Consider the following 72,089-nt stretch of genomic DNA (forward strand, 5'->3'; position numbering starts at 1 on the left):
TATTTCCAAGTTTAGAATAGGGTTAGGGATGCTGAAAATCATTGGGTTGTCTTTTCACACAAATTGCTTACTTGAAAAAATATCCTGGAACTAATTTAGATAGCAAGATATTCCTGAACTCAGTTATACATTCACCTCTTAAGCTCCACTTCAGATTTTACTATTGCACGTGGGCAACAGAGGACTTAAAGCAGAGCTAGTCTGGCAAGGCCAGCATGAGGCTTTCCTATATTGGTTGTGAAACGGAATATTTAGACATTTCAGTTAGTTAGTTAGTTGTTTTATATTGTTACCTTTTAATAAACAGCTTCTGAAAGTATATTCTACTTCTGAAATAGTCTTATTTAAATAAGAAGGAAGTAGGTCTTTACTCTTACTGAGGCGCCGGCAAATCTTAAGCCACCTGAGAAGTCTTGGTAATCTGTATGAACAATATTTTTTGAGAATACTTATTTAGAGAGATTACAATATTGGAAAGCTCCTAAAGGTCATTAAATTCTTAACCTATACTAGACAGAAAGGTGAAGTAAGATTTCAATATATTGACTAGAGAGCTCTAGGCTGTTAATGCCAATGTTATAGCTGTGACATTATATGAGACCTTATCATCTTTATTCACTGTTATACTATAATTAGTATAGCTGTACCATTATGATAGTAAGGATTAATTACACAGGCTTTCAGTATTCTTTGTAAATAAACGATCACTTATTTATAAGTGTAGTTAATATGATATTGATTCGCCAGCTGATTGTGGAATCAGTGTCAAATCTCGACATTAGTCAGGTAAAGAAATTTTTCCTCAAGGATACAGCCTAACTTAGTGAATGGCTTAATATTTTCTGATTTTATACAAAACTACTTTTACAAAGTTTGATGGATTATAATTTAGATTAAACTATTTTAATGGATTCTGGAGGTGGGAGTTTTTCATCTTGGTTGAGGTTCTCTCTGGAAGTATCTGCCTCTGAAGAAATTAGATTCCATTAACTGTCTGATTCATTTAACATGCAATTCTCAGAAAACAAACACATTCGCCATCACCAGAGGCTGAATATTTGAAGAAGAGACCACTTTGGTTTTATAAGCCTGTGGAATTTTTCATCTGCTCAGTGTGCTTAGGTAAACTGTATCTATTTACTCTGTGCCATAGAAGGACTGTAAAAAATGGTTCCACTTTTTGGAACTTATCCAAATTAAAGAAATAAAGTTTCCATAGAAATACAGCTGACTCCAGTCAGCTATGTGCTCCAATATATCTGTGTTTTCTAACTTGTTCTCCGTTCTAAATATGCTTTTCTTCTCTGAAATGCCTATCTCCTTTGTGCGTACAGTTATTTAGTGGTCCTTTATTTTATCTGCCTGCCAAAATCCACAGAGAAAGGAAACATGCCATCCTTACAACTTGCATAGGCAAGTTTTGAGATTTTGCAATGACAGTTGTGCATGTATTGAACGCTCCCCTTCCTTCTCGTGCATTTGCATGTGGAAATTGCATGCTTTATTCAATCCCCTAAATAATTCAACTTTAGGGTAGAAAAAACAGATTCTGAATTGGTATTAGCAACTTGAATGTATATTTACTGACTTTTTACGTGAAGTCATTGTAAAAGTCAAGAAAATGTCAGAGATTCTCAGAACTTTATGTTTAGGCCACTTGAAAAATGTTCCAGGTTCTTCTCTTGGTTCCTTCTGTTTTCTGCTCCACACTGAATGCGAAGAATGTTAAAAAGCCAACATTCTGCCAAAAAGCAATTACCTTCATGAAAAGAGCTTGAATAGATATCTAAAGGGACTTACATATGCTCAATTACATTATGTGAATTTTCACTAAAATTATACTTTTAAATATACTACAAGTTTATAAATCCTGAAAATAACTGGCTTTGTCACCTGGAAAGTTTCTCTTCAGTAGCCATGCCCTCCACATGTATACTGCATAACCTGAGAAGATACAGAGTAGATAATGAGAGATACTTTACACCAAAGGAAAGAAAAATTTAATAAAAAACAATGATTATACTCATATTGTTTTCTTCATTTTATAACCTTTCTATAAGATTCTTTAAAATTACTACAAAATATAAAACTAAGAGTAGGCTAAAACATGAGAACTGCAGAGTCAAGATCATGATGTAGGAATCTCTGTGTTAGTTCAGGATAGTTGAGTTATGAGGGTAAGATAAAGCCAAGTGTGGAGTTAAGGGCACTAAGCTATGCAAGCTATCGCCTCCCCCCAGGATCTTTTTCCATCAAACCTCCTAAGATCACTGAGAAGACTGATCTCTTGTACTAAATTCACCAGTGGACATTATTGACCTGACTTTGTAGTTACTGTGGAAATTCTAACAGCTTACGTAAAGTCTCTCATTGGAGAAATTTATCTTTTCTGACAACCACATAGTGTTGTGACCATGAAATAATGGGATATAAAAGGGTCTGTCTTCATATACTTGGCAGCAAATTCTTTATAAACATCTCCCTATTCTGTGGTGATGGGAAAACAAAACAAAACAAAAACTCAAGATTTTGGGGGCTGGTTTTCACTCATGCTTTATTGATTACTGTTTTATGAAAATTGGCCAAACCTTTATCTCTTTGGATTTCAGTTTTGTATTATATAAAATAGAAATTAATAGTCCTTGTTTTTCTTTGTACTTCACAGGAATTTTGTAAGTAATCAGAGTTTTTAAAGTTTGTGTGTATGTGTGTGTGTATGTATGTGTGAATTAAAATATTTTGAAACATGTAAACATCTAAATGTTAGGTAAGAGAAATAAAAAATAGCCCAAAAGGAATATTTTCTTTCTATAGGAGGGTCATTTCAATTTTAATCTTTTTAAATCTTTTGATTTTATATAGTACTGTACATTCATTCTTCATGTCCAAGTCAGTCAAACTGAACGTGATTTTACTGAGTGTTTATAGCATGTGTATACTGGACTAGGCTGGCCTTTATAAAAAGTTAATGTCTGCACTTAGTCTGTAGTTGTGCTTTCTATTTTGCTGGAAATGAGATTCTCTTTTTGAAACTGTGACACTGGTATTTTGATCACATCAGGCATCTTGCTTCTTTCCTATCACACTGCTATTTGCTTTACAAACAAACATGGTTGTTTCTCAGCTCCCACAGCTGTACACTCCACTTGCTCTATCATTTTAGGTCATTACAATTTTAAACACAGGAGGCCTTGACAAATCCATTCATGAAAGGTATGTTTCTTATTTTTTTCTATTCTTGTATTCAAGTCCAGGAAATAAATGTTATCTCTCCTCTTGAACTTGGAAACATGGGGAATATCCTCCTTCATTCTCCTCTCCAAATTTCACTAGGTTTAGAGAATGTGGTGTTAATAGAAGGTATTTTCAGCATCAGTAACATTTTGGAGGCTGAGTGTCCTTGTCATTTTTAATTCAATCTTAGGAAAGATAGAATATTTTCCTTCTTGAAAAGATGGGTAACTAGTATCAGAATTACATATAAGTAAGTTGCTTTTCAAATATTTTCAAATACTGTGTTCTAAATGGTAATATTAAACACTGTATAACTTACCCGAAGGTAGATTGCATATATCATCATTAAAACTAAGACAGGTGTAATAATAAATATTGCCTCATATAGATAAGGTCCAGAAATGTCTGTAGTCTTGTGGGTAGTCATCTCCTGGAGTATAGGGGTTTAACATGGAAATTCTGATATATACTGGAATCAACTTTGAAAAAAATAATTTGTTCATAGATGATGTATGTTCATAAGAAATGCTAAGATATGCATTTAATAAGTGGTTACTGTATTTCCTATACTAAGTGTTTTTTACATGGTATATTATATAATCTTAGGTGTTATATAAAAATAAGTTTTATTTTATAGCATCTATTAAACACCTATTTTTATTTATTTTTTTAACATCTTTATTGGAGTATAATTCCTTTACAATGTTGTGTTAGTTTGTGCTGTATAACAAAATGAATCAGCTATATGTATATGTATATCGCCATATACCCTCCCTCTTGCGTCTCCCTCCCACTCTCCCTATCCCACCCCTCTAGGAGGTCACAAAGCACCGAGCTGATCTCCCTGTGCTATGCAGCCGCTTCCCACTAGCTATCTGTTTTACATTTGGTAGTGTATATATGTCAATGCTACTCTCTCACTTCGTCTCAGCTTACCCTTCCCCCTCCCCTCGTCCTCAAGTCCATTCTCTACCTCTGTGTCTTTATTCCTGTCCTGCCTCTAGTTTCATCAGAACCGTATATATTATTTTAGATTCCATATATATGTGTTAGCATATGGTATTTGTTTTTCTCTTTCTGACTTATTTCACTCTGTATGACAGACTCTACATCCATCCACCTCACTACAAATAGTTCAATTTCGTTTCTTTTTATGGCTGAGTAATATTCCATTATATATATGTGCCACATCTTCTTTATCCATTCATCTGTCAGTGGACACTTAGGTTGCTTCCATGTCCTGGCTATTGTAAATAGAGCTGCAATGAACATTTTGGTACATGACTCTTTTTGAATTATGGTTTTCTCAGGGTATATGCCCAGTAGTGGGATTGCTGGGTCGTATGGTAATTCTACTTTTAGTTTTTTAAGGAACCTCCATACTGTTCTCCCTAGTGGCTGTATCAATTTACATTCCCACCAACAGTGCAAGAGGGTTCCCTTTTCTCCACACCCTTTCCAACATTTATTGTCTGTAGATTTTTTGATGATGGCCATTCTGACCAGTGTGAGGTGACACCTCATTATAGCTTTGATTGAACACCTATTATTCAATGAGCGACTTTGAGGTATTAAGAGCTGTTGAAATTTTCACAGCCAAAAAGATGTAGTCCCCAGATTCAAAGTGAGGAAGAAATTTTGCTCTTATCCACTTAGGTACAGCTTCCTTCATGCCTGAAGTCTATCCTATTTCCTTTATACCTCTTCCTCATGGAGCAGACATAAGACAATAAATAAATTAAATGAATTGACTTTCTTTAAAGATTTTAACTTCTTTCAGAATATTTCAGTGTATGTATATGTAATGTAGATGGCAGTGATGCTTATGGCAGGATCAAGGTCTGTATCTGTAGGACCATACTTAAGGGAATATCTGTATTCAGGTGCTTGGTCTACTTCATTTATCTCTCCATCTAGAACTGGAGTTAACATGCCTGTTACACATATTCCATTTATCTATCTGACTGTTATTTGTCAGTTTCTCTGTCTAGCAATCTACTTTAATATGCATCTAATGTGATGGTATATATCATTGTTCAACCTCAGAATGCTTGCTATGTCCTATTTCATTTTTCATTTCCTTCCGCATCTAAAAGATTTAATGATTTCTAAAGTAATGGCAATGGATGCAATTGATACTCTTAACAGGATTAATCTGATATACTTGAGACTATAGTAGTATATATTTTGTTCCTCTTTCCTCTGTTTATTTAATTGTGCTTATAACATTATGCATGTAGATATAATACTGAAATCAGGAGTGACTGAATTAAGTATACACTTACTATAAATATTTATTTTCATTGTAAACACACATCTAAAATTTTATAGGCATATTAACCTCAAACAATATGTTATGTCACTATGGTATCATATCTAACTGGTCCTTCGTATCCAATTCACTGGGTTACAGTAAAGTGTTTTAAAGGGCATAACTTTTGTCCACAGTGCTTTATCATAAGATTCTAAGAAGCTGATGTAAGCACATTTAGTTGAAGCAGGAGTAAATTCTTATAATGGCTAGCTTGGGCAGTAGACCCACTGGGGTGTGTAACTCTCCTCCAGTGATGACTTACAACCTTGGGCAAGATACTTAAATTTTCTAAAACTCAGTTTTCTCAAATAGAAATCAAAAAAGTTGTCTCAAACTGTCACTATGGGATTTCTGCTTCTAGCTATAATGGAGTAATTGCCACCAGATTACTAGACTACCTCTCCTGGAAAAAAAAAAAACAAGAAAAACCACAAAGAATTGTTTTTCAGATGTTGGACATAAGCAGCATTATTCTATGATATCTAAGAAAAGGGAAGTCAGTATGATAATCCTACACTTTGCCTGGAGGCCCTTTCCAAATTGCAGTGCTGGGAAGTAGCGCTGAGGTTGATTGTGGAACCCTTGAAAAGTTAGTAAGGTAGAGAGATTAGACTTCATGGCAGCAAGGTTTGCTGAAATTTGTGTGACAGGGTGTTGAACAGAGAAGAAGGTTCACAAATTCATACAGGAGTCTCTAAGTTTTTGATCATATAATAAATATATGGTGAAGATACAGTGTGAGTCTCCGTAGACTGACAGAGAAAAATTACCTTGGAGCAGTGGAAACTGCACAGTATACTGGGATATGTAAAAATTCCAAACAAGCAGTCAGGAGACATATTTAAACACCACAGGCATTCAGTTAAACCCCTGTAAGGCCATGCCTCAGGATTAAGGTGATTCTCATGAGAGATTTTATAGGCCTACCCTAAACAAGCTAAAAATAAATATCCTAAAGATAGAGCTGACCCATTATTAAATTAACTACCTGACCCCCCCAAAAAGAAACTTAAGACAAAATTTATTCTCGACATTATAGCATTTATAATGCCCAGCATACAACAAAAAATTACTAGATATGCAAATAAGCAGAATAAATCTCACTGTATTACAAATATATGCAACAACCTTATTGACTGGGGTGACAAAAATAGTGCTGACCTAAGTAACTTTGGAAAGGACTAGAGTCTGTTAGTCCAAAGGCAAATAAACTGGACATAGGCACTGTACACTAACTGATGAAATTTCTTCCATTAAGGGTGCAGGTTAACAATATTGATACTCTATTCATGTACACAGGACTGAAAACATTGTGTCAATTAATGGCATTTGGTGGGAGCTAAGGTTTTCACTCTTGGAATGGAAATTTACAGATAAGCATGAGAAGGAGGCTAAAATGAGCCCTGGGGTAATGAATTCTAGATGGAAACATCAGAATGAGTTTGTGCGTAGTTTAATATAGATGCAGTTGGTTACATATAGAAATATATATAGATAAGTGAAAATACATAATAGTAAACAGGCACATATTTCCATTCTCTTTCAGCTGAAAGAGCCTTGAAGCAAAGACTCCAGTAGCAGCAGGCATCCCCAGCACTCAGATCTTGGTTTCTAATACCATTCTCCAGTAAAAGGAGCCCGGGCTCCTTGGAGAAGTGGTGCCCATAATAGACAAAATATAAAAAATGGTCATGGAATATCCACCACACATATTTATGGGAATATGGCAAAGATACATAGTTGGTGCAACTGAAAGAACTCCCAGCATTTTGAGCATAAAGTAAAATTGCATAATGGCCCCGAATAAAAATATTTATGAGTCCGTACTGATATGAGTAAATGACTTAAATATCTAAATAAATGGGGAGAATAAAAAAGTCTCATGTGTAAAACAATTCAAATAATTTATGTATAGACATATTCTGCCTTCGAGGAAGTTGTGCATAAATCCCCACTTCTTAAGTGTGGACTGCCATAGTAACCTTCTTCTGAAGAATACAGTATAGGAAGTGAGGAAAAAAGAGGAATTTCAGAGTGTGAGAAACTTGGCAAATGCTACCTCAGCCATGAGATCAAGGTCAACAGAAATTGTGTTAATTCATGTTGATAATATGTACCCTTATTATGATGTGATGAAAATGGCACCTTACCTTTGTGGTCTTCCTCTCCAAACACATAGCCCTACTGTAATCATGAGAAAAATATCAGCGAAATCCCAATATTGTACCTGAACAGTCCTCCTGAAAACTGTCCAGATCAGCAAAAATAAGGACAATCTGAGAAATTTTTACAGATGAAAGGAGCCTCAGGAAAAAATCACAATCAAATGTAATGTCGTATCTTGGATGGGATCCTGGAACAGAAAAAAAGGCATTAGGTAAAATCTAAGGAATTTGGAATAAACTATGTATTCTAATTAATAACAGTATATCAATGTCACAACCACATGACATGAGTAATGCCAGGCAAGAGCCATCTGCTTGAGAGTTGTCAAACCACAAGACCATGAGAAATAATAATTTGTTGTCTTAAATAGTTCATGAGTAACATGACTGGTTACTCAACAGTAGGTAACTGAAATGGAAGAATCCTCCTACAAGGAGAAAACAAGTAAAAACAACAGCAACAGCAACAAAAACAGCTGCAAAGGTCACGTACACAAAATTTTAAACATCCAGGAAATAACCCATAATAAGGGAATTCATATGGCTCAGAGGGTTAATGACCTCAAGAACCTGTGACAATTGATAATCTGAAAGAATACATATTATGTAATAGGGCTGTGCTGAGGGCAATAAATCAGACTGTCTTTGTATTTTACTGGTGAGATAGGAGCATATTCTAATCAAAGCTGAGGCATGTGAATTATGAACAGTGCTGGATATATGTTATAAGGAATGCAAAGTATATGACTTGAAGTGAAATAGTATTTAATAAAACTTAGTATCATTTATATTTAGAAGCCAAGGGAGTAACCAAAACTTCTTATAATAATCTAATTAACTTGACTATACTAAGTACTTTTACTAGTAGTTTGTTTTATTTTATAGCAATAAACTATGCTAGAATAATAATTACATATTTAACTATATTATCATTAACTTGCATTGTTTTAAAGTATCAACTGACTGAAGAGAACGTGCTAGCTTGAGAATATAAGCACTATTTATTACATTGTTTCTTGAGAAATGATATTCTGAATATTAAAGAACTAGGTTATGAACAGATAATTAAATGTGAGAATTAATTTTGTTTAATGGGACGCAATTACCTTATGTGAACAATATAAATCATTTAAGCTTTGCTTTTTTTATTTTTTCACTATTTCTTTTTTTTTTTTTGGCGATATACGGGCCTCTCACTGTTGTGGCCTCTCCCGTTGCGGAGCACAGGCTCTGGACGCACAGGCTCAGCGACCATGGCTCACGGGCCCAGCCCCTACGCGGCATGTGGAATCTTCCCAGACTGGGGCATGAACCCGTGTCCCCTGCATCAGCAGGTGGACTCTCAACCACTGCGCCACCAGGGAAGCCCTCACTATTTCTTTTTCTTTATTTCTTTTTATTATTAACATTTTTATTGGAGTATAATTGCTTTACAATGGTGTGTTAGTTTCTGCTTTATAACAAAGTGAATCAGCTATACATATACATATATCCCCATATCTCCTCCCTCTTGCGTCTCCCTCCCATCCTTCCTATCCCCCCACAGGTGGTCATGCATATTCAAAAAGTCCATAATTATCATCTATGAATAATAAGTAGATATATTTTTAGTCAAATTACCTACTATATAGAGGAGTGCTAACGTTGCTTATCCTTACAATGAACTTTCAGTTGCAGGTCACGCTGTAGCTAAGCATCTGCTGTGGCCATATGTTATCTCAGTAGATTGCCACCAGGTGAAATTCGTTATGAGATATACCGAATTCTAAAAACTATCACAGGAGATATGCTATAATACATAAGGCTTTGCCCTGATTGGCCTCCCAGTCCCAATGGAGGAGGTAATTCCGTATTTCAGCTAATATTTTGGTTCCTGCAATGAAGCTGGAAAATATTTCTTGCAGTATAGAATCTGCCACTTGCATCTAGAAAAGTGAGTATAAGATTAAAAGTTGGAGAAATAATTTACTCACCATGGGAAAATATTTTTGAGGGCTAGAAAACAAAAGTGTAAAGATGATAATATTTTCCTTTTATTATTATTCATGCTAGCCTGACCTTAAGTTTCTCACTTCCAGAGACTCCCAAAGGGTGATTAGATTTTTCACCTATTTTGAGGCACCCATGGTAGTTTAGCTACCTTCTATAAACCATGAACGTGCTTGATTCAGTTAGGTGCTTTCAGTCCTTTAAATTCTTAGAAGTTTTATATCATACTTAAGCTGTTATGTCTGTTTTTCATTAACATAGATGAGTTTATTTGCTTTTAAATAAAATGAAGTCTCAATCTTTCAACAAAGTATATTAAAATATATTAAGATAATATAAAAGTACAACATTAATATATTTACCACAAATAATTTTAAAATAAATGCAAGTATGTAATTTTTCATATTTAAGTTTTCAAACAGCAGTTTGGCAAAGAAGAGGAATGGAGAATTTGAAGTGTGGAAAACATCAGCATAGCTAAAAGACTATCTTCAAATAGACAGAATGTAGCATTTTACATTTAAAAAGTACATAAAAAGCATGTATCTGTATGTTAAAACAACATCCATTAAATTGCTAATTTTTAAAAGTTAAAGCCCTTTCTAATCTGATCACCTGGAAGAAAGGAAGTTTATTATGTTTGTATTAAAATTGGGAAAATGATCTCTGGTAGACAGAATTCTAAGACACTTCAAGTGTTCTGCCCCCTGATATATGTGCCCTATGGAATTCCCTCCTCTTGAGTGTAATGAACCTGTGCATATGATGGGATGCTATCCCTGTGTTTAGATCACCAATCAGTTCACTTTGACTTGATCAATAGGGAGATTTTCTTCAGTGGACCTGATTTAGTGAGGCAGACCATTTAAAGGAAAGTGAAGCATCAGAAAGATGCTCCGGTGTTAGCTTTGAGGACACCAACTGCCATGCTGTGAAGGCCGTGGGATAGAGAACAATGAGTGGCCTCTTAATGCTGAGGGTCTCCATCCTTTAAAGTTATAAGGGAATTAATTTTGCCGGTAACCGATGAGTTCGGAGAAGGACTTCACGTCTAAAATGGGATTGCAGTCCCTGCCAAAGCCTTGATTTCAGCCTGTGGAGACCCTGGATAGAGGTCCCTACTATTTGAACTATTTTACTGCTTCAGGGCAGGGACTGTTTTTACAGTAGTGGGGTTCAACTTCTAGAACGTGGCTTCAGTGTCAGTTTGGGGTGGAAGAGATTCATTCACAATCTGGAGAAATGTTTCTCCAAGGTAATTAAAAGCAAGGACTGGGAAGACCCCTATGGTTGCTTGGAGTCCCTTCATTGAGAACTGGGAGGTTGGAAAGGCTGGCTAAGTGAGGTGAAGGCACCTAAAGTGCGTAAATTTGCAAACAATCTCTTTTCCAAGGTCCTTGCTCTTTGCACTAATAGAACAGAGTAGCAGGGTTTTGGTTTCATTAGGAAGCCCTCAATTACTGGACTTGAAGATTAAGAACTTTGGTGGTCCTTTTTTGAGGTGACAGCTAGAGTGTGAGAGAATTGGTTGGCCAGATTAACTAAATTTGGAGTGGACATAGTTCCCCATTCCATCCTGGTCCTTTTTACTGTAAGGCAAAGATCCTGGTTCACCCCATTAATAAATACAGATTTAAAGCTACCTGGGTAAAAATCAACATTTGAAGGAAGACCAAAATTTTCTTTAAAAGCGATCTGAAGTTGATTACAGTGGTCATGAACAGGTTCATTAGATGTTTTGTGTACAACCTGAATTCTGTTCCAATCAACAGGCTTTGGAAGATCCCTAGGAATTGCTCAGTGAAGTCACCTAGCAATTGCCCAAGCCTGATCATATCATATATCAGTGGGCTGCTCTCCCAGTTGTTATTCTTAGAGACCTTTCAGGGTTTTCCCAATTAATGATTTTCATCCAATGCTGGGCCTGGCCTTCACTTACAAGCATATGAACTGGCTTATATAAGTCAGGGAAACCAGGTTGATAAGTTTGTATGACTGTATTAAATTCCTCAGCAAATATGTGAGGATCTTTGGTTACTTTGGGAAAATCTTTGACTGTGGCTGTTAGTTCAGCTTCAGTCCAGGGAATATAAGAAATTAAAGGGTTAAGCTGCTGGATCCTCAGAAGTCTTAATTTTAAAGGGACAGGTATGTAAAAGTTCAGAGGAAAAGAAAGTAGAGAGAGTTTTTGAGAAAAGGAAAAGGGGGATTTGAGGGTATAGAGAAGGCATAGGCAGCATAGAAGGGAAGGAGGAAGATGGTATCAGTGATGGATTCTGGCCACCAGGAGCCAAAGGAGAGAGACAAGATGGTGGCAGAGGCTGAGCCTAAGACAAGGAAGCCAGGGAGGAAAAGCCTTGAGATTTGGGGGCCTTTTTATCTTTCTTTAATCATTTGTTTGCCTCAGTTAACCTTAAATTCTTGTTTTGCAGAGAGGCAATTTTAGGCTTCTGATAATGTCTGGAAGCCTCAAACACACCAATCGCAATAAACATTCCCATAAGTTCTGAAAATTTTAAGCTATTGTAATCCAGTTAGGTTTTACGGTTATTAGGTTTGGGGATTTCAAAAGTTCCCCGTAATGACCATTGATATTCTGAATTGTTTTTGGTCAAGTTGGCCCATTTATTTACAAAGGCATATGAGGAAGGATCATCGTTTTTAAACATAAAATCAGCCAGAATCCTTGTAGCTGAGGGCACCCTCAAAATATTTCGATAATTGGAATCCCATTTCTGAGAGATTTTTCTCTAGAGTAGAAGAACAGTTTTCCAACAGCTTAATAATTTACAGCTCAAATAGTGCAATTCAGTCAGCCTTCAAGCTAATCCAGCCAATTCTAAGGAAATAGCTTAGTCCAAGAAGAGCCATGCCAAAGACTTTTCAGCCAATTTCCATAGAATGACCCCTATTTCATAGGAATGGGCTGAAGGCTGGACAGCTGGTACAATTTAAGTGAAGCAGCCCCTTTTCTTAAAGGAATGGGCCAAAGGTATTTTCAGCCAGCTTTGGTTGAAACAGTCTGATGTCAGAGTCACAACTAAAGTACCAAACAAGTACCTATATACAGAAGAAGGCCTTAACCAGAAAGACAGAACCTTAAAATAGATCCTGAATAAAGCCTGGAAAGCTTCAAATGCAAAGAGCGTGTGAGCCTGGATTCAGGAGAAAGAGATGTGCGTTCAGACACCAGGGTCAGAGAGAAAAGCAGTGCGCAACAGTGGGCTCAATTGCAGGTATCACACCTATTTGCTCACCAGCCCTGGAGCATTTGTGGGTCTTCACCGGTCCCTGTATGGACCACCAAAATGTTGATCTGAAACAAAGAGACTGCCAGATGTTTGTCCAGCAAAGATAAGTTTATTCAGTATTAGCAGAGAATCTCAAGTATCAGCAAGCCATATGCAAGTGCCTGCATGGCAATGGAAGGAGATCACTTAAAGAGAGGAAAAGGAAGATGGAGGGCTAGAGTAAACAAAGAGTCCATGGCTTTTGATTGGCTGAGTTCTCGCCAGGAAAGAAGGGGAGTCTTTCTTCTTGGGCTCTGCGATTGTCTCAGGGTGTGAGAGCAGCCCCCTTCTGGTCTCCTGACTCTATTTAATTGAGGTTTCTGTTTATCATTTAATTTTTACAGAGTGCTATACATTTGGAAGGCATGAAGTCTGTATTTTGAGGTTGAAAACATAGTAAATGGATGACTAACACCCATGTGTTATATATTATACATTATATGAATATCATATAATGTATAATTAATTCTCCCTGGGAAGATCATAATAACAATCTTTCGAAGATTTAAATCATCTAATACTATGTGAAATGAATCCCCCCACTATATATATATATTTTACATATATATAAAAAAATATATAAGATAACTGCTCAAAACTCAACAATTCAAAGTGTTAGCCATCTTATGTTTAAGAGAGAAAATATTTGTATGTAACCCAAGTCAGAAGGCAGGAGGGCACCACTTAATAGTTCTGGTTGTGGAGCCACGATGAATGGTTGAGAAATGTCAGCTCTACCTCTTACTGCCTAGATATTTCTAAACAAGTCATTTAATCTCTCTGTGCTTCAGTTTCTAAGACTCTGAAATGGGGATAATACTGACTTCTTGTGTGTTAATTCTTTGAAGGCTGCATGAATTAAAAGTATGTAAAATCTTTGTTTCTTACACATAATAAATGCCTAGAATTATAGAATTAGCTTTACTATATGTCAGGAGGACCTGAAGTGCAGTTATGCAAGATACTACAAATGTTCATTTTTTTGGTTATTTCTAGGGAAATCATACATAAGTTGAAATAATTCTTCTCAAAAATGGAAACTCTAAAAATGAAGCGTTGTGTTTCATGCATGCTATGCTTATTTATTTTGTCACGGTCTTTAAAGAAGATGATGTTGATTTTTAATATAAAATTAGTAATTGATTTGTTTCGTTTGCTCTATTCAACATTGTATTTAGTGTTCTTATTTCCCCTTAAAGTTACTGTATCTGTGTGTCTTAACTACCCTGCTTGGTTTTATCATGTGGTCATATTCCCAGTTTGCTCCCTTGTTTGTAAAAGTGCCAAACTGAGTTCATCAAAGGAATAGTGAATACTCCATATGACACTCATTATTTTGATTTTCAATAAATAGAGTAAATTGCATCCACAGTTTGTTCCTCATTTCACTTTGAAGTGAAACAGATAGTTTTTCCAATGATTATTCTGTCTTCTTATTGACAGTAACTGGTCTCTTACATGAATGTCAAATAATGGTTCTATTTTATAACCAAAATTGTAAATTTTTATCAAATGCAGGCATCAGGTTATTAAATTGATGATGTCTTTTATGAAAATTGGCATTGATTGAGCAATACAGCAGAGAAAGTACATACTGCCCCTATAGGAGGCAGACTAATGCATTTCCTCACCCCTAGGGTACCCACGTCCTAATCCCAGGAACCTGTGCATATATTGTGTCACATGGCAAAAGGTAATTAAAGTTGCAGGTGGAAATAAATTTGCTGAGCAGTGGACCTTACCATAAGGAGGTTATTCTAGATTATCGGGATGGGCCTAATGTTATCACTAAAAAGTAGAAGAGAAATGCAGAAAGGGAAGTTAGAAGGATGCAATGTGAGGATTCAATCTGCCTTTTTGAATTTGGAAAAGGTGGTCTTGATCCAAGGTGTGAGGGGAACCTCAAGAAGCTGGAAGAGAAAAGGGAACAAATTCTCCCCTAAGGCCTTGTAGAAAAGAACTCAGTTCTGTCAAGCCCTTGATGTTGCCAGGGGAAACCTGTCAGACTTCTGATCTACAGAGCTGTCAGACACTAAATGTGTCTTGTTTTAAGTCACTCTTTGTAGTATTTGTTACGACAGCAGTAGAAAACCAACACGGTGCCCATCTTCTGAGGGTTACCCTCCTAGCTGTCTCATAGTCCAAGCAGACTGGGTACAAATTGAGCACCTATGACCACAGACAACACTTAATTTTTAGACGGTGTATTTGGCCGAGGAAGAATATTTCCTGAGCCTCCATTACAGAAATGTTACGAGTGTGACAACCAGTCTACTGACAGGACTGCATACAGCTGTTGAGGCCAATTTTATAAAACCCCAAGCCACTTCCTTTCCAGGAAAAAAAAAATGTTAGCTTAACATATCACATGAATCTATTTTATATACTTTGATAATTTTCACAGTAATTTTAAATTTTACTCAAATTGTGGTAAACATCATACAGTTTTCCATTTTCTGCTTGACAACTTAGAGATAGGGTCCCTAGATCCATTGTTCAAAATGTTGTATATGTATATATAGATATATAGATAGATATAGATTTACATATTTAAATTATATGTATAATTTAGCCTTTTGAAGACAGGAAAAAAAGAGGCAACATTTGGGTTTAGTTTTAGAAATATATGGCTATATTCACTTATGAATTTGCCCTACGGAATTGTAATGTGCTTTTTCTTCCTTCCATCCTCTCACAAGAACATTCTTGCTTTGCTTGCCAGCATTTGAAGAGGAATGAAAGAATTAGTTCATAAACACCTTAGGTGTGAAGCAGTAGGAAATTCCTTCCTAAAGTTGTCATGTTATCTTTCTGGCCACCTGGCCTATGTTCTGACATGAGAGAGACCAGTTTAGTTTATTTAAAGCTTGAGCACATCAGTTCTTCAAGAGAAGGCTAAGAATCTAAAGGAAGTACTTCACTGCTTCACAGACAAGTACTTCACAGACAAGAAATTACTGTGACCTTGACTACATGTTTCATTAATAGTGAGATATTTTCATTTCAAGTGTCTTTTTATATTAAAGGAGCAGGTTGTGTTGAACCTGAAACCACGGAGAGAAAACGTGACATATTTAAGGATTGTCACTTTTCATTATTGTAACTATTGAGACTATTTGGTTTATTTCCAAAATGACAATGTGGTACGTATTAGAAACAGCAACCTAAAATGTGGCAAACATGTTTTAAAAAGGTTTACTTTTAAACTTTTTAAAAATATATTTTTCATCTATCAAATAAAGCACTGGCTTATGAGTGATTATTTTAATTTTTCTCATTTATCTGTCTCCTCTCCCTTAAAGAAGCACCGCTAACCAACTTCATAATGGATTAGTATATTGCTTCCTGCTGCATTAAAATGTGGCATGTGGCATGGAATCGACAAATTTAAAATTCTTACAAAATGGGGATAATACAAGCAGGAGTCAACACACATAATTCTTACCATGAGAAGGCACTGTTTTAAGCATTGTTTATGTACTAATTCACTTAATTGTCACAAGAGGTCGGAATATCATGCTTGCATTTTACACAAGACAGGTGAAGTAACTTAACCAGAGTCACATAGTGGATCTGGTAAACATAACAATCTTGCTAATAGAGAAATTTTCTTTTTTGTGCTTTTACCAAAGCTTATATTAAAATTAGTTTAGCTCTTTGGTTGCAAATAACAGAATAAATTCAAGAAAGAAAAGGCAAAGCAGTAAAAAATACATATATTTTAAGGGCATAGTAGCATCTCATGGAACACAAGGATAGGAGGTCCTAAAAAAGACATTGGAACCATGCAATAAGAAGCACTGAGAATCTTTATTTCCACCTTTCATTTCTTATCTTTCTCTTCTGCTGCTTTAGTCTGTCTTCTCTATAGACTAGTCTTTTCTGTTCCCTTATCTTCATGGTCCATAGAAGCTAGCCACCATAACTCTCATGACCTGTCTCTTCATTCCATGACCAATCCATATGAAGCTTGTCCTAATTATATATTCTTATGCTAAGAAATTATATTGGTCAAACTTGGCTTAGGTACCCATCTCTGTCAAAACAGTTCTACTGTTAATAACTTCATTTTGAAATACCTTGAATATAAGAAGTAGAAGAGAGGCAATTGACTAGAAAATTCCATAATTTACATTGGAATCTTCCAATGTAAACTAATATATTTTAATATGCTAATGTATAAATTATATATTGTTAATTCAAGCTCATGTGATACCAACGAGAGGCTGATGGTCTCTTTCTATGCAAATTATATGACTAGACAAAAGAACATCAAAACTAGAATAAGAAGCTGTTCTTTGGCTTCCAACTCCCCTCTAACAAACACACACAAAGGCTTTCCACAGAGAAACTCAATAATATGAAGAATATTTATATTGATTATATTAAATTGATATACACTTGATTGATACACATTTTTGTAATACAATTTGGCAAAAAATATCGCTAAGTGTGAACAAGCAATTCATTAAAATCCCATGATTCTTTATTCTCTGTTCTTTGGTTATATGGAAATTCTTGATTTTTTTAAAAAATGAATTCCATTACATATATATGATAAAAAATAAGCAGGTGTAATTGGAACAGACAAGTTATGGTACTTCCTTCTACACAAGTATCATAAATATTTGAACAGTATCTTCCTGACTAGATACTGTTGGAAGCTTACTATGAAAGAACTAAATTCTGCTAAAACATTAATCTTATGGATTTGGGGGCTTGCAACACACTCTAGAAGGCTCTCAGTGGCCAAAAATAGTACTAAGCTTATGGGAATGGTAGGGTTCTCTGTGGGGTGGAGGGATTAATTGTGTCAGTACCAGCAGGAGATAAGACCATGGCCATGGGATGGTCCCATGTCAGCAGAAGGAAATGAAAGTTCTCTCCGAGGGAAAGCATCATTAATTTAGGCACCAGGTTTCCACAGTCAAATATCACACACACACACACACACACACACACACACACACACACACACACACACACACACACACACACACACACACACACAATCACCACTAACAAGAATCTGTGGGACAAAAAAGCCACAACAGATTTAGACTCTCATGGACTTCAATGTTGACATTTCAAGAAATGAATATAAATTAACTTTAAACTCTATGAGGAGGAAAAGGTAGAATAATGAAAGTGAGCCAGCAACAAGTAAATAAGGGGGGAAAAACCCACAAAGTACTATATGGATATTATTTTTTTAAAAAATGAAAAATAAGTAAAATGAAACAATACATTGTTTAAGTGTAAACGTGATAAAATATAAATAAAAGGGCTTACCTGGTGGCGCAGTGGTTGAGAGTCCGCCTGCTGATGCAGAGGACACGGGTTCGTGCCCCGGTCCGGGAGGATCCCACATGCCGCGGAGCGGCTAGGCCCGTGAGCCATGGCCACTGAACCTGTGCGTCCGGAGCCTGTGCTCTGCAACGGGAGAGGCCACAGCAGTGAGAGGCCCATGTACCACAAAATATATATATATATATATATATATATATATATATATATATATATATATAGGCCAAGGATGATAAGTTTAAAATTCAGGTTGTTATTACCTCTTGACTGGGAAGGGGGGCTATCAGGGATTTGGAATCCTGAAAGAGGAAAGTGTTACATGGAGAGTGATAGGGTTCTCTGTAGTAAGTTGCAGTTCTTAAATTGTAGGTTCTCAGGTACTCTTTTATGCTTCAAAACGTATATGCATGCCACAAGTATTTGTATATATATCAAATATTTAAAAATAATAAAAACTCTTAAAAAGGAATATATTAATTATATAGGCTAATATAAAATTAAATACTGTTTTATAAACTAACTTTAAACTTTGTACTTTAGATTACACAGGATCACAAGGTCTCAATGGGTATCTCCCGGGGAGCCATATATTCCTGAAGGTCCTGAAAATTTCTCTTTTTTCTTCTCCCACTCTTCCTCCTCCCTCTCCTCCTTCTCCTTGGTGGTTACCATGAGAAAAATTTAAATGTCTGCATTTACTTCAATTTTAAGTTTAAACAATGTAGTATATTCTGCATTATTTCAACAGTTACCTTAGAGCTAAATAGTTAATTACAACTATATTGGCACCATTACAGAATGAATTCAGTAAGTGGATTTATTTTATGATTTGTTAAGTCAATGAATCATTTTACTTTTTAATGGTTTCAGGTTAATGAGAAAGAATGGAGGCCGAGGAAAAAATAAATAAAATATTCTTGCTAAGACAAGGTCAAGGGATCTCATGGTATAATCATTTTAGAGTAGTTTGAATAATAACACTAAAATTGATTCCAGAATGGAATCATCACATACCTAAAACTAGAATAAGTATGTGGAATTCAAAAAACCCATGTTAGTGTGGCAAAATTGTTCTTGTATTTTAAGAGATGATTTAGTTTCAGCAAAACATTATCTGCCACATTACATCAATTTATTATCTAATTCCTCAATATTTAATGTACTTTAAATTTAGTAATATTTTTGGTTTTGTAGTTGTGTAAATAGTATAATAGTTTCTTACTAGTTTCGTGTTTGTGTATACTTAATTGACTTTATGATTAAATAATTTGTCATCACTGAAAGACTTTTTTAAAAATTAAACGTATGAGTAGTTTAACATGGTTGAGATCACCAGATTAAATCTGGAAAAGCTCTGTTAATTTTCAAGAGTGGTGTATTTCTGTTGACTTCTCATTTCAAAATCTGAGGGACTTATAATTAATAGAATAAAAATGCCCAGCTCAAATTCCCATTATAACATACTAAAAGGAAATTAAGCCAATACTATTAGGTAGCGGGCAAGAAGCAAAACATGTTTTATGCTCCTACATTGAACATCGTATAATGTCACTTGTTAAATTTTTTATAAGAAAATTTGGGAGATGTTATATGAACTTCTCATTAGAAAGGTATTATAACTAGTTCTGTAAAATATGACTAATATTTTATATTCTTGCACAGCATTCCAGCTCACTGCATTTAGCCTGTCACATTCAAGATATTCACGTTTATTTTGATGAATTGATGAATGAATGAACAAATGAACAAATAAGTGAACAAATCCTGCAGGAATCTATTTTATATCTTCAACATCATTCTCTTTCAACAGAAGATGTATTCCAGGATACTAACTGTCAGAAACTGATTGTCTCTTTTGGTCTATGGCCTGATTCTTTCATGCTTCCTTTAATCTCTTCCTGTTTTCTTGCTCACATGCTTCTTATAAGTGCATCTAGATATAATTAAGTATCTAAGATGCTTTCTGAAGCCAGTGTCATTTCACTATTATATAATAAAGACTTTAAGTAGAACAGCTTAAGTTTGACTCTAATGTGCAGTAGATATGACATTCCAAAGATGAATCACCATTTGAAGAATCTACAAAGAAAATTTAAAATAATTAAAATAAGTTGATCTTACTGTTTTGAATCCTCTCACCTCAAGTATATAAGAGATGAAGAGAAAGAAAGGAGAGAGGGTTTGGGGGGAGAAGATATTGGGAGGAAAATATTTTTGAATAAACATGTGATGTGATATTCTCTACCTCCCCTCCTCCAGGTAGGATGTGATATTCCTTCCCTCCCCTTCTCCCTCTCTCTGCTTAAACATTCATGTGGGGCACAGGCTCTCACAGGGATCTATAGAAAGCTTGATACGTTACGCCTTCATTTGGGAGGCAGGGTGGACTAGGGTCTGACTCTCACCTTGGAACTCTTGCAAAAGAAAAAGGACTTAATAACTCTTCGGAGAGTGTTGCTATTTTGGGGTCGACCTACATACACTCCCTGGATACGTCCTAACAATAGATGAATGCCTGTAGAGTTCTCTCCTAGCTGATGTGAACTGCGTAGAGAGCAAGCCATCCTGACTTCTGTCCAAGAGCGCCACCTGGAGTCACGGAGGGAATGAAGCAGCAAGAAGCTGAAGATGCATATTCAGAGCTCAGGAAAGAGTGGCAAAGGGCCACCTAGAACAAAGTCAAGAGACAGGCACGGGGGAGAGAGGTGGCCTGCAGAGAATGTCAGAAGAACTCAGAAAAGAAACCCTTGTAAAATATGTCAGGAAATTAGAGCTGAATGATGGTTATAGTAAGATCTGTCCTTACCTTGAAAACAGCATCTAGAAAAGAGGGCAGGGAAGGAGTTGTTTGTGAGAGAAGTTTAGATGAATAAATAGAAAAGCCAACTATACCATTTTTAATCTTGAAGGCATCCAGCCTGAAAAAGGCTGGTGTTAATATAAAGTCCTAAAAGTATGCTATTAAATCAAAATTCCTCGTGGTGATGAATATCTTGGACTAAACATTCTAATTACTGAATTGTGTCTGTGAATAACAATTTAAAGTATCCCTAGAAGAAATTTTATCTAAGAGTGGGCAGGAGAACCCTGGTAATTACCACACTAGGTATATTTTAAAGGGGCAATGGGTGATCAAAGTAAATTTGCATTTTGGATACATCAGAAAGAGTTGTCCAACCTCCAGGTTACATAAGAAAATGTAAAACTTTTCTTAAAAAGCTAATTCAGTTCTCTAAACTGTCAAAATAAGGGACTGTGTTCTTTGACAAGGTTGCATTTGGTTTTATTTCTATTTCCTCTATTTCTTTTGGATTTATTGCCCAAATTCTGTGTCTCGACCAAAGCTGAGAGTGAGGGCAAATATCACTATCACAAAAATTCTGTTTCTAAGAATAAATAGGAAATTTTAACAAACATTTGTTATTATCACAACTTAACTTTTAAACATTTTAACAGTTAAGTATTGAAAGCTTAATGTTATAGCAAAGAACAGCAACTTCCTCACTGTCACTTGCCAGATTCCTGTTGTAGACACTGCAATGCACTTTTGAAATATTAGACGCTCATTTTCAGCTAAGGTCAGGGAGAAGCAAGTTTTTTTTTTCTTTCCTCCTTTATAGTGAGTGTCTGAGGTTGTCTTATCTTTTCTTTAACTTACGGATTTGGAGATATCTTCTATGGTGAGATGCAGTTTAATTTAAGCAATCTGACAAGTTAAAACTTCATACACTGCTTGCAGAAGAGGCCATCTGAATATGTTTCCAAACAGAGTTAAGGCTGTCACTTTCAGTTGTTTGCTTTAAATTTCTTTTATATTTGCTCCACTTGCTGCTTTAAAAAATCATCTGAGGGGGCTTCCCTGGTGGTGCAGTGGTTGAGAGTCCGCCTGGCGATGCAGGGGACACGGGTTCGTGCCCCGGTCCGGGAAGATCCCACATGCCGCGGAGTGGCTGGGCCGGCGAGCCATGGCCGCTGAGCCTGCGCGTCTGGAGCCTGTGCTCCGCAACGGGAGAGACCACAAGTGAGAGGCCCACATACCGCAAAAAAAAAAAAAAAATCACCTGAGCGCTCAGTCATAGGTGTATAAATTTGGCAATGGTGCCATTTAATTGTTTATCAAGAAAACAAAATCATCTGGATTTTCATCTGTTTCTGCTTTCATTGCACACCCATTAAATTTAACATCTTTGCTACAAGAGATATAGATGAGGTCTTTACAATAGGTCTCATGAAAGAAGTGCACATATTTTGGAGATATATCAGTATCATATTTCATCAGCAGCTACCAGCAGTTGAATGACTTCTTGTATAAGTGTGCATCAGTTGTTATTGAGCTCTGCTGTGTTAGTATTGCTGTTTGCAAAGTAACATATTTAAGATTTCTATTGCTCAAGCAGCCTTTTCACACTGTAATAGCAGCTATTACATCTTATTTGAACATTTTGTGTAAACATGACAAGATACTTACAAAATGTTTTCCATGTCATTAGGTTTACTTAGGGCTAAGGAATATGAGGAAGATAGATTGGTTACCGGCTGGCTTACAAACAGTATTTTTACTTTCTCTTTTGCTGTGATATAATTGTTTTATGAACACATAACTGCAGCATGTAAACAAAACAACATATATGCTTTTTGATACTTGGATTTATCTTTATCATATTTATCTCATTGTGACAGGAAACTGATTTTCCATTCTATAAATTTTTTTTCAATCATATTGCCATGTTGTTAGTTGAGTAACATCCTGAAATCTCTCATCAAGCAAGTAAACAGAAACTCAAGTTAATCGTAAATTGATGACACTTTCTACATAAAAATTCATTCTACATTTCATAATATCTGATGTGTTATACATTTAAATAGCACAGTTTATTATATAAATAACGTTAGGTAAGAATTTTTGTGCTACTGCAGTAATTTGAAGAAAATATCGTGGTAGCACAGGGGAACCAGGAACAAAAAATGCACTGGTGATGGAAAACTTTTGAGGGAGGAGATATTTTAATTTGGTCAAAAAGAATTAGTAAGAGTTGTACAGACTAAAAGCTATAAAATGACTTGGCTCTGCCCTTCCTCCCTCTTTCCCTCCTTTTTTTCCCTTCATTCTTTTTATAAACTGTACCATTGGTTTGGGTTTTCCAAAGTTTCCAGATGTCTGTGAATAACTAGGGATTATTCCTCCATGATAGGAGTATGTGTTATGAATATCAGGCATAGTGTCTCAAAAAGAACATTGAGTATTCTCATTTCTTTTCGTGGACTGTTTGTAAAAGAATCGATTTAAAAAAATTTTACTATACCTGGTTATTTATGTTTCACGATTAAAATGATCGTCTCTGGTGACTGTCAAATTGTGTCCAAATCCTGGTCTCACTACATATCAGTTATGTGATTTTATGCTATTTTCATTTTGTTAACAGTGGAAAATAATGGCATTTACTTGATAGAGTTATTGTGAAGCTAGCCCTCGTCCCTGCTGTCGTGAAGAAGCAGGAGGCCAAGAAGGTGGTAAATCCCCTGTTCGAGGGAAGGCCCAAGAATTTTGTCACTGGGCAGGACTTCCAACCCAAAAGGCACTTCACCTATTTGTGAAATGGCCAAGCTGCATTGAACTGCAGTGGCAAAGGGCTGTCCTCTATAAGCACTTGAAAGTGCCTCCTGCAGTTAACCAGTTCACCCAGTTAACCAACCCTTGGACAGCCAAACAGCTACAGAGCTGCTAAAGCTGGCCCACAAGTACGTATCAGACAGAAAGTACGTATCTTAGGTGTTGACTCCACCTAAGAAAAAAGCTGCCAGCAAAGGGGATGTCCCCACGAAGAGGCCACCTGTTCTTCAAGCAGGGGTTCATGCTGCCCCCACCTTGGTGGAGAACAAGAAGGCTCAACTGGTAGTGACTGCACATGATTTGGGTCCCGTTGGGCTGGTTATCTTCTTCCCCGTCCTGTATCTTAAAGTGGGCGTTTCCTACTGCGTTATCAAGGGGAAGGCCAGGCTGGGGCATCTAGTCCACAGCAAGACCTATCACCATCACCTTCACACAAGTTAACTGAGAAGACAAAGGATCTCTGGCTAAGCAGGTAGAAGCTATCAGGACCAGTTACAGTGACAGATATGATAAGGTCCGCTGTCACTGGGGGAGGCCATGTCCTGGATCTGAAATTGGTGGCTCGCATTGCCAAGCTGGAAAAGGCAAAAGGCAAGGAACTGGCCACCAAAATGGGCTTAATGTATACTGTTGAGTTTTCTGTACATAAAATACAAATTCTCCTTCAGCCAATATTGATTGAGGAAAAAAAGAAAAAAAAAAACTAGCATAGAGTATTTCCATTACATATGGCTTACACATGTTAAAATAATCCATTGATTTCTTTTATACATTTATTTGTTTGTTTGTTTTTGGCTGCGTTGGGTCTTTGTTGCTGCGCGCGCGCTTTCTCTAGTTGCGGCGAGCAGGGGCTACTCTTTGTTGTGGTGTGTAGGCTTCTCATTGCGGTGACTTCTCTTGTTGCAGAGCACAGGTCTAGGTGCATGGGCTTCAGTAGTTGTGGCTCATGGGCTCTAGAGCACAGGCTCAGTAGTTGTGGTGCACTGGCTTAGTTGCTCCGTGGCATGTGGGATCTTCCCAGACCAGGGCTTGAACCCATGTCCCCTGCATTGGCAGGCAGATTCTTAACCACTGCGCCACCAGGGAAGTCCCAAAAAAGAATCAATTGATAGCTAACTTTGGTGTATATGCTATTTTTGATATTCACTTCCCTGGTTCTTCATTTTAGATCAAGAATTATACCCTTCTCCTTTTTATCTTTCTCACATGTTCTTTTTTTTTTTTAAGACTTTAAAAAATAAATAAATTTATTTATTTAGTTTAGTTTTGGCTGTGTTGGGTCTTCATTGCTGCATGTGGGCTTTCTCTAGTTGCAGAGAGCAGGGGCTACTTTTCGTTGTGGTGCGCAGGCTTCTCTTGTTGTGGTGGCTTCTCTTGTGGAGCACCGGCTCTAGGCGCACAGGCTTCTGTAGTTGTGGCTCGTGGGCTCTAGAGCGCAGGCTCAGTAGTTGTGGCCCACGGGCAGTAGTTGCTCCATGACATGTGGGATCTTCCCGGACCAGGGCTCAAACCCATGTCCCCTGCATTGGCAGGCGGATTCCTAACCACTGTGCCACTAGGGAAGTCCTCTCACATATTCTTTACAAAAGCTTACACTGTGCTTTTCAATATCATTTCAAGAAAGTACTTATTTCTCAACAGTCATTCAGTATGCAGAGATGCAGTAGACTCTTGACTCTAAACCTGTAATTTGTCTGCATTTTAAAAATAGTAGAGGCTAATATTTTTCCTTTCAATAAAACCAATGTCACCTTGTTTTTCTGTAGAACCATTAAAAGGTCTCTATCAGCATCTTTACCAAAGATGCTTCCCTGTCCTTGTAATTCGTGCTTCAAATACTTTGCTGATTGTGCGTTCACTCAGATGATATTTTGAGTCCCATTTATAGTAGATCTTTGACTGTCCTTTAAACTAGGTGTAAATCTGTTTTGCCCCTAAACGTAAAACATTTGGGAAATGTTAATCCCAAGCATTCCTTGTCACTGTTCTCTTTCACACTTCCATTGCATTGTGCCTTTAGAAACGGGAAGAGTTGAATGTGTGTGTGTATGTGTATACATATATATATATATATGATTGTAGATAAATTAACTCTACAGGTTTTTAAGAAATTTATATTTAATGAGAAAGAGAAAGAAAGAGACAAAAAATTAGTTCAAGAAGCTCATACCATTACATGTCATGCTGTAGAGTGGTGATACATGCTATGGGGATATAGGAAGCAGAGAGGACAATAAGTAGTGACAGAGAGTTGCTGTTTTTTGCTAGAACTGACAAAGTACTCCTCTCAGATAAAGTCACTTTTAAATAAAACCTTGATGAAAAGGAGGGGATAGCTATGTGACTGTTTGAGGCTCCAGCATTCCAGGTAGAGGGAACAACAAGTACAAGTCCTTGAGGTAGGAGCATGATTAGGAGAGTGTTCAAAACATATAAGGAGAGGGCTTCCCTGGTGGCGCAGTGGTTGAGAGTCTGCCTGCTGATGCAGAGGACACGGGTTCGTGCCCCGGTCCGGGAAGATCCCACATGCCGTGGAGCGGCTGGGCCCGTGAGCCATGGCCGCTGAGCCTGCGCGTCCGGAGCCTGTGCTCCGCAACGGGAGAGGCCACAACAGTGAGAGGCCCGTGTACCGCAAAAAAAAAAAAAAAAGAAAAAGAAAAAAAAAATACAAGGAGAATAATACGGCTGGAACTTAGTAACTAATAACGATGATAGCAGTTTAAGTCTTAATGTCAGCCAGGGAGAGAAGGTGTGAGAGACAGTTCTTCCTGAATGTATTGAATTGAGCACCTCTGCTTTTGACAAATGTGTGTGTGTATATATAAAATAGGGGATTGGAATATGACACCCCAAAATATGCCCCTTATTTTGAGCTAAAAGCATTTGAAGTTCAACAGAGGGAAAAGAAGCTTTCCCAGAGTTTCCCTTATCTGACTAAACCTTTGAGGTATGAGGATTGCCATATATCCCCTCTCTTGGGAAGTTTCAAGACCACAGTGAAGAGGAAAAGTTGGCACTGAAATGGACCAGCATAAACATTACTCCATTAATTTCCCCCATACGTTTGCCTTCCCACAGTTTGCCACATTGGAAGCCTAAAGTCTTTTCTTTTGTCTGTCACTTCTATACACATTTATCGTTAACATTCTAGATAAGCTAAATTTCTAACCATTCCTTTAAGTTACTCATCACTGAGTTTCTCCTGCAAGGATGCACACTACACACTCTAGTAAACTCCATTTGTTTTTTCTCTTGTTAATCTGTCTTTTGTCAGTCTAATTCACAGGTCCCCAGCTAGAGAAACTAGGAGGGTGGAGGAAAAAGTTTTTTTTTTTCCCTTCTCTACATTTTTTACCATCTTTAAATGAAAACCATAGATTGTTTAACCAATGTATGCATAGTGTTTTTAAAGGTAATATACTATCCTAACAGTAATATGAAGGAAAAATAAAAATAAAGTAACCTATAAAAGTATGCATTTCAATACAAAGGCACAACTATACTTTATGACACAATAAAGCTGCTAGATGCTTGCCCTCATATGTAGAATTACTGTGACCCTTGCAGCTATGCCTGTAGTCTGTATTGGCAACTCAGCACTACAGACACTTTGGGTTACGGCTTTCTGATTGCTCAAAAAAGTGAACAATGCTTGCTTGGCAAAGTTTTGATGAAAACACAGTCCTAACTTCACCTGATTTGCATAATTTTTGTCTTCTCTGAATAGGAAAGTAATTTACATTTAAAGTGGTGTTTGAGTCTAAGCCAGACAATAAAAAATACTGAAACATGCAGGGCAATTCTTTGTTGTGTGGTATTGTCTTTGAATTTCAGAACTCCTGCTCTCTCGCCTTACCAAATACAGTGTGTCATAGTCAGTAGGATAAACAAAGCACTTGGAAAAATTTCCAAAATTCTCCCTTGCATCTTGAGAAAGATCTTAGTTTTAGTCTATTCTAAGTGTAATGGGAAACTGTTGTAGTCTTTTTTTTTTTTTAACATCTTTATTGGAGTATAATTGCTTTACAATGCTGTGTTAGTTTCTGCTTTATAACAAAGTGAATCAGTTATACATATAGATATGTTCCCATATCTCTTCCCTCTTGCATCTCGCTCCCTCCCACCCTCCCTATCCCACCCCTCTAGGTGGTCACGAACCAACGAGCTGATCTCCCTGTGCTATGCGGCTGCTTCCCACTAGCTATCTATTTTACATTTGGTAGTGTATATATGTGCATGCCACTCTTTCACTTTGTCACAGCTTACCCTTCCCCCTCCCCATATCCTCAAGTCCATGTTCTAGTAGGTCAGTGTCTTTATTCCCATCTTACCCCTAGGATCTTCATGACCTTTTTTTTTTTTTCCTTAGATTCCATATATATATGTTAGCATACGGTATTTGTTTTTCTCTTTCTGACTTACTTCACTCTGTATGACAGACTGTAGGTCCATCTACCTCACTACAAATAACTCAATTTCATTTCTTTTTGTGGCTGAGTAATATTCCATTGTATATATGTGCCACAAGCAATCTTTAGAATGAAAAATGGAGCTAGAGGAATCAGGCTCCCTGACTTCAGACTATACTACAAAGCTACAGTAATGAAGACAGTATGGTACTGGCACAAAAACAGAAGTATAGATCAATGGAACAGGATAGAAAGCCCAGAGATAAACCCACGCATATATGTCACCTTATCTTTGATAAAGGAGGCAAGAATATACAGTGGAGAAAAGAGAGCCTCTTCAATAAGTGGTGCTGGGAAAACTGGACAGGTACATGTAAAAGTATGAAATTAGAACACTCCCTAACACCATACACAAAAATAAACTCAAAATGGATTAAAGACCTAAATGTAAGGCCAGACACTATCAAACCTTTAGAGGAAAACATAGGCAGAATACTCTATGACATAAATCACAGCAAGATCCTTTTTGACCCACCTCCTAAAGAAGTGGAAATAAAACCAAAAATAAACAAATGGGACCTAATGAAACTTCAAAGCTTTTGCACAGCAAAGGAAACCATAAACCAGACCAAAAGACAACCCTCAGAATGGGAGAAATTATTTGTAAATGAAGCAACTGACAAAAGATTAATCTCCAAAATTTACAAGCAGCTCATGCAGCTCAATAACAAAAAAACAAACAACCGAATTCAAAAATGGGCAGAAGACCTAAATAGACATTTCTCCAAAGAAGATATACAGATTGCCAACAAACACATAAAAGAATGCTCAACATCATTAATCATTAGAGAAATGCAAATCAATACTACAATGAGATATCATCTCACACCAGTCAGAATGGCCATCATCAAAAAATCTAGAAACAATAAATGCTGGGGAGGGTGTGGAGAAAAGGGAGCCCTCTTGCACTGTTGGTGGGAATGTAAATTGATACAGCCACTGTGCAGAACAGTATGGAGGTTCCTTAAAAAACTACAAATAGAACTACCATATGACCCAGCAATCCCACTACTGGGCATATACCCTGAGAAAACCATAATTCAAAAAGAGTCATGTACCAAAATGTTCATTGCAACTCTATTTACAATAGCCCGGAGATGGAAACAACCTACGTGTCTATCAACGATGAATGTTGTAGTCTTTTGAAGAAAAATGACATGATCAGATTTATATTTTAGATGAATCATTCTGTTGATTAAATGTTAAGCTTTAGGACATGAGAATTAAAAATCACAAACCAATGGAATATTTTATATACTTTTTGTTTGTTTTGTTTTTCTTTTTATTTTACCCTCAATATTTCAGAATAAGATATTTTAGGGAAAATACTGAATTCATTTAAAACAAAAACATTTTACCAATTGTTCTGTTTATAATACCTAGTTATCAAATTTAAACATTATTGTAGGGAACTTCAGTTTGACAAAGTTCAAGGATGGAGACAGTTAGGAAAACAGTCCAAAACTGCAGATTTGGAATTGTTATTCTTGAGTTCTAATAGTGTCTGTATTATTAACTGCTATGTGAAAGTGGGCAGCAGCTTCTCCACACTTATACATATAAATCTAAAATTGTGTTCTACCTCTTAATACACCACATTATAATTAACAGTATATTTGGGAGGTAAGTAATTTCCTTTTTCATTGCAAGAAAATACATAATCCAGCAATGAACCAAAATAATGGGGATCATTTTGGCTTAAAAATGACTTTCTGTTTATCCTTCTCTCTCTGACTGCTTATATCTCCTGAAACAAGCTTTTCCACACCATAATTCATCCTGACCAGGGTAGCCAGGAAGACTACTCAAATCAAAGAGATATGTGGTCCCAATGGAGACAGCACTTCTCTCTGAACCTAATATCATACTCGGTTGATTCAGAAAACGGTGTTTAAGAGAGGTGTTTTTTTCCTAGGCCCAATTCATCAAATATATCAGAAAACTTTTCACACTAAAAACCTGTGCTTAGCAATAAATCACTCAATAGTATCTTAAGAGAGGAAAAGAAACGCTGCATTAGTTGTTTCAGCAGTCAAATCAGTCAGGAAGGACACACCAGTTGAGGAATTTTAACAGTCAAATCTTATTTATGAACAATCTGCTAAGGTCACCATCAGGTTTATCATTAATGCTGTATATGAAAGCATTTGATTTGATGTTAATGTCCAAATATTAACATATAGTATGAAGATTAGTAAAAATGTGGATCCAGGATCAAACAGCAATCGAATATAGTGTTAGGGGATGTGTGGTATTTCGTTTAAAAGTGGGGACTTTGGAGGTTGCCTATCTGGGTTTAAATGTTAGCTCTACCACTAACCAGGTGTGTTACCTCAAGCAAGTTATTTTTCTTTACTAAACCTCAATTTGCCTCTCTGTAAAGGGATTTCTAACTACATGTTTGTTGTGAGAACAAGATAACCCATGCACTTAAAATATATTTGGTGAACAGGAACTCATAGATAAAGATTTGGCACTACTGCTATAATTTAGAAGATTAGGTGTACTAGATATTTATGTTCCGCTTTAAGAAAGAGGGACAAAATTTTGACACAGGATGAGTGGGGATATATAAGTGTTTGCTACATGGTGCTGAAAAGACATATTTTTCCTGTTGTATAACTGTGATGCTTAAATAAGTTTTTCTTTCTTTTTTAAAGTGGAAGAGCTCACATCTGAACTTAAATTTCTTTCTGCAGAATAGGCAGCTTTTATTGTCACAGCAGGGATTAAGGACCAGATGTATTTGTTGACAGCACATAGATTCTTAAGTACACTTGCATACATGGCTCCAGTTCATGCCCTTTTATGAATTTCCTAGTATTTAAAGACAAAAAACAATGGTCATTGTTAATTTGATGGCAACAATTAATTCTACAAAGTCCTAGAATGGAAATGAGGAGATAACAAAAAATTACCATTAAAAGCAAAGGAAGTTAGAGTATGGAGATTACTTAGAAAACAGAAAACCTCTGCTTTCACTGAAGCCATTTAAACAAATTTACCCAAATTAGGATATTTTACTAAATAATACAAATAACTGCGTCCATTTTAAACTTCAATTTTAATAGACATCTTTGGTAGAACACATTAAAATTTCCAGAGAAGGTAGAATAAAGAAAGAAGTTATAGACATTTCCTGGTAGGTGAGACAAAATCTTATTCTAAATCTAAACATTAACAAATAAGCATTAAAGTTTTTCTTAAAAAAAGAAGTAGGGAAAAAGCTAAAATAATCCAAGATACTTTATTAATGTTGCCAAACTGTAAAGAAACACACAAAAGACAAGAACATTGCAGAATAGTTATCATATCTTCAAAGATTTTAGTAATACTGTTTTCATGGTCCTTGAGAAACAAAGGCAAAGAAGATATGGCTCCTGGCTTTAAGTTTAATGTGTTGGGAAGCCAATGAAGAGTTACAAGAACATTGACGAGAATTAAACTGCAGGTATTTATACAGTGCTGAAAGACTAAAATTAATCAGTGAAGAGTTTGATGGGAAATAGGAATTAATGAAGGGATGAAGCCAGGGAAAGAAACAATTAAATTTAATTTTGAAGATGCACAGTAGTTACTCAGGATCCTCCAGGAGACCTGTGTTATAAGCAGAGAAAACAGAAAAAAAATATTTGCAAGTCTGCAGTGACACTTGGGAAGTTATAATAGTCTGAAATGAGTAGAAGGTACATCCAATGGAGTGGAATGGCCAGAGGATGATAAAAAAGGAAAACATGAATATACCTGGCCTTCACATTTCTTACAAAGAGACATTAGAACTCTAGTGCCACAATGCTTAAAACTGTTTGCCAGGGCAATGTTTTTCCACTTCCTGATGAAAAGTCTTCCCTTAAAGCACTTTACTAACCGCCCTTCCCACAGCATTGCTCAACCGAAGCCCCATCAATAGAAGACAGCTTATTGCATTTTTCTTTCTTTTTTCTTTTTTTTTACATCTTTATTGGAGTATAATTGCTTTACAATGGTTTGTTAGTTTCTGCTTTATAACAAAGTGAATCAGTTATACATATACATATGTTCCCATATCTCTTCCCTCTTGCATTTTTTAAAGGTGAGTCAGCATGTAGTTCCTTGGGAGTGATATTTTCCACCTTCAATCACTTGAAAGTATAAAGAGCTGATAGATACTTCTTTACTGAAGTCCATTTTGATAGGCGAAGACATATAAAAGATGCTAGAGATGAGGACATTTCCAGCAAGAGAATGAAACAACTATTGTAAGGAGAGAAGTCTTACTTTTTCTGTTTGGTCTCTGGTGCTTATCGTGTTCCTCAGTAAAGCTGAGAAGAGAATCTGCCTTTTTATTTCTTTATTTTAGTTCATTCACACAGTTTTTCTGGAAAATTTAAGCTAAACCTTATTTATAAAGTTAAATGTCATCCAACGTCATGGTAGAAAGACATACCAAAAAATAAAGTAAAATTATATGTCAAAATAAATGGTGTTGTCTTTGCAGACTCATGTTAGCCTACGAATGCAGGAAAATCAAAACTTGCTATTACATTATTAGAACTATAAAAACACTATTCATCAAACTGAATTTTGGGGGGAGGGGAGGCCCAGAGGAGGATATGAGGACTAGAGTATTACTTTTTATGGTTGTTAACTCCTCTATTTTATGTTATTTGTCCATCAGGTGTTGAAGACGTTATTGTGCTTCTGTTGTTCAATATCTGTACTGTAACTTTTTGCTGTTCTTTTTTCTGAATGATGTTCTCATCTGTTAGTGCAGATAGAGTTGTCAGCAGCGATAGTAGCAGAAGGAATCACCATGATGTTCTGGAAACGTTTGTAAAGACAGAAGGGTCTGAGAGTCTCAGGAGGGCTGAGGACTCTCTCTTCAGCTACCATTTACCCAGACACGTACTTGGCAATATTGATTAGGTGCTTGCTATTTATCCCGTGACTTATTTAGGCAAGGGTATGCAAACCTGAATGAAACAGAGTCCAAAGCCCGAGCGGCGGCTCCACCGCGGAGTCAATTCATGCATACACCAAGGTTGCTGAGGCTACAGTTCTCCCCTCCTCTCCCTTGTTATTAGTGTTGGTAATTAATTCGAACAAGCCCCTCACCTCCACTTCAGAGTGGATGGGACGAGGGGAAGTACTGAATATGAAAGTGAAGGTGACATTAGGGTACTACTAAACCAAATGAGTTCCCTATAAATTCATGTTTCTTTGAGAAAGATATTTACCTTTGGTGGTGTCACATTCAAGTGTTTCTATTGCTAAGAATCTAAAAGTCAGTGTAGACCATACTGCAGTACTAATGGCTTTAAAGCAAAGTTTTGAGATATTTAAAATCAGATGAAGGAGATTGGCTAGGATTGATAATTTTATTTGTCTGAAGATAACTGCTCTCTATGTATGCTCCGCCTTAAAATTAAGCCCACACATGTGCATATTATATTTTCCACAACATATAATATTAAAGTATTTCTTTTATATTTTGAAATGTAAAAATTAAGTGGGTATGCCAGATATATAAATGTATTCCAAGGCAAAGTGCATGCAATAGTGCATAAAATAAATGGGCTCCAAAAATTCTATTAATGTAAATATATGATCAGTGTAGTCTTTAAATATAATATCTGATATTTCTTTAAGGTATTTGAGGTAACTTGGACTGCCTTATGAAAATAATCCACTTGCAAAAACTATTCTATGTGTTACTAAATGTCAAATGTTTAAAAGGAAGTATCTGCCTAGTTTATTAAAAGTCAATTAAGCAAACTTATGTTTAACTTTCTATTAATACGTCAGTGAAGCTGCACTGCATAAGGGACAGAGGATTTTATCACCCTGGTAGAAGTGGGAACCTGAAAGCTATTGAGCACTATAGATTTCCCAATGTATCATAATTATAGAAACACCTGTGTTAAATAACTCTGAGTTGATCCACTCTAAAAATATAGAGTGCTTAATAGTCCTGAGAAGCAAACTCACTGCCAACAAGCCACAGGTGTTCACCACGGGAAGCCATAAAAAATGTGAAGATGAAGGATGTGATGACATTTCCCAACTCATAATGTATATATCCCGAAATGAACTTACGCATCTATAATTGAGTTGGGTTTTTAAAAATTGTTAATGTGGCATTTAGGTTATTTTTAAAAATAAAAAGCCATAAAATTTCCAAAATGTGCATAATATATTAGTTTATAAAATGAGATGCAAAGGGATAAAATCAAGCTAGAATCAAAGGTTTAATTTTTAAAACTTTTTTTCTTATTAGTGATAGCAGTTGAATTGCCTGTTTCCTATATTGAATCTAAAGTTTATGCAGATAAGTAATTATGTGAATGAATCTTCATTATAATAAAATACAGCTTTTTGAATTTTATTAATTCAAGCAACAGCCATCAGATGGACTATTTACTACAATAAAAAATTATAATCATGTTTCACCTAAGATTTTGTTATTGTTCATATAAAACGTTGTAACCACAGGGAGCTGTAATCAAATTGCTCCATATTTCTTTAACATGTACACTAATCTTTCTAGTTAATTCCATTCAGCATAAAAATAATACGTACTAATGCATTTTGCAAGCTTTATTAATGCCTTCCAGACATTCATGTTTGTTAACTGAACACATTTGATTATCTATGCTGATGGAAGACTACAGAAGCACGGATAACTAAAAATAGTATGTGGGCTTCCCTGGTGGCGCAGTGGTTGAGAGTCTGCCTGCTAATGCAGGGGACACGGGTTCGAGCCCTGGTCTGGGAGGAGCCCACATGCCGCGGAGCAACTAGGCCCATGAGCCACAACTACTGAGCCTGCGCGTCTGGAGCCTGTGCTCCACAACAAGAGAGGCGGCGATAGTGAGAGGCCCGTGCACCGCGATGAAGAATGGCCCCCGCTTGCCACGACTAGAGAACGCCCTCGCACAGAAACGAAGACCCAGCACAGCAAAAATAAATTAATTAATAAACTCCTACCCCCGACATCTTAAAAAAAATTCAAAAAAAATTTAAAAAAATAGGTAATTCAGAAAATGCTGTGCAGTTAAATGCACATACACAGAAACATATTCGCAGATGTTTGTTCAAATATATCTCCCCTTTGTCAGTCTTGTAAGTAAATGATCCAAAGTAGTTGATGAAAGAGAAGTGGTTTCTGCCAAAGTACATGCAGATAAAAAAATATGTGTCACCATCTGACTAAACATAGAAAGAGAAGAATGTCTGTTTCTACCTCTAGAACCTAATCTATGAAATTATGATTCCATATAGGTAATCCAAACTTTCCTCTAGGTTGGTTCCATCTGAGGTGGTCCAGTTGTAATACCAGGGTGTTACCAGTCTACAGGGAAAAGTATGGGTTAAGGTTATAAGCCAGTTTGATTGGTAGTTCTGACCAGTAGACCAGAGTCAGCACAGTGGACTATAAAGCAGAAACAGAAATAATTCCAAATTCTGACTTGCTCCGGACGCGCAGGCTCAGTGGCCATGGCTCACGGGCCCAGCTGCTCCGCAGCATGTGGGATCTTCCCGGACCGGGGCATGAACCCGTGTCCCCTGCATCGGCAGGTGGACTCTCAACCACTGCACCACCAGGGAAGCCCCAAATTCTGACATTTTTAAAGTATATTACTAAGGTTATTTGTTTAACTACATCAAAAAAAAATGCCAGTGGTATAAATAAGATAGAAGTTTACTTCTCTTTTGTGTTAAGCATGACGTGCTAGGAGTGGCAAGGTGATAGGTTTCTTTGCTCCATCAGGTCAGGTAGGCATCGGGGCTTCTTGTACTTTGTTGTTCAGGCCCCTACTGCCAGTCGCCTCGCGACATGACCAGAGGTGGTTCACCACAACCATGTCCACTTCTCAGCCCGCAGACGGGAGAAGAGGAAATGGAGGACCAGCAGTCTCCATTCAATGAAGGTGACCTGGGAGGAGCCAGTATCCTAGTTCCCAGAATTTAAACACGCGTTCCAGGCTGGCTGCAATGGAGGCTGTGAATATAATCTCCAACTAGGGGCTCATTTACTCAACTAAAATGTGGGAGTTCAAAGACTAAAGAAAGAAGAGAAAAATTAATATTTGAAGATAATTACAGTCTTTCCCAGAAGAGAGAACAAAGAGAAAAGATTACAATAAATTATAATGAATAGCCAGGACATTTTTTCCCCAAGAAATGGTTGAAATCAGGTGAGATTCTGAGGAAAGAAAATGAGACCACCCCTATTGATTGTAAGAAGTTCCCTATGGAAAGATTCTAAAAATGTTAAAAGGTCCCATCTTCCCTGTTGAAACAGTGACCATCATTGTTTCTAATAAATGAGGCACTATATTCTGAAAAAAAATTGTTTGAATTTCATATTAAGTAGAAAGTCAGAGCTTGAAGGCATAGTAGTGTTCGTATTTTCCAGTGTTCTCCAAGATATGTTCCCTTGGATACTAGTCTAGTGAAATGGTTATTGGAAAAATTTTTTTCTTATCAAATAGGTTTGGGAGACATTGACTACTGTATCTCCAAGTAGACAGTTACAAAGTCTAAGTATATTAATACACATTGCAACACATAGTAAAGAGAACTAATTAAATGCCTTATTCTAAATGCATTAATCACATAATTTTTATTCAAGTAGCACTTATCAATGCATTTTGACATAGCCTTTTGAGGAAACTGATTTAATCCAAACTCTTTATTTTACAAGATATTATAACAAATGAGGACAAAGCATTTATATACCTTAATGAGAACTAGATAAGTCAATTAACCTAACACCATGCAGTGAAGTCGCAGCTTTTAGTATAAACAATTTATTGATTTAATCCAGGTGCTCAGCAGACTATGGTTCATGGGCTAATTCTGGCCCACTGCCCATTTTTATAAATAAAGTGTGATTGAACAGTTGTACTCATTCATTTATTTATTGTCTATGGCTCATTTCTCACTGCAACAGCAGAGTTGAGTAGTTGTGACAGAGATCGTATGGCCCACAAAGCTTCTAATATTTACTATTGGGTTTTTTACAGAAAGAGTGTTTGTTGACCCCTGATTTAATTCATTCAGAAATATAAGTTAAATATGAGTCAGTATATCTCAAGTACCCCAGTATATCTTACTTCGAGAAGAAAAACAATTTAACATGGAATTGAATTAAGCTCGAGGAAAACTTGGAAGCAGTAATTATACTTCTCTCAACATAAGTGTTTTTTTCACAAAAATTATTGGTGAGCAATTCAGATGAATAAAATTTAAGATCTCTCAACTGAGTTTTATCTGTTACTTGAAACCACTAAACTCCATTGGTGCCATTGTATTAAGCATTGATGATGTGGAGATGAATGAGCCATAGTACCAGCTCTCGAGTAGCTCACTGTCCAGCAGAGAAGATAAAAAAGAAATCCATCAAGTATTATATGATGACAAGATCTCTAATAATGTTCACCAAACTCTATCTAAGAAAAGGGTATGCCACATTATTTTAATGTAGCTTTTCCCCCTTTTCTCTAACAGTTAACATACCACATATACATCAGGTACTGTTCCAATATACTAACTCATATAGTAATCACAACAGCTGTAAATATATTGGTTCTCAGTCTGAGAAGACACAGATCTAAGGGGAGAAAAAGTATTTTACTCAGAGAGAACAGAATGTGCCAAGACACAGTACAATAGAGGTGCTGAAACAAGAGAAAGTGAGCAAAACTTCTTAAGTTTTCCTTTCAAATGCAGTATCAAGAAGGATAGGAAACAAGAGTGTATGAATCAACTCGGGAGAGCATCTTGTCTAAAAGATTTTGTCCCAATCAGAAGAAGGATAATAAAAAATGTCAAGTGTCAGAGGGCAGATATTGATGTAAGATAAATTCAGAGACAATTCTTAATATCGTTATTTTAGTTTAGTCCATTTTTACTTTCTGGCATTAGATGTGGCGAGATCATACTGTGAAATTTCTGAGTGTCTCCATGATGGTTTGAATTACTTCACAAAGCTCCACATGATGGATAATTCCCTCAAACTATATAGTTTATGTACAAGCTGGCATTATGTGGATAGACTGGCATTGATAAGATATCAAATTATCTTAAGGGATTATCTAGTCTAATATCTTAATTTACTCAGAGTGTTTAGGCAAGATTTATAAAGCTACACAGCTAATGCCATCATTATGATTTCCAAAATATTAGAAAATCTTTATACTTCAGTGTAGCGACTTATATTAGTTATAATACAAAGTTATGTTTTACTGAAATAGAGTATCTTACATTTAAAATGTTGATTCTATCTTAATTAACTACGTCTAAATTTATAGCTAGTATTTTTGAAAAGCATTGTTTGGAGTAAGACATTTTAAAATGCCATTGGTAAAGAATTCAACTTGTTAAAAATCTTAAAAGATGCATTTCAGTAGACATAGAGATACATGTATAGTTTTGGAAGAACAGTCTCTCAAATTGTATAAAAATGAAATGAAAATAATTTCTGCCAGTCATAAAATTAAGCAAACATATTTAGTTACATAGTAAAGACAAGTTTGGCAAACTTGCTAGAAAGTTTGCAAGTCTGGCAAATTTCCTTGCTAGAAAAGTAATCAAATATTGAGATCAATAGATATTTACATGGTACCTGGAAAACCAGAGGCAGTCTTTCTCCTGTACCTTAGACTGAGTACTAGACTAAAGAATAATGTCCAATTCTGAACTCTAAAATTAACTTAAGATTCATGAGATAGGATTGAATAAATATGTAGTTACCCAATAAGAAATGTAGGAATATCCTTGAAAGAAAACCAAAATAAATAACAGTGTTTAATAATATTTATTTTAATGTTTATATATTATAACAATTGAGAGCAAATGAGAGACGAATCTGCAGCCTGAGGAATGTACGTTCGTGAAAGAGAATGCAAATAGTAAGCATGGGATTACTTTTAGTAAGATTAGTAAGAAGAAATATAGGATTAATAAGAAGATTCACTTCCCAAACTCCTCTGTTGAAAAACTAGGATTGGTCATATCTGTCTGGGATAGTATCCTAGAGAGCCTGTGATTCTGGGATGGATAGAGAGGTAATGAATAGTGACGCAGCAAGCATAGTAATAAAACAAGACATCTGTCATTAGAAAGATCATCTCATACCTAAACTTTGTCATCAATAGATTGTAATGTTCTCAAGGGGGAAAAACATGAAACAAAACTATGTAATGTTCATCTTCCATTGTTCAGTGGTCAAAATAAGTATTCTAGAACCAGATTGCCTGAGTTCAGATCCCAACTCCCCATTTTATTAATTCTGTTACCTTGGGAGAGTCAGTTAATGTCTCCATATCTCATTTTTAACATCTTTAAAACGGGAATTATATTGAAACCTGTCTTTTGATTTGCTATAACATTAACTTTTTCATAGAAGACTGTCTGACACAGATTAGGCCTTACAAGTAAGATATCTCTAATGGCATGTACATAATAGACAACTCTGTCAATGCTTTTTTTAAAAAAGTTTATTTTATATTGGAGTACAGTTGATTGGCAATGTGTTAGTTTCAGGTGTACAGCAAAGTGATTCAGTTATACATGTATCTATTATTTTTCAAATTATTTTCCCACTTAGGTTATTACAGAATATTGAGCAGAGTTCCCTGTGCTATACAGTAGGTCCTTGTTGGTTATTTTTTTAAATATAGCAGTGTGTATATGTCAATCCCAAACTCCCAATCTGTCCCTCCCCCCACCCCACCATTCCCCCTTGGTAACCATAAGTTCATTTTCTAAGTCTGTGAGTCTGTTTCTGTTTTGTTAGTAAGTTCGTTTGTATAATTCTTTTTAGATTCTACATATAAGCGATATCATATATTTGTCTTTATCTGAATTACTTCACTTAAGATGATAATCTCCAGGTCCATCCATGTTGCTGCAAATGGCATTATTTCATTCTTTTTAATGGCTGAGTAATATTCCACTGTATATATGTACCGCATCTTCTTTATCCATTCTGTCAGTGGACATTTAGGTTGCTTTCATGTCATGGCTATTGTAAACAGTGCTGCAATGAATATTGGGGTGCATGTATCCTTTCGAACCATGTTTTTCACTGGATATATGCCCAGGAGTAGGATTGCTGGATCACATGGTAGCTCTGTTTTTACTTTCCTAAGGAACCTCCATACCATACTCCATAGTGGCAGTACCAATTTACATTCCCACCAACGGGCTAGGAGGGTTCTTTTTTCTCCACATCCTCTCCAACATTTATTGTTTGTAGATTTTTTTGCTGATGACCATTCTGACTGGTGTGAGGTGATATCCTATTGTAGTTTTGACTTGCATTTCTCTAATAATTAATGATGTTGAACATCTTTTCATATGCTTCTTAGCCATCTGCCATTTGGAGAAATGTCTATGTAGGTCTTCTGCCCATTTTTTGATTGGGTTGGTTTTATGATACTGAGCCTCATCATCTGTTTGTAAATTTTAGAGACTAATCCATTGTCAGTCTCAATGTATGCAAATATTTTCTCCCATTCTGTGGGTTGTCTTTCTGTTTTGTTTACCATTTCCTTTGCTGTGCAAAAGCTTTTGAGTTTAATTAGGTCCCATTTGTTTTTTTATTTCCATTACTCTGGGAGATGGGTCCTCAACAAAATACTTGTAATCCAAATCCAACAATACATTAAAAGGATCATACACCATGATCAAGTGGTATTTATCCCAGAGATGCGAGAATTTTTCAGTATCTCAACTCAATCAGTGTGATACATGACATTAACAAATTGAAGAACAAAAACCATATGATCATCTTAATAGGTGCAGAAAAAGCTTTTGAGAAAATTCAATATCCATTTATGATAAAAACTCTCCAGAAAGTAGGCATAGAGGGAACTTACCTCAACATGATAAAGGCCATATATGACAAACCTACAGCTAACATCATAATCAACAGTGAAAAGCTGAAAGCATTGTCAGGAACAAGACAAGGATGTCCACTCACCACTTTTATTCAACATAGTTTTGGAAGTCCTGGCCATGGCAATCAGAGAAGAAAAAGAAGTAAAAGGCATACACACTGGAAAAGAAAAAATAAAACTGTCACTGTTTGCAGATGACATGATACTATATACATAGAAAACCCTAAAGATGCTACCAGAAAACTACTAGAGCTCATCAATGAATTTGGTAAAGTTGCAGGATACAAAATTAATACATGGAAGTCTGTTGCCTTTCTATACACTAAAAATGAAAGATTAGAAAGAGAAATTAAACAACCATTTACCGTCACATCAAAAAGAATAAAATATCTAGGAATAAACCTACCTAAGGAGACAAAAGACCTATACTCTGAAAACTATATAAAACACTGATGAAAGAAGTCGAAGATGACACAGATGGAAAGATATACCATGTTCTTGGATTGGAAGAATAAATACTGTCAAAACAACTGTAGTATCCAAGGCAATCTGCAGATTAAATGCAATCCCTATCAAATCACCAATGGAATTTTTCACAGAACTGGAATGAAAAAATCTTAAAATTTGTATGGAGACACAAAAGACCCCAAATAGCCAAAGCAATCTTGAGAAAGAAAAACAGAGCTGGAGGACTCAGGATCCCTGACTTCAGACTACACTACAAAGCTTCAGTCATGAAAACAATATGGTACTGGAACAAAAACAGAAATATAGATCAATGGAACAGGATAGAAAGCCAAAAAATAAACCCACACACCTATGGTCAATTAATCTATGACAAAGGAGGCAAGACTATACAACGGAGGAAAGACAGTCTCTTCAATAAATGGTGCTAGGAAAACTGGACAGCTACATGTAAAAAAAAAAAGAAATTAAAGCACTTTAACATCATACACCAAAAATAAACTCAAAATTTAGGTATTTAGGTATTTAGGATTAAATACCTAAATGTAAGACCGGATACTATAAAACTGTTAGAGGAAAACAAATGCAGAATACTCTGTGACATAAATGTCAATGTTTATTTAATAAACTGAATGATAGTATAAAAGAAGCAAGGTTCTTATCCTAAACTATATTCCAAAGACTTTAGTGCTGTTTATTTATGTATATATGTTCCTTGGTTATATTAATATTAAAACCCAGAAGATATTCTGAGTGAAAGTATAGACAAGAGTAAGATAGGCACTTGCAAAATACATGGACTCTTTCAAGTTCTTATAGTAGCATTTATTGCCCTAAAATTTGGGGGTAGGGAGGTAAGAAAAGGAGGTCTTGAATCTGAATCTTAAACCAGCCTTTTACACCATATATATTATCGAATAAATAGCAAGAAAGTGTATCCTCTGTTGATATCTAGGCAATTTTCTCAACATTGTGTTGTCTGCTCACCAACGAAGAGCAACTGGGTTGGAATGTGTGTAAGCCTGGAGACTCTTGGACCTTTAACATAAAAATTAAATAAGAAGAGAGCCTGATCGGACTCTTCCAGCCTTTCTTTCTGCAGAGAATCTCAAAGAGCAAGGCCAACTCCAAAAGTAAACGTACCCACCTATCTCAATTTATCATGAAAAAAAATATGAATTGGAAAAAGAGATCCAAACACAGAGAAAAAATAACATATCTCTGCTTAGTGATATTTAATTTTTTCTTCTTTCTCAAAAGTTCAACTGCCAAGACTGATGACCTTTTTTGTATACTCTTGGATATAAAACTGGACTTGCCTGATTTTAAACACCCAACAGCTTTTCACTGATGGAAATACCACCTGCAGAAATACAATTCAGGGGACTTCCCTGGTGGTGCAGTGGTTAAGAATCTGCTTGCCAGTGCAGGAGACATGGGTTCGAGCCCTGGTCCGGGAAGATCCCACATGCCACAGAGCAACTAAGCCCATGTGCCACAACTACTGAGCCTGTGCTCTAGAGCCCACGAGCCACCACTACTGATCCCATGCCAAAACTACGGAAGCCCGCGTGCCTAGAGCCCATGCTCCACAACCAGAGAAGTCACTGCAATGAGAAGCCTGCGCACCGCAACGAAGAGTAGCCCCCACTTGCTGGCACTAGAGAAAGCCCCCACGCAGCAACGAAGACCCAGTGCAGCCAGAAATAAATAAATAAATAAATTTATAAAAAAAAAAAAGAAGAAGAAGTAGAATTCAGGCTGTCCAGAATCCAAAGCCTCTTAAATGAATTGTGTACCTGAAAAATAGTTAAATGATTCACTCAAATTTATAGTAATCCTTTGGTAATGTTCTGAAATTATTTGCAAAAGGTAGACAGGCAGGCAGGTAGCCAGAGAGAGTCCCCAGTAGTGTTAAAAGAAATCAAAATGGTTTAATCACCCTGCCATAAAGTGAGATTGGCAAAGTTTATCCCTTGAAAGATATGAAATTATCATTTACAGTTGGGTGCCTTCTTGGAATTTCAATACAGTGAAGCTAGTCCCCAGATAGTAGTACCACTCTGTCTTTCAGAAAGTACAGATGACCCTTGAGAAACACAGGTTTGAAGTGCATGGGTCCAATTATACATGAATTTTTTTCCAAATAAATATGGTACCTGTATTTTCATTTTACAGATGTTTAAATTAACTAAATGTGAGAAAAAGTTTGTGCTCAATTAGAGACCACAATATGTGGAATCAAAAGAATTATGGTTTGACTATAATTCAAAAAGACACATGGATGCCAGCGTTCATTGCAGCACTATTTACAATAGCCAGGTCATGGAAGCAACCTAAATGCCCATCGACAGACAAATAGATAAAGAGGGTATGACACATATATACAATGGAATATTACTCAGCCATGAAAAGGAACGAAATTGGGTCATTTGTAGAGACGTGGATGGACCTAGAGACAGTCATATGGAGTGAAGTAAGTCAGAAAGGGAAAAACAAAGATCGTATATTAATGCATATATGTGGAATCTAGAAAAATGGTACAGATGAACCAGTTTGCAAGGCAGAAATAGAGACACAGATATAGAGAACAAACGTATGGACATGAAAGGGGGTAAGTGGGGGGTTGGTGGTGGGATGAATTGGGAGATTGGGATTGACATATATACACTGATGTGTATAAAATAGATAACTAATAAGAACCTGCTGTATAAAAAAAAAAAGTATGGTTTGAGTCCTGATTCTGTCCAGACTGTTTCAGCTTCCTACCCTTGGGTGAATCATTTATCAACTTCTTTGTTTTTGAGGCAGAGATAGCAGTAGGTGGATTTTCCACTCTGTGAGGTTTGGCACCCCTAATCACTGTGTTATTCAAGGGTCAACTCTATTTTATCTTTTCATAACTGCAAAAATTATTTTGCTTTTAATCGCATTAAAGGAACTAATGTCTAGATCTGTTGTCTGCTGGTGTTTTTCTATTACATTATCGTAATTGTTTTTGCAAAACCACCGCCTCCTATGACAGAGGGGGAAAAATAAAGCTGCTGAAATTGGTTGTTTGGATTCTGTAATTCTAGGTGGAGTAGTCAAGGAATATTTGTGTCCTAAGACCCAAATGCATGCATTCCCTTATAAGGAAGTTCTTGCTGCTAAATAGTACTCCCATCTATATCTCAGCTTCCAAGTTCCCTGAATCAGTGGAACCAACCGATCCAAGCTCAACAAAGAGACTCTTGCCTTTTGTTCCTCTCCTCCTCTCATGTCCCTAGCACACTTTTTTACTTAGAACTAAGGACACAGTAACACTTTCATTCTTCTACAAGTCAGGCTCATTATGTCATTCAAATTTTCAGCAACCGTCCTGGAATGCATGCTAAAAGAGTGCAGAATTTATTTGATTCTATTTAACCCATGCTATATATCATTAAATATCTTGAAAAACTTTCAGGAAGGCTTTTGCTATGTTAGCGTGTTGCCAAAAGAAGTTAGTAAATATAGTGAATAAAAGCCAGCTAAATATTGTCATATTTATCAAGTGACTAATAGACTAACACATTTTATTTTTATTTCTTAACAAAGTAAGTAATCTAATAAGTAACTCTTGGCCAAGGGCAAACAGTTTCCTGATACTGTGTGTTTGGTTCTCTCACTTTGCTATGAACTAGTATATTTTTCATATATTTTGGGTCAGTTACTTTTATAGTGTGAAAAATATGTATTAGTTTTTACAATTTCCCTTCATTTTCTATTTTACTAAGAGTGTATATTTAATTGTGTCTGTGTCCCAGTTCCTATACTGGCAGCACTGTGAGAATTCTGTATTTCTCCATTCATCAGTGGGTTTCTCCAAAAATCTTCAAGGAAGTTCAGTCTATCACACCGATGACTCATTCAGCCCTGATCTTTGGGGATTATTCTTCCTATTGCAGACTTTCTGACTAAAAGATAATTCAGTTTACAGTGTTGATTTTAACAGAAGAAAACATGAATTATTTCTTGCGTTTCATAAGCACAACAGTTATGGGGAATGGGATAAAACACTTAAATATAGTACACTTAGGATGTTTTAAAGCCTCAGGAATTAGAGCAGGTTTTATGACTGTGTCAGATAAAAATGGTATTAAAATATTTGTCAGCCCTTTATAGCATTTTTAGTATAAAATAAAAAGTGCCTTTGGAAACAGCAATACAAAATTGAATGTTAACCATTTAGAATAGAAATTTGGCAGTGATATCAAGAGAATTAAGAAAGTACATAATTCTCATAATTAAATAATAATTCCATTTCTGGAAATGTGGCCTGAAAAATAACCCAAAGTAGAAAAAAATATATAGAGAGAGATATCTATTGCATTGTAATAGAGACAGTATGATTAGCACATACTATAATTCTCTGGAGCCCCAGATAACATATAGCAATAATGAGCAAATATTAAAGTATAATAAATTCATGACTGTGCTCAAAAGATGACAAATTTCTCTATAGTTCAGAAGTGGAAAACTATTCTCACAGTGTTACGTGGCGGGTAATCCCATGAAGCTCATGATTTTCAGCAAGAGCCTTGGAGATTTTGATTCCAGTATGGTGACTATCACCAAATTTCCCATCATATCACTGAGGACTCAGTGAGGCCCATCATTTTATATTAGGATCTGGGTCTGTACTCCTTTAAAATGTAGAGACAAACTGTGGCAGCTCTCTGGAGTTGCCAAATCTATAAAACTTTGCCAGTAATAAGTTTGAAAGAAGGAGGAGATGGCCAGAAAATGGGATTTGTGCCAAGGTGTTCACTGTGTCAGTGAAAAGATCTATGACATTAATTATATGATATGAGGCTAGAAAACCTCATTCTCATGAAGGAATGCACAAGACTGGGGGTGAAGTGGCAGTTGACCATAGTGGAAGCATAACCAGATACACACACACACACACACACACACACACACACACACACACACACACACACACACACACACACACACACACACACACACACACAGATTGAGAAAGAGAAAGCAAGAGCATGCTCGCATCCAAGATGAATATTACAACAAAAAACCTCTTCAAAGAGCTTGAAGAAAACTACCCACTAAGATCCAATTGTCATCAGTTTGTCTTAAAATAAGTGTAAGTTATAGAGTACTCTAAAAATAATTTAAAGTAAGTATGTTTAGTTTCCTCCAAGTGATAATGGAAAAAGTAGTATACACAAAAATGATAATTTGTGATATGGAAATAGCAGATACTAATCAAAAACAGATTATTTATAAAAATAAACAATTAAAAATATTAGGAGTGAAAATTATAGTCATTGAATATTAAAAAATAGTATCACAGTATTTGGGGTGAATTCTAGAAATTACTCAGTTAAAGAAAGCATTAGAAGTATGGAAGATAGTGTTGGTTAATTTACCCAGAAATCTACACAAAGAGTTAAAGAGATAAAAGAATAAATGGTATGTTTAAAGCATCCAGAAATAGTTCTGGAAGTCAAGATTAGATGACTTATTAGAATTACAATATTTGAAGATATAATAATAACAGGTTTTTCTAGAATTGAAGAAAAACTGGCTTAAAATTCAGTGAGAGCCCATTAAGATAAATAAAAATAAATACATTCATTTTCTAAGGAAAAATCTGAATGTTAAATAAAAAAGAAAATTTAAAAAAAGCCATACAAAAGACACCAATTACATATCAAGGAATAACATTCAACAGTGAGTTGTCATCACTTTGGCAACAATAATATTGAGATGACTGTTAAGCTAGAATTCTACATCGAGCTAAAGAACAGTCAAGATTTAGGGTAAAATTACATTTTCAAACATACAAAAGTGAAAACAGTTTAGAGCATACATATTCATGCTGAATCAACTATTAAAGAATACTTTTCAGTAAGAATAAAATGCAAAAGGAAGGAGTGAGATGCAGAAAACAATGGTCATAAAAAATCAATATGTGATAACTGGATAGGACTGATGTAGTGGGTAGTTAAAATAGGCTAAGTTATTCCATTTAAAAGAGGATAAATTTTCAAATAACTTTAGAGTTTGTGAGTTGATATGTTTCTGTATGTTGAAAAATTATGGGTAATTACAAAGATACAGAATTAAATTTGTAGCTGTCAAACTAGCAGAAGACAACACATGGAAAAATCATATCAACCTAATAGAAATGAAGAAGACAGGGTGGGGAGATAAGCATGCAAATCAAAAACTATGGAAAAGAAACAGAACACTCAAACTAAGATAAAATAAATACATTATATCAATAATTATAGTACATCAAAAGGATTGCATTCACCTCAAATTGGTGTTTTTAAACTTGGCTTTTGTTGTTTGCTTGATCTACTCATAAAAGAATCGATACTAAATGTTACACCTAAAACTATGAAAACTAAGTGAAACAAAAAATAATCAAATAAAATATGAATATTACTATGGGATAGTGTATTAGTTTCCAAAAATATGCTATTGTAACAAATTACAACAAATTTAGTAGCTTAATAGAACACAAACATATCAATATACATTTCTGGAGGTCAGAAGTCTAAAATAACTGGAGGGGCTGTTTTTTTTCTGGAGATTCTGTTTCCTTGGCCTCTCAGCTTCTAGTGGCTACCTGTATTCCTTGGCTTGTGGCCCCTTCCTCCATCTTCAAAGCACATCACTCCAGTCTCTGCTTCCAACATCACATGGCCTTTTCCTCTGACTCTGACTCCTTCTGCATCTCTCTTATAAGGATTCTTATGCCTGCATAATTGAGGATAATCTCCTGATCAGTGTCAGATAGTCACATCTGCAAAGTGTCTTCTGCCATGTAAGGTAACATTCAGTGGTTCCAGCGATTAGGACATGGGCAATATTTGGGGGCTGTTATTCAGATAAAGACAAAAAGATGAATGAGACTTATTAATTGGAGAAATATGATAATGATAATAATGATAATGTTAAAGTATGATAATATTTGTATAAATTTGAAAAATAATACTATAATACTTACAAGTTCATATATGTATAGGGTATATAAATGTAAATGTATAAAATTTACACATAAAATTTATACCAATTGCCTCTAGTGAGAGAAACATAGAAAAAGAACAAAATAAATGTTACTTTTGCTGTAAATTTTTATTCATTTTTAACATATCTAAACAATTATGAAAATTTTAAAATTTGCTGATTTCAGATGCACAATTGACAGAAGTTTATTATTATTTGGATCCTTTATCACAGTTGCTTTTACTAATATATATTAAAACAATCTAAACATTTAAATATGTTTTAACGGATGTAGATAAACTTCAAAGAATATCATAACATTGAAAATGATTGAGAAGTTTCTGTAACACATGAAAAAGTCTTATGTTTATAATATATGTATAAAAAGATTACAGAATTAAATTCACAAATGTATTATACATACACAGTTATGCACTAATTTAGAATAGTTCCTATGCCAAAGCTTTTACTTATATGTTATCCTATTTAATTTTTACTACTGCCTTCAGAGTTAAAAATTCCTACACTTATGATACCAATTTTACAGGTGAAGAAACTAAGGAATAAAATAAATGAGTAGTTGAACATGATTTCAAACCTATTCTGGCTGACGCTGAGCTCACACTCTTAATTCCTGTGCAGTATTGTCTATATAGCAAACAAGAATTACAAAACAACTATGTTTAGGAAAATATTTGAAAAACAGTAGGTCAAAATGTTAATGGTAATTGTTTTAGATTGTAGGCCTATGAATGATTATTTTTTCCTGTATTCTCAAAATACTCTATAATGAAATGGCATTTTGTATTATTTAAATGATGAAATATTAATTTTATGCAGGTGTAAAAGTGATATTGCTGAACATCAGACACTTCATTTATAGCACATGTGATCTGAAGTAAAATTAGGTTAATTAGGAAGTATCCATTTTAAGAATGATAAAAAACTTGGAAGAAACTGTGATTTTGGAAGAACTGTTATTGTCTTATTAAAAGAAGTCCATTAATAAGGAGTTCTGAAGATACTTATTTGATACCAAGGCATATAGTTAATGGATATACTTATAAAATAGCTAAATTTTACTTTCCTGTCTAATTTTCTAACACAGTAAAATTTCTGACAGAGTGTTAGACAAGGATAGTACATACATGGGGAATAAAACATGGGTCCTCCAAATTTTAATTACTTTATTTTTGTTGGCAGTGCTGTGTCATTTTTTTTGAATTTTTCTAGAAGTTTTCCATACTCTTGCAACATAAAACATTTTAATAAACTTCAAAACAATTTGTAACCAACTTCTACAGTTGAAATAATTTCATGTTTAAATATTAACTATATGATGATATACATCAATCTGGAGAGCAAATGAGTCTACAAACTATTAATTTAAGAAAGGAAGAACTAATAACCAGAAAACAATGAAGTAAATTTCAATAAATACATACCTAGAAATAATTATTTTAAATGTAAACGGACAAATGGCTCAATCAAGAGACATAGGGTAGCAGAATGAATAAAAAATAAAATCCATCAATAGGCTGCCTATAAGAGACTCTTCTTAGATATAAAGACAAAATAGACTGAAGGCGAAAGGATAGAAAAAAATATTCCATGAAAATAGAAAAGAAAACTGGGGTAGAAAATCTGAATAGTCTAATTATTAGTAACAAAATTGAATCAGTAATCAAAAAACTCCCCCAAGACAAAAGTCCAGTCCAGATGACTTCATAGGTGAATTCTACCAAACATTTAAAGAAGAGTTAATACCTATCTTTCTCAAATTATTCTGAAAATTTTAAGAAAAAAGGGACACTTTCAAGTTCAGTTTACAAGGCCAGCATTACCCCGATACTAAAACCAAAGACTACAAAAAAAGAAAATTTCAGGCCAGTATCACTCATGAACATAGATGCAGAAATTCTCAACAAAATATTAGCAAGCCAAAGGATCATATACCATGATTAAGTGGAATTTATTCCGGGGATGCAAGGATGGTTTAACATTTATAAATCAATCAATGTGTTACACCACATTAACAAAAAAAGTATAAAAATCATTATCATTTCAGTAGATGCATAAAAAGTTTTTGACAAAATTCAACAGCCATTTATGATAAAAATTCTGAATAATGTGAGTATAGAGGGAATATACCTCAACATAATAAAAGCTGTATATGACAAACCCACAGCTAACTTCATACTTAATGGTAAAAAGCTGAAAGGAACAAGGAACTGGGACGCTGAAAGGAGCAAGGAACAAGGAACAAGGATGCTGAAAGGAACAAGGAACAAGACAAGGATGCTCAGTCTTGCCACATCTATTGTACATGTATTGGAAATCTTAGCTGCAGCTATTAGGCAAGAAAAAGAAATGAAAGTTATCCAAATTGGAAAAGGAAGATGTAAAACTGTCACAGTTTGTAGAGGACATGATACTATACAAAAAAAAAAAAAAAAAAAAAAAAAAAATCCCCAAATCTCCACAACAATACTGTTAGAACTAATAAATGAATTCAGTAAAGTTTAGGATACAAGATTAATATACAAAAATCTGTTGCATTTCTATACACCAGTAACAAACTATTCAAAAGTAATTAAGAAAACAATCCCATTTACAATTGCATCAAAAGTAATAGAACACCTTGAAGTAAATTTATCCAAGGAGATGAAAGACCTATATATTGAAAATTATAAGACATTGGTGCAAGGAATTAAAGAAGATACAAATAATGGAAAGATATTCTGTGCTTATGGATTGGGCTAATCAATATAAAAAAAAATGTCCATAGTACTCAAAGGAATCTACTGATTTAATACAGTCCCTATCAAAATTCCAATGACATTTTTTTCACAGAACTAGAACAAATAATCGTGAAATCTGTATGGAACCATAAAAGACCCTGAATAACCAAAACAATCTTGGGAAAAAAGAACAAAGCTGGAGATATCATGCTCCCGACTTGAAACTATGCTACAAGGCTATAGTAATCAAAATATATGGTACTGACACAAAAAACAGACACATAGATCAATGGAACAGAATATGAGTGTCTAGAAATATGGTCAGTTAACCTATGATGAGGATGGCAAGAATATACAATGGGGAAAAGACAACTTCTTCAATAAACAGTGCTGAGAAAACAGGACAGGTACAAGAAAAAGAATGAATCTGGAGCACTTTCTTACACCATATACAAAAATAAACTCGAAATGGATTAAAGATTTAAATATAGAACCTGAAACCATAAAACTCCTCAAAGAAAACATAGGCAGTAACCTCTTTGACATCTGTCTTAGCAAAATTTATTGGATATGTCTCCTCAGGCAAGGGCAATAAAGCAAAAATAAACAAATGGGACTACGTCAAACCAAAAAACTTTTGTACAACAGAAGAAACCACCAACAAAACAAAAAGGCAGCCTACTGAATGGGAGAAGATATTGCAAGCTATATATCCAATAATTGGTTGACATTCAAAATATATAAAGAACTCATTTAACTCAGTATCAAAGAAACCAGACAACCCAATTAAAAATGAGCAGAACACCTGAATAGACATTTTTTCCAAAGAAGACATACACTTGGCCAACTGACACATGAAAAGATGTTCAACATCATTAATCATCAGGGAAATGCAAATCAACACCACAATAAGATATCACCTCACACCTGTCAGAATGGCTGTTATCAAAAAGACAAGAAACAACAGGTGTTGGCAAAGATGTGGAGAAAAGGGAAGAACCCTTGTGCACTGTTGGTGGGAATGTATTGGGTGGGCCGAAAGGTTCTGTTTTTTCCATAAGATGGCTCTAGTAGCACTTAGTTGTCTTTACCTTCATTTGAAATAATTTTGTTGGATTGTGTGTGACAGCTCTCACATCAGCGTGCATTTAAAAAAAGACATCAAAATTGGTGAATTTTTGTATAGCCATTTTAATATTGAAGATGGAAGAATAAACGCAACATTTTTGGCATTTTATGCTTTATTATTTCAAGAAAGGTAAAAACGCAACTGAAACGCACAAAAAGATTTGCACAGTGTATGGAGAAGGTGCTGTGACTGATCAAACGTGTCAAAAGTGGTCTGCGAAGTTTTGTGCTGGAGATTTCCTGCTGGACAATGCTCCATGGTTGGGTAGACCAGTTGAACTTGATAGTGATCAAATTGAAACAATTGAGAATAATCAACATTATACTATGCAGGACATAGCTGACATACTCAAAATATCCAAATCAAGCACTGAAAGCATTTGCACCAGCTTGGTTACGTTCACCTCTTTGATATTTGGGTTCCACATAAGTGAAAAAAACCCTTCTTGACCATATTTCCGCATGCGATTCTCTACTGAAATGTAATGAAAACGTTCCATTTTTAAAACAAATTGTGACTGGCGATGAAAAGTTTAGATACTGTACAACAATCTGGAATGGAAGAGATTGTGGGGCAAGTGAAATGAACCACCACCAACCACACCAAAGGCTGGTCTTCATCCAAAGAAGGTGATGTTGTACATAATGGTGGGATTAGAAGGGAGTCCTCTATTATGAGGACTTTCGGAAAACTAAATGATTAATTCCAAAAGTGCTGCTCCCAATTAGACCAACTGAAAGTGGCACTTGACGAAAAGTGTCCAGAATTGGTCAACAGAAAACGCATAATCTTCTATCAGGATAACACAAGACCGCATGTTTCTTTGATGACCAGGCAAAAACTGTTACAGCTTGGCTGGGAAGTTCTGATTCATCCGTCCTATTCACCAGATATTGCACCTTTGGATTTCCATTTATTTCAGTCTTTACAAAATTCTCTTAATGGAAAATATTTCAGTTCCCTGGAAGACTTTAAAAGGCAACTGGAACAGTTCCTTGCTCAAAAGATTAAAAGTTTTGGGAAGATGGAATTATGAAGTTACCTGAAAAATGGCAGAAGGTAGTGGCACAAAATGATGAATACGTTGTTCAAGAAAGTTCTTGGTGAAAATGAAAAATGTGTCTTTTATTTTTACTTAAAACACTGAAGGCACTTTTTGGCCCACCCAATAAGTAGGTACAGCTACTTGAAAACAGTATGGAAGTTCCGCAAAAAACTAAAAATAGAACTGCCATACAATCCAGCAATTCCATTTCTGAGTATTTATTTGAAGAAAACAGAAACACTAATTTGAAAATATGTAAGTACCCCTATATTTATTGAAGCACTGTTTACAGTAGCGAAGATATGGAAGCAACCTTAGTGTCCATTGCCTGATGAATGGATAAAGAAAATGTGGTTTATACATTAAATGGAATATTATTCAGCTGTAAAAAAGATGAAATCTTGCCAGTTGCATCAACATGGATAGACCTGGAGGGTATTATGTTAAGTGAAATTAGACAGAGAAAAACAAATACTATATGATTTCATTTATATATGAAATCTAAAGAAGAAAAACAAAACAGGAACAGACTCATAGATACAGAGAACAAACTGGTGGTTGCCACAAAGGTGAAAGACTGGGGGATGAATGAAATAGGTGAAGAGAATTAAGAGGTACAAACTTCCAGTTATAAAATACATAAGTATAAATAAATCAATAAGGAAATGCAATGTACACATAGGGAATATAGTCAGTAATATTGTAAGCAGTTTGTATGGTGATGGATGGTAACTGGTCTTATTGCAGTGATCATTTTATAATATATAAAAATGTCAAATTACTATGTTGTACACCTTAAACTAATATAATATTGTATGTTAATTATAACTTAGTTTAAAAAATGGAAGCACTAATGTCAGGGAGCTTGTTTAAGTTGATTTCATTCTACTGTTTTGTCTCCCTTATCATATGAAACTGTTGTATCCAGAAAAGTCACCTTAATATTGTCCACTGATGAGATAGCTTGCTTCATAATCTTATTTACAGAAATGAAATTAAATAATCCTCTTCTCGTTGTCCTCTGGACATAGTGGACAGCTTGTTATCCATCTAATGGTTTATTTGCATGAAAAATGATTTTGTTGTTTTAATAATCTTGTAATAATTTTACTTTTACAGTGATTATATAAGAAAGCATTTTATTCTGTGTTTTAAAATGTATTAGAAAGGAAGAATAATTCATTCTGAAATGCATATGTATCATCTCAAGAGCCTGGGACAATTAAACTTTCTAAAAATCACTATATTCTTCACTGAAAACAAAAAGCTTATGAACCTATAACTTTACTGGCAAGAAAGCATTCGTATTTTAAAAATAAAAGAATTTTGAAGTACCCATAGGTTAGAAAATCATCCACAAGGAATTAATTACAAATGGCAATAAAGATGACTAATATTTTGGTAATAAGAGAGATCTCATTTACTTCAGAAATAAGCTTTGTGACTTCATCTACTAAAGCTGCATTTGAAGTTGACAAAGTCCATCCCAGTGTATACTCTGAAGCTCTTTGTTCTTTAAGGAAAAGAAAAAACCTGTTAGGTCAATTTTTGCATTAACTTTTAAAAACAGCCCCAAACTGTTTTTCTAATCAACGTATCTATTTTTTTCTTTTTTTTCCCTTTGCCTTCCTCCTGTCATTTCTCTTTTATCTTCCTCCTGTCCTTTCTTCCTTCCCTCCCCCCCTTCCTTCTTTCTCTTTCTTTCTTTTCTTTCTTCTCTCTCTCTCCCCCCTTCCTCCTTTATTTTTCCTTCCTTCCTTCTTTACTTCTGTCTCTCTCTTTCACTTTTACTTGAGTGAATACAGAAACATTTTCTTAAATCATATCATTATATTTTGATTCACACTTCCAAATCATTTTACACACTTGGCAACACTGAATGGGAAAACAGTCAATAGGTGACTTCATTATGTAATGGTTATTCTAGGTCCTGTGCTTTCCCATGTAAATTTTAGAATCAGTTTGTCAGTATCTGCAAAGCAGCTTGCTGAGACATTGATCTGAATTGTGTTGAATCTATTGATCAAATTGGGAGGAAATAACATCTTCACAATATTAATTTCTCCAATATATGAACATAGAATATTTCACTTTCTATTTATGTCTTCTTTGGTTTTTTTCATTACTGTTGTATAGTTTTTCACATACAGATCCTGTAAATATTTAGTTAGATTTATACCTAAGTACTTGATTTTCTTGATATTATTATAGTTTTTTTTTAAAAATTTCAAGTTCCAGTTGTTTTTTGCTGACATATAGGAGAGTAATTGACTTTTAAGTGGACAATTGTATTTTGACCTTGTATCCTGTGACCCTTGCATAATTGCTTATTAGCTCCCGATTATTTTTGTAAAATCTTTGGGGTTTTCTATATAGACAATTCTGTCATGTTTGAATAAAGATCTTTATTATAATATCTCTTTTCCAATATCTCTCTATATAATTTTTTTCATGTCTTAATGCGTCTGCTAGGACATCCAGTATAATGTTAAAAAGGAATGGTAGTAAAGGACACCCTGGCCCTACTCCTAATTTTAGCAGGAAATTGTTCACTTTCTCACCATTAAGTATGAGGTTCGATGTAGGGTTTTTGTACATTTTATTTATTAGATTAATGTAGTTCCCCTCTGTTATTTATTTGCTGAGAGTACTTATCATGAATAAGTGTTTATTGAGTGCTTGTTCTGCATCCATTGGTATGCTCATGTGTTTTATCTTATTCAGTCTGTTAATATAATGAATTACATATATTGCTTAATGAATGATTGTTGACTAGCCTTGCTTTCCTGGAAGGAATCTCAGTTGGTCATAATATATTATCTCTTTTATATATTGCCAGATAAGTCACTAATACTTTGTTAAGGATTTTCCATCTATGTCTATGAAAAATACTGGTTTGATGCTTTTTCTCTTACAGTATCTCTATCTGGTCTTATTACTGGAGTAATGCTGGCCTTACAGAATGAATTAGAAATGTTACTTCTAATTTTGGAAGAAACATTGCTTCTAATTTTTGGAAGAAATTGTGGGAATTTAGTATCATTTCTCCCTGAAATATTTGGTAGAATTCCCCAGTAAAACCATATGGGTTTGGTGCTTTCTTTTTTGGACGTTTATTAATTATTGATTCAATTTCTTTAATAGGTATGGGTCCATTTATACTACCTATTTTTTCTTGTGTGAGTTGGGTAGTTTGTGTCTTTCAAAGAAGTGGTCAATTTCATGTAAGTTATCAAAGTATGGGCATAGACTTGAATGTATTATTCCTTTAGTATCCTTTTAATATCCATTAAATCATTAGTGATGAACCCTGTCTCATTTCTGATACTGATAATTTGTGGGTTTTTTTGTGGCTTGCCTGGCTAATGGTTTATTCATTTTTTTTTAATCTTTTCAGAGGAAGAACTTTTAATTTTATTGGTTTTCTCTGTTGTTTTCGTAGTCTTGATTTAATTAATGTTGCTCAAATTTTCATTAGTTCTTAAAAGGAAAGACACTTTCTTTCTACTATACACATTACACTTCTGACACGGAAAATGCGGGGGTTTTTCCACACCAACCACTTCTCTGAGTCTTTGAACACTAACTGGGTGTCCTACAATTCAATTCAATTCAATTCAACTCAGATCTATTCTGACACTACCTACCTGGAATTCTCACCAGATCTCACAAGTTAAGAGCCCAGACCTGCAAGACTGCCCCCAACTTCAGATGCCAGTCTCAAGTTCAAGCCTCTGGTACTTCTGACTGATTGGTTTTAAATCAGAGTTCCCACTGCCCACTCTTCAGGTTTGTTAATTTGTTAGAATGGCTCACAGAATTTAGGAAAAACAGTTTACTTACTGTATTATCAATTTATTATAAAAGGATATAACTCAGCAATGTCCAGATGCAAGAGATGCATAGGGCAAGGTATGGGAGAAGTAGTGCCAAGCTTCAGTACCCTTCTCAGGCATGCCACCCTTCCAATACCTCCATGTGTTCCCTAACTCAAAAGCTCCCTGAACTCCAGGTTTTTTATGGAGGCTTCATTATGTCCATTGGCATGATTGATTAAAAGATCGTTGGCCATTGGTGATTGAAGTCAATCTCCAGTCTCTTTTCCCTCCCCAGAGGCCCAGAGTGGGACTGAAAGTTCCAACTCTCTGATAAGTGGTTGGTTCTCCTGGCAACCAGCCTCTGTCCAGAGGGCTTTCCAAAACTCACCTCATTAACATAAACTGTGGCTGAAAGGGGCATGTTATGAATAAAAGATGCTCCTTTCACTTTTATCTCTCCTGAGCTATTTTGGGAATTGGGAACAAACCCCAACATTATAACAAAAGATGCTTTGATCACTTTTGCTCTTATGATGTAGGAAATCACAATGGTCAAAAATACAGACCAGGGCTTCCCTGGTGGCACAGTGGTTGAGAGTCCGCCTGCCGATGCAGGGGACACGGGTTTGTGCCCCGGTCCGGGAAGATGCCACATGCCGCAGAGTGGCTGGGCCCGTGGGCCATGGCCGCTGAGCCTGTGCGTCCGGAGCCTGTGCTCCGCAACGGGAGAGGCCACAACAGTGAGAGGCCTGCGTACCGCCAAAAAAATTAAAAAATAAAGACCAAAAACAGACATTCGGTTAACACTATAAATTTCCTCTAATTACTGTTTTCACTGTATTTCCCAAATTCAGATGTTTTGTTTTCATTTTCATTTAATTCAAAGAATTTAAAATCTTTCTTGAGACCTCTTCTTTGACCAACTGATTATTTAGAATCATGCTGTTTATTTTCCAAATATTTTGGGGAAAATTCCAGCTATCTTTTTGTTTTTGATTTTTAGTTAATTTTTGGTTTAATTCCATGTACTTTGAGAACATATTTAATGTGGTTTATTATATTTTTATAAATGTTTAGGGAATGTTCTATAGCCCAGAATGCAGACTATCTTGGTGAGTGATCCATGTGAGCTTAAAAAGAAGGTGTATTTTCCTGCTCTTAAATGGAGAACTCTATAAATATCAATTTGATTAAATTGATTAACAGTACATTTTATGTTGTCTGTATCCCTCCTAATTTTCTACCTGTTTCATCTGTAAATTACTGATAGAGAAGTGTTGATGTCTCCAACTACTTTAGTAGAATTTTCTATTTCTATTATCAGTTCCATCATTTTTATCTCATGTATTTTGATACTCTTTCAGGTGCATACACATTCAAATTTTTATTTTTATTGGAAATTTGAACCAATAATTATTATGTAACAATGTTCTCTTTATCTTTTATAGTTTTCCTTATTAGGAATTCTGCCATATTTTACATAAATATAGCTACTTCAGCTTTCTTTTCTAATGTTCACATGTTTATACTTCTGTATTCTCTTACATTTAACCTATCTGAGTCTTGAATTACTTATAGACAGCATATATTTGTTCTTGGTTTTTCTTTTGTTAAAAAAATCCACACTGATAATCTGTCTTGTTATGTGTATTTAGGACATTTACATATAAAGTGATTATCCAATACAGTTGGATTATAATCTACCAAATTCTAAACTGTTTTCTATTAGTTGACTTTGTTCTGTTTCTTTTTCTTTCCCTCTTTTTATATCTTCCCTGGCCTTAATGGAGCATTTTATATAAGCTACTTTTTTTTCTCTTCTCTGAGCTCACCAATTATGCTTCTTTAAAAAAATTAGTGGTTTCCCTAGATTAAAACTAATTTTAGTTATTTTAACTCTTCAGTCTGATAATTCCAAAATCTGTGTCTTAGCTGTCTGGTTTTTATGATAACTTTGTCTCCTCAAACTGTTTTGTTTTTTCTTGCATTTTTTTCATGCTTTGTAAGATTTTGTGGAAACCTATATGGGTTTTAATATATGGGACAATAGAAAATGAGATTAAATGGGCCTTTAATGTGATGATGTATATGAATCTGGACATGGGATTCACTGTTTAATGATTGCTGGAGCTTTAATGATTGTTGGAGTTAAAGGTACCAAGCTTCTAATCTTTTCTAGTGTCCTCGTTTTTGTCTCCTCTTCTGACTTTGGGGATTCCATATGTACTCTTTCAAAAGAGTCTGTTTCTTTCTCCTTTTCAGATGTAATCCACTGTTATTAGACTGAAGCCTTGTTGGTTTGGTGATAAAATGTGGGGTAGGAGGAACATTCTGTAGTCTTCTAAGTCCCAGTCTTTTAGTGGCCCTGTTTCTTGGTTGTGTTACCTCTACAGGTATTTCTTGGGTGAAATACCTTTTTCCCCTATACAGTACACTAGTCCTGAGCGACAACATTTCCATCTGTTTTCTTGAAGTCCTGTCCCCTGTTATTGCTCTCTACCCCTTAGGTTAGATAGAATGCCAGCAGCAGTGGCCTGCCTGTGGGAGGAGTTCCCCTTTCTCAGCTGGGATAAGATTTCAGAATTGCCTTCTGGCAAACCCTTTTTCCCTGGAGAGTGCACCTGTGTTTTGGAGAAGGCACTGGACATGTTTCACAATGAATACTCTTCTACCCATGCCAGAGACAAGAGGGGTTCTTTTTTTGATCTTCACCATAGAACCTCATGGTTTCCTAGAGAGAGCCCATGAAACGGTGGAGGTTCAACGAAGAACCCAGGAGTTTCTCTTCCCTTCCACACATAGCCTCCAGCATTAGTCAAAATTACCCTTTAAGTGGTCCTACTTGTTTATGGATCCAGTAACTACAGCTCTAGATTAACAGATTTCAATTGCAGTATCACTCTGGATTTGCCTGACTCCCCAGATTTCAGGGTGGCATTTTGCTTGGTGGCCTCTGTTCTATAATGTTTACAAGAAAAGTAATTGATTTTTAGTTTCTGCTGCTTTTCTTGTTTAAAGGATGGGAATAGCAACTTCCAAATTTATTCCATGCCTTCTCTGAAAGCGGAAGTCACATTGTTTTCAGTATTTCAATATTGTTATACTGCATATTGGACATGCTAAGTACCTCAGATTCCTGAATTTCTCTTGCACAAAAGTTCGTATCTTGATTTCTCCCATTTAGCACTCAGTTTTCATTCTTTGGTTTGCTAGTTTGGTTTCCAGTCATCTACCTGCACTGCATCTTAAAAAATGTTGATATCCCTGTTATTTCATTGTTTTTTAACTTAGTACTTGTATATTTATACTATTTTTTCTCCTTTATTATCACTTAGTGATTTTTTAGTGGTAGGGATTAGCCACCATGTGTCTACCCTTTCATATTTTGTGAACTGGTCTCTTTTCTATTCTTTATTTGTTGAAAGTATACTTTCAGCAAACTATATGTAGATTTGTAGTTATGACTTTTAGTAACTACAAATTTAGTTCCTAGCTTTATAGTGTTTGTAGTCCCATAGGACAATAGATGGTAAAAATTGTAAATATTATATTGAATAAAACAGACTTGATATGTGAAATTTTTTTATTATCATTTTTAAACACTCTGCATGGGCTACTTATTTTTTTATCCCTAGATAGTCTTTATTATGTTCCATAGATTTTAAATCATACAGACGTTCATTTCATAGATTCATAGATTTCATAGACATCAATCAAAAAAGTCAGCTTTTTTCCACTGATGAGGGTGACATCTCTTCTAGTTGGCACTACCTTTCTAGTTTCCATCAATCAGTAGATTCTATAAACTGAATAGAAAGGTATTATATCTTTAAAAAAATCGAATTCAACACCACTGTGACCCTTTAGGGCTTGCCTCAATTGCAGAAGGCTCCCTCACCAAAGCTCGTGCCTTCCTGGGGCATTCTGCATCTGCTAACTGAGTGACACTGGAGTGTTAAGATCTAGTATCTCAGCCAGGCATCAGACAATTCTGTTAGGAAATAGTCCTCCAGAGCTCCCTGTGGGGTTGGCTTTTATGGACTGAATGTTTGTGTCTCCTCAAAATTCATGTGTTGAAATCATAACCCCCAATATGATGATATCAGAAAGTCGGGCCTTTGGTAGGTAATTAGGTCATGAGGATGGAGCCATCATGAATTGGATTAATGCCCTTATGAAAGAGACCCATGAGAGCTCTCTCGTGAGTACACAGTGAGGAAACAGCATGTGAGTACACAGTGAGGAAACAGCAGAAGAGGAATCACATGAGAATCTGACCATGCTGACACATGATCTCAGACTTCTAGAACTCCAGAACTATGAGAAATAAATTTCAGTTGTTTATAAGCCCTCCAGTCTATGGTATTCTGTTTTAGCAGCCCAAGCTGACTAAAACATTGGCCAAGGCTATGTGGGTCCTGAATCATAATTTGACTTCTGTTTCTGTCAAATTCTACTTCACCCACTTCCTTTCAAGGGTGTTATTCCCTGATAGAGATCTTATACCCCAAACTCAGCCTCCCAGCATGTGCTAGGAAGCTAACTTACGACAATAACAAAAAGCAATTAAAACCAGCAAAATTTCTAAGTATGTGTATTGACAATGATCTCTTCTTAGCTCAAGTTACTTTGAAGAAGCAATTTCTTACCCACTCATTGTTACAGCATCACTTTTACCTTGAAGGGACAGATGAACATTGGGGCTAATGACAAGATTATTTGTGCAATAGAAAAAGGGTTGGTTCTGTCATCTTTTATTTCACTTGTGTTTACGTAATAAGTATTTTCATCACACCGTAGTCCCTTAACTAGAATCTATGTAAGACACTTCAATTTTGTTAGTGTTGGGTTAGCAGCTAAACTTTAGCTTATATTAGAAGCAATGGTCCAAAATTTGACTTAATTGGGTGCACATATATTAAAAGTATACAACTGAGTGAGAGTACTGTGCTTCACTTTTCCTTGTGGATTCCTCCTCCCACCAGAATAATAAAGGCAGAGTGCATGAGAAGTATAACCTGGATTAGGATTTACCTGAGGACATTATTGTAAATAATGTCCTTGATTTCTTTCCTTTCCACTAAAACATATACACATAAAAATTTTAACATTTCTTCTCACACCATATTTGCATATGGAATGTGTTCAGCTCCAGCTGGACACCACTAGTAGATTAAAGATCCATGAAGGAAGAAACTGTATATATCTTACTTGTTACAATTTTCAGTTCTTTGCGTAGCATCTGAAACAAAATACATACATAAACATAGGTACATACATATATATGACATGTATGTATATGTATATAATATAAATATAATATATATACATGTGAATATATATTTGAAAAGTGATGGAGAGACTTGTAAAAATGTTTGTAATTCCCAAGTCATAAAATGATTCATAAAATTTAAAAAATATATATATTACTTATCCTGAGGAAGAAGGATAATTCTTATCAACTTTCCTGTGAACTCTTCCTTGAACTTTTCAGCTGTAATTGACTGCACCTCCCTCCAAAGCCCCCTCTACCTTGCTCTCCATCCATATTAATTAGATTTGATGCCATCATTGTTTATATGCTTATCTCCCCACTCTTCCGTGAACACCTTGAAAACCATGTCTTTTTATTAACTTCCAAACCCTAGTGCCTAGCAAAGAGCCTGTAATTCAATAGCATTTCATAATAGTTTATTGAATATAATCTACTTTAACTTTCTTTCCCAAGCAAGCTAAACTATTAAAGTAAGATACAAAGGTACAAAAGATTTTACCTAAAATGCAAAGTACAAAACCAAACACATATAATGCTTGTAAAGTACATGGATTTAACAGATTATTTTTGTCTCAGCAACCATCAACAAAAGCACATTAAGAAAATACAGAGGAACATTGATAGTCCTTGCGGTATTTGTGCAATATTATGTCTTCCTATACAACTGAATGATTTGTGACAATAAGAATCCATAGTAAGATTTTTAGTAGCATTACTTCTCTGAATTATCTCAAACTGCTAGCATTATGCTTCCTTTTGCTTCATTATACTTCCAAATGCAAGCTAAGATCTAGAAAAGAAACTTAAATAGATAACAAATTAAGGAAGGATTTAAAAAAAAATTCATGGGGAAGAAAAGCATCTGGAAGCACTGACTGTTTGGATTCAGCTTCTATACTAGCAAAGTACTTGTTAGTTTGCCTTTTCATTATCTTTCCCCTCTGCCTTCAATATCAGTTATTTACTAAATCATACTCTATAGCATCTGTTTGTTGTTTACATATTATACAGAACTTTGTTATTTCTCTCTCTCTCTCTCTTTAATGGCCACTCTCTTTAAGTAATCTAAATATAGATTTTTGAAAATAAGTCATATTCTCCCACCAGATGATAAGGACCTTATGAATAATTTAGACCCTGGAACTAGGTTAGATGTGGAGAGACTGTAACTTACTATGGACACGTTCTGATTGCCCATGTGTAAATTGAAGCACACTGAATGTGGAAGCAATCATCATCATAATATGATTGTTATAAAAAGTCACTACCTTTCATGCTGGAAATGTCACTTAAATGTCAGTTTGGAAAATACAGAAATCCAACTTGGGCTCTAACTACATGCTGCTTAATTCACCTATAATAGATGAAGTGACATTCTACTAACTAGCCATCATCTTGCCACTAAATATTTTTTTTTGACTGAGTAAAATGGCTGGACTATGTGCAATTTATCAACTAGAGTATTTCAATTATTCCTTTTTCTGCTAAATTTGTAAGACCAGCTATGCAAACTACAACGATAATTACAAGAGGAGTAAAATACCAGAGGAAATATGCATTTTCATGGGTCCTCCTGTCTGGTTATACAGAGCAGTGAGGTTTAGCTATTTTGGAACTTTGCTTAAGTGAACTTCAACTTTATAACTTTTACTGCCTAGTAAAGTGTAGGATGAAAGAGTCTCCAAAACTTTAGGTGAAGCAAATGTCAAAAGAAAATGCAGAATCCTTACTATTGAAACCCTTCTGTTAAATCTCTAGAAAGAATTTGATTTTTGGAGGCAAGTTGCATCCAGTGACCTATTAAATAAGGAAGTACTCAAATAATTTTACAGGTAAGAAAGTATTGTCCAGTTCTTAGTAGACAGTCGCCAGAACACTGTATAAGGCTTCCAGAACTTTTAACTTCATAGCCTTTCATGCAGGAAATAAACATATCTCTCAAAGAAGTCCAGCCAGGCATGGTGTTTAATGAAGTAAATAAGACTCTATTGCATGGAGTTTCAGTGGAGACACATTAATGGCTCTGGAGTGGAGAGATAATACAGCCATTAACAGTATTGCCATGAGTTCGTACAGCTACAAGCAATTAAGCAAACTGCATGCTTTACAACTAGTCTGTCTCACTAGAATCTAAATCCCAGATGATTTCACTGCTCATATAAATTAGTCCATGTCATGAAACAGAAGGTTAAAAAAGGAATTGTCATATTTTTTAAGATACTAGAATTTAGAGGGTTGTGAGGAGAAGGCACAATGATTAGAATAATATCAGTGTCTGAATTTCTTTGGCCCATTTCCTAAGATAAGGCCTCCACTTTGTTCCCTTATCAAAAGTCACTGAAAACTACTGAAGAAAAATCCTATAACTGTGAAGAAGGATGCCGTTTTGAAGTCTCAGCAGGACCCTCAGGGACACTTAGCAATCCTTTTTTTTTTTTTTTTTTTTTTTTTTTTTGCAGTACGTGGGCCTCTCACTGTTGTGGCCTCTCCCGTTGCGGAGCACAGGCTCCGGATGCGCAGGCTCAGCGGCCATGGCGGACTTCCAACCACTGCGCCACCAGGGAAGCCCAGCAATCCTTTTTTATGTCCCATCAGCAGCCAGATTCATCTTCCATTACAGGGAGTGGATACTGAAGAATTTCATCACTTCTCTCAAAATGTTTATATGTTCTCTATCCTTGGCCTCATCTTCAAATTCACAGACGTAATTGAAGCTACTAAGCATGATTTCTTTCAGTTTATTATACCTGGCACCTTCTAAACCTATTGCAATCTCTTCTGTCATTCCTTTTTGTCTGATCCAGTGGTTCTCAAACTTTATTTTGCAAAAAAGCTACATGAAGGGTTTTTTTTTTAAACACAGAATGTTGGGCTCTAAGCCCAGACTTTCTAATTCAGTAGGTCTAGGGCAGGACTTGAAAATTTTCATTTCTAGTAATTTCCAAGGAGATGCTCATGCTGCTGGTTTGGGGAACACCTTGAGAACCGCATGTCTAAGAAAGAGCGAGCTGATCTTTATCTTATCCAAGTGTAATTTCACCACCTGCTCTACATTACAACCTATTTTATCTTATTTTAATCGTTTCCTCTCATTTTTATTTTATCCATCAAAATATAGTCATATTTAAATACCTCCAATTTTGAAGACCTTCTGAGGGCCCTGTGTTTATTGAGCTAGTAGCCACATAGTTTTATTATGACAACTTTGTTTTAATGTTTCCACTTTATTACCTAACACTCACTTCTCAGGACTGTATATTCTTGCCTTCAATCCATGTTATTCTTCTAAATATCTTCTTTACAGATTCAACAATGATTTCCTAATCATAATATTGAAAAAATTCATTAACCTCTTCAACTTTGGCCATTCTGTGCACTTCCTCATCTTGAAACAATACAATGTCTTCTGTGCTACCTCTCATGCTCACCATATTTCTCTCTGCTTCTCCTTTCAACCTCTTTCCTGAAGTCCGCTTCTCTCTTAGTCTCTTTGGGCCTGCTGTACTACAGACTGGGTGGCTATAAATAACAGAAATTATCTCTCACAGTTCTGGAGGCTGGAAAGTACAAGATCAAAGTATCAGCAGATTTGGTATCTGGTGAGAGCCTGCTTCCTAGTTCATAGATGCCACCTTCTCTCTCTGAAATCGTATGGTGGAAGGGGGAGCTCTCACTTTTTTAAGGGCACCAATCTCATTCAGGAGGGCTCTATCCTAACGACCTAATAACCTCCCAAAGGCCCCACCTCCTAATACCATCACATTGGGGTTAGGATTTCAAAATATGAATTTTGGAGGGACATAAACATTCAGTACACTGCAACTTCCTTGCCTCCTTTCTGCTGGCATTCACCAGGATTCTCTCTTTATTATTATTCCACATACATAAGGGTGAATTAATTCATTCACTTCCACAGGTTTTATAGACGCTTATACTCTCGTGAATCTAAAATCTGTCTTTGGGACTTCCTTGGTGGTCCAGTGGTCAAGACTTCGCTTTCCAATGCAGGGTATGCGGGTTTAATCCCTGGTCGGGGAGCTAAGATCCCACATGCCTCGTGGCCAAAAAAACCAAAACATAAAACAGAAGCAATATTGTAACAAATTCAATAAATACTTTAAGAATGGTCCACATCAAAAAACAATCTTTTAAAAAAATTTAAAAATAAAAATAAAATCTGCCTTCGTAGATCTGCCTAGAGCCCTCTCCTGAGTTTCAGATCTGTACAGCCAAATTCCTACTGGACATAACCACCCAGATGTACCACAGGAACCTCAAACTCCATGAGAATTTAAGAAGATGGTAATTTTGTCTTTATATACCAATTGTCTGATATTTTTAAACCTTCATTAAAAACATCCCATCTAATGAGTTACACAATAAGAAATTTAGGAGTTCTGCTCCTTCTTACTTGTAGTCAGTTAACAAACCCTCCCAAAGCTGCTTCAATTCTTGCAGAAGTTTAGCTCCTACCTTCTGCTTCCTCCAGATCACACTGCTATACTGCTGCCAGTGTAAACTTTCTGAAACAAAACTCTGATTTTTTTTTTTTTTTACTCCTCTGTGCAAAATCTTTCCTACAATTTCTACATCTAAATAAGATTCAAAAGGTCTGTCTACATATCTACACTTAATACCTGTCTTTTCTCCACTTAGATTTTACATCCTCACCTACCAATTTAATTCTAGTTCCCCAGAGATAATTGTTACTCTTTGTTCTTCATGGTGTTAGCATCAATTGGAATTTCTTATATTCTTTTGTTATATTACATTGACATTTCCTGTGTGAAAAGTTTGCTCCCCCCCTCAAATAATGTATGTTAAATATTCCTTAGAAAATATCATACTATTTGGTAATTTTTAAAAGTTGGATTATTATCCTGGATTTGTTTCCTTATGAGAAGCAAACTTTGACTATATGTTTTGTATACCTAGAGTCTACTAGAGTGCATGGTACATAATAGATGCTCAGTAGATGTTTACTGAAATGAACTCATTAAATAAGATAGAGCATGGAGCCATTTGAAAATAAAGGGGACAACAAGGCTATTGGCTGTAGGATCCAAGATAAATAAATACAGATATCAACATAAAGACAGTACAAATGTTCATAGCAGTTTTATTCATCATAACTAAAAATTGGAAACAAAGTGTCCATCAACTTGTGAATCAATAAAAAAGTGGCATATCCCTATGATGCAATTATTACTCAGCAATAGAGACACAGCATGGTTGTATCTCAAAAGACAAAAATGATGGTGATCTAGTGAAGCTAATAGGATAAAATATATTCTATGATAACATTTACATTACATTTTAGAACAAAGAGGCACAAGGAAACTTTCAGGGTGATAGAAATATTATGTACCTTGATTGTGGTGTTAATTTCATGGGTGTATTTGTCTGTCAAAGTAAAGATACTAGATACATAAAATTGTTGCATTTTACTGTATGTAAATTATAGCTGGATTTTGTGTATGGTCAGATATATTTAGATCAGATGTTTCAAGCTCAAATTCTATTAAAGATAAGGCAAGAAACATGCATACATGGAGATCTAGGTCAAAGATAATATAAAATGTTAAGAATTGTGTTTAATTGGAAATTGAATGCTGTTACCTAAAAACTTTCAAATTTAAATATTATAAAATACTTCTCTAGCCAAAGAAAACACATCTCCTTGATAGAAACAGTCCATGGACATTGGTCGGCAACTCCTATGTTAGCTAAAATAGTAGTTTTTCTAAGACCAAGCAGAAGGAAAGAAAAATCAGATAGAGAATTAAGCTAATTTGTTACAAAGAAGATAAAAGGTAATTTTACCTTTTGGCATTTCTTCCAGTAAAACAGTTCTGCTGTAAATTGACCTGGTGAGATTAATGGTGAGTCCAAAAGTATAAACTATTTTCTGGAAAGATATTGCCAACGCATGCTAGGTGAATTAATTATTCCAGTAAAATTTAAGAGCCCTGTGTCTGTGTGTGTGTGTGTGTGTGTGTGTGTGTGTGTGCGTGCGTGAGAGAATATATATTTTCACACCAAGTACACATATGTATATAAATAACCTTTTGTAAAAATCTTTGTGACAAAAATTGGATGTAGCTATTGAAATTCTTGATAAATAAGCTAAAGAGCTTTGAATCTTCTTTTCTGAATTAACTACAGTTGAGGTAGTCTTCAGTGTCAGAACATTTTTAAAGAAGTCAGCATCAGGTTACTAAACCTGAGACTCCTCATAACAGAGGGAAGGTTCTTGAGTTAAGTAGACACTTTGCCATGAAGCCAATGTTGTCACTGCAGAGGTAGGTTCAGGACTGGGTTATCAAGATGTACACAGAAGCATGAAGTTCAGGTTGTCAACCTATAGTGATAATCGAGAGCAGCAGAGTAAAAACTATGGAGTGGAATCGTATAGGAACAGGGACTTCCCTGGTGGTCCAGTGGCTAAGACTCGATGCTCTCAATACAGGGGGCCCGGGTTTGATCCCTGGTCAGGGAACTAGATCCCACATGCCACAACTAAGAGTTTACATGCCACAACTAAAAAAAAAAAAAAAAAATCATACAGGAACAGAGCAAACCTTAGAGACAGATCATCACCTGAAAAGCAGGTTGCCGTAAAGGCCTGATTGATGCGTGTGCTCAGCTGGGAGTCTCCTCATTAGCAGATCCTCATCTGTAGATTAGTGAAGTGTTGACTGTGTACCAGGATCACATGAAGATCTCTTACAAATATGAATATGTCGTGAAAACACTTCAGAATCGCTAAATCTGACTTTCTAGGGTGAGATTCAGCCACCTTCATTTTTAGTTTTAAAAATTCCCCATGCAATTCTGATGTCCCTGCAAATTTGAGAAGCTCTTGATAAGTCCCTTTTCATGTAGTCTTCATGCTTCTTTGACACATGTGCTCTCCCACGTTCTCTTTTGCCATATCTTGACCTAGGCAGGCATCTTAGATACATATTCAATTTCTTATTCCTGTGTTAAGTTGAATTAAAGCCTTCTGGTAAATATGCTATATTAAGTGGATTGATATAAAGTAACACTCCCAACACTGAGGTCACGTGCCTAACAATTGCACCTATCTATCCACAGAGGAGAGACCAGAAATCAGTGTTCACCTTCCATCCTTCTCCACTCCTGGAATTATTTTAGTTGAAGCCTCATTACCTCTTGCCAAGACTATTGTTTTAGTTACCTAATTGGTGCTCCTGTCTCCATTATCTTACATTCCTAATCCATCCTACATATTCTTGTCAAATGAATTTCCCTAAGTAACAGTTCTATTTTAGGCACAGTCCTGTTCAAAATCTTTGCCTACTAACTAAAAACAAATGTGATTCAAAGCCTCTAAGACTAAGTCTACATCTTTATGTTCAGTTCAATAGCTCTTTACTCCTATTCGTGTAACGCTCCCCAGCCAAATTAATTGTCTCCACAACAGCCTCTTAGTTTTCTGATTCCATGCTCTGAAAAAATGCTCTTATTCTTCCTGGAATATCTTTTCCCAATCAGACTAACTCTGTATCTCCCAAAGGGAGCTAGTGATCCTCAACTTACTACATTGTTCTTTTCGTGAGGTTAGTCTTTTGCAGAGGTAGTTGCTCAAAATAGGAAACTGATATTCTCTTCCTGTCCCATCTCTCATTGACACCATACCAACAACAACACAAATAAAATTCTAGCATGCCCCTGAAGTCAAATACAGGCTAGAATGAAACTTAAGAAGAGAAGACATTCTCAGAGAGAGCCACACTATATAGTCAGCCCTCCACATCCACAGGTTCTGCATCTACGGACTCAAACAACTGTGGATCAAAAGTTCTTAAAAAAGGATTCCAGAAAGTTCCAAAAAGCAAAACTTGAATTTGCCGCACTCCACAGGCAACTATTTACATAACATTTACGTTGTATCTACAACTATTTATGTAGCATTTACATTGTATTAGGCATTTTAAATAACGTAGAGATGATTTAAAGTGTACTGGAGGTTGTGCATACGTTATATGCAAATACATAAGAGACTTGAGTACCTGCTGATTTTAGTATGTGAGGGGGTTCCTGGACCCAATCCCAACAGATACTGAGGGACGACTATATTCACAAAAATGTAGGGATGTGGAGTTTGTGTGAGCAAAACAACCCAACCAATAACAACAAAAATCCTGAGGAATATTTAAAAATGGTTTGAATCTGGTAATATAATTTCATAAATAAGAGTATCTTCATTTGGAATGCTTATTTGAAAACTGAATATTATACTTCTGTTTTGTCTGACTGTTTCATAAAAACCTGGACTAATCATTGACCCTATTTAAAGTCAGCTGAGGGACCAGATAGACTCTGCTAAAATACTGAGAAAATAATCTAAATGAGAAGGGAATTTAGGAATTGATTATGTGTATACTGTATTTTCACCCTTAAGGAGCATCTCTTTAAAGTGCTCTGAAGTTTCTTTTTTTCAATGTATGTTTGACCCATACATTTATGTGGAAAGCACCAGCATGTTGAAATGCTCTTTGCTGACTGAATGGTCTCTTAGCTGGGGACTCTCAGGAGAACTTCAGTTTATATGGGCTTCCTGATCTCAGTGAGACTGGAAAAATATGGAGGTTATAGAAGGTAGCAGCAGGACTAATGTCAGTGGCAAACTCCCATCACTGGAGCGTCAGCTCTCCTTTTCTGTACCTCAGTTTAGTGATCAGGGATCTTAATCATCTAGCCAGTTTGCAGGATGTCACACTTTATGAAAGAGATCACATCTATATTTTTTGGAGAGCAAAAAGTAGCAGGTACCCTAAACACAGAGTTAACCAACATGTGTTCTGGAGATGAAAAGATCAGTTCTTTGAAAAGGTCAGATTCTACTATGTCTGTGAAGTTTTGGGCATGGGGTGCTATGTCAGTGTAAAGACCATGCCAAGTTATTCTCCCTTAGTGAAGGACAGGTTGATTGAGTATGTTACTCCATCCAGAAGATAGCTGAATACTGTTTCTTGTGTTCTTTTGAGCCACCATGTATGCTTTGTTGCATGGGCAGTTAAAGCAAAACGTATTACAGATTTGAGTGATGAGCAGTACACATTATGGCCACCAGCTGGTCCAATGTACAGTACAGTTCTCTCTGTCTTTCTACCATGGAGAACCTGGGGATTCAAAACTGCTTGCAGAGGTTGGTGGGATCGTGGGGATTCTATGGATTCTGTGCCACACTCAAGTAAAAGAATCATATATACACACTACCAAATGTCAAAGACACAACTAGTGGGAAGCAGCCGCATAGCACAGGGAGATCAGCTCGGTGCTTTGTGTCCACCTAGAGGGGTGGGATAAGGAGGGTGGGAG

The 72,089-nt window shown here is 35.7% G+C and overlaps 1 pseudogene; it reads left to right on the forward strand.

Moving 5' to 3' along the window:
- The first annotated feature begins 14,798 nt into the window (after nt 1-14,798).
- LOC132422487 (large ribosomal subunit protein eL8 pseudogene) lies at nt 14,799-24,617 on the forward strand (annotated as a pseudogene).
- Nucleotides 24,618-72,089: the final 47,472 nt, after the last annotated feature.

Source organism: Delphinus delphis, chromosome 3 (genome assembly GCF_949987515.2).
Source record: "Delphinus delphis chromosome 3, mDelDel1.2, whole genome shotgun sequence".
NCBI classification, from domain to species: domain Eukaryota; kingdom Metazoa; phylum Chordata; class Mammalia; order Artiodactyla; family Delphinidae; genus Delphinus; species Delphinus delphis.